At 32.5% G+C, this 60948-nt stretch overlaps 2 long non-coding RNA genes across 3 annotated transcripts; both read left to right on the top strand.

The window, feature by feature from the left end:
- The first annotated feature begins 19143 nt into the window (after positions 1 to 19143).
- Positions 19144 to 44824, top strand: LOC129905193 (uncharacterized). Of its 2 annotated transcripts, XR_008770559.1 has the most exons (4): positions 19144 to 19800; positions 40443 to 41157; positions 41217 to 41293; positions 41372 to 44824. It is a non-coding gene; the product is annotated as an uncharacterized LOC129905193 (long non-coding RNA). The 2 variants fall into 2 exon arrangements; XR_008770558.1 differs by lacking the exon at positions 19144 to 19800 and having other exon boundaries at positions 39775 to 41157.
- LOC129905194 (uncharacterized) lies at positions 24845 to 29009 on the top strand. Its single transcript, XR_008770560.1, has 2 exons — positions 24845 to 28566; positions 28624 to 29009. It is a non-coding gene; the product is annotated as an uncharacterized LOC129905194 (long non-coding RNA).
- Positions 44825 to 60948: the final 16124 nt, after the last annotated feature.

Here is a 60948-nt window from a genome sequence, read left to right as displayed (position 1 = left end):
CGATTCTGAAACTGTTCGTTTGGCACTCAATGACAGTTCTAATTCTGAAAAGAAGAGAAAATCGATTCTGAATTTTGAGGCAGAATCAAAACCAGAATCACGCACACATGTTCACACTTAAGACGTCAAAGTAATAAAATGCCATTCTTTGTTGTTCATTTCTCAATTTTTAGATTTTTAACTATGCACAAACTTTAAACTAGGTATATTAAAATAAAGTGAAGAAAACAAAAAAAGAATAGATAACTTAATAATAATAAAAAAAATAAAAAAAAACAAAATTTTCATCAGACGTTCGCATTTGATGTTTCACAAATACAAAGAAACCCAAACTTCAGAATCAAAAAAAGTATACAACTCTGATCGTTTGGCATTCCGGATCGGACAGTCCCGGACAGTTCTAAGAATTCCCAAACGAAAACGCTATAAGTTTTTACTCCTTTTTCTGGAGTGAAAGAACATAATGAGAGTAATTTTTTTTTGTAATTGTGTAAGTGACAAGGCTAAAATGGATAATTTCCTTAAAAAAAAGTGATAACAGGCCTAGGGAAAACATTTTATGAATTGAAAAAAAAAATTAATATTAATAACATATGAAGCATAATAATATCATTGATAAGTCTGCTTCTACACGAAGACGCAAGGCGCAGAAATCATCTTCAAATTTCCTTTTGATTTTCGTTTCGGTGCGTCACGCACTTCTACAAGTATTATTTTTTTGAAGACGCAAATTTGACAGTTATTTTCTTTGGTTTTATTTTGTTCTTGTTTTCGTATGACAACTTCTACAGGAAGACGTAGACGCACGAGATGCACATAAGAACAAGGGAGAGAGAATGATCGATTTCTCCTTTGCTCTAATGTGCATCTTGTGCGTCTACGTCTTCGTGTAGAAGCAGACTATGTATTTTAATTTTTAAAAAATAAAAAAACACCAAAATATACAAAAACAACAACTCCAGTGGGATCTATGTGCAACGAAAACTTTTGAATAAATTAGAAACGTTACTATACACGCAAATAATACACGACCGACGAAGAAGATTCCGCAATCGACAAAATAAAATAAAGCAGAACAGCAAAAAAAAGAACAAGATCAAAGGGAAACGTCAAAAAGAGTCACAAAATTTTTTACCGGAGACTCACGGTAGAAAATCTTCCTTCCCTTTTTTTCGAACTTTATTTCTCCCTTGCTCTTATGTGCGTCTCGCTCTTTGCGTCTACGTGTAGAAGCGAGCTTAATTTTACTTTTGGTATATTTTTCATTATGCTTCTGATCGGTTTTCTTCAGCCTAATTGACACACACCCTTATTTCGATTTTATAAATTGTAAAATAAAAATATCCCATCAACGCAGAAAAAAAATGGTTTTTTTTTTGTTATATGGCACAGGATTTTTTTTTATTGATGAAGAACACTGGCTGAAAATTTTTTTTATTCGGTTTTGAATTTCATTTTGGAAAAAGTGAAGAATTAACGAAAAAATGGAAGAAATATATTTGTCGGAATATAATACAGCAGAAAATATAGGTATTCATAATGGTTGTTTTTGTTAATAACAAAAGAGTTTCAAAGAAAAACTTTTCACATTTTTCAATTTTCAAACAAAATTTTAAAATGTCAAACTTCAAATTCATAAGTGTGTGTGCAAATCGGTGTAAATCTGACTAAAAATGTGGAGTAAATTCGGGGTACTCCGTAGCACTAAAATTACTCCGGAGTAATTTTTTTTTACACTTTTGTGGCGTAAGATCACGAAGATAAAATAAGAGGGTTATGTTTTGTAACAATTCATGCCAAATTTGGTTTTATAAAAGTTTTGATAGTAGGCATAAACTTGAAAATGTGCTATTTGAATTAAAAATATTAAAGTTTGTTCGTTTTGCATTTCGAATCGAACAGTTCCGAAGGGTTTTAAGAATAACCAAACAAAAACGTTGTGTGATTCGTTTGCTTTTGTTTAGGGTTTAGCCTTAAGGCCGTGTGCGAATTGCGTTAAAATGTTGGTTAAAATATGACGTTTGGTTAAAATTTGACCCTAGCATGGTGAATAAAATGGGTTAAAATTTACCCAGCTGCGGAGCAGGGTAAAATTTGACACTAGTGGTTAAAATTTGACGTTTCTCAAGATAGAAAGATCAAGATAGATTTGAAATTATTTTTGTTATAATGCGTTGATATTTTAAGAAATGTTAAAAGTATTAATACAAAGTACTTCCTCAAATTAATATTCATCTTGAAAAATTGAAAATCTACTAATTGTTTGTTTGTTTTTTATTTTTTATATTTCTATTTTGTTGGCAGCTGGTGAACTACGAATAAGTGTTAGAAGACTGAATTAATAAATTTCTTTTTGATCATAATGAATTGGGAATTTATCGATAAAATAAAAAAAAAGTATGTGAAATTGAGAATTTCTTACATTTTCATACTAGAATATTTAACTTGATATATTTTCAACTGTTTTGTTAAAAAAAAGTTAATTGAATATAAGAAAAACCATTTTTGAGGGTAATTTTGTTTTATCTTGAGGGAATTTTATTCAAAGTAGTACCAAGAAAAAAGTCCCATTTAATACATTTTAACCCAATTCGCACAGCAAAAAAATAAATTTGATCCCTTTTTAACCAAACGTCAAATTTTAATCGTGGTAGAAATTTTAACCAACATTTTAACGCAATTCGCACACGGCCTAAGTCTGACCAATTAAGACCATCCAAAGTACAGTGTAATGTATAGGGCTAGGATTTTCATGCACTTAAAAACGAAAAATATGCGCTTAAAAATAGAAAATATGCACTTTAAATATGCATTTAAGCTTAAGGCCACATGAATTTGTAAAACATCAATATTTCTTTAAAATTATAAAAAGATTTTACGTAACTTTTATGAAATCTATATACGAAATCATTTCCGAGTTCAAAGATGTAACTTTTTTAAATATTGGGGTTTTCTTTAAAAAAAAATAAATAACATTGCCGAAAATTTACTCTTAAAAAATCCAATTTATCATTTGATCGTGTTTTTTGTGAGTTTGGACAACGTTGATTTGTCAGTTTTGCACAGCATTTGCTTACGTTTTTGACTTTTATCCAATTGACTTTCAGTCACTTCAAGTCAAAAATTTCAAGCGTTTAATTTCGTTATTTTTGCCAGTTTTTGCGAAAATATGCACGAAAACTTGCATTTATTTCCAAAATATGTCAAAATATGCAAACAAAATGCAAATAATTGCAAAATATGCAAAGATGTGCACTAACAATTGATTGCCATTTTAAAGGAAATCTCCTGATTCGTATACATAATTCTTTGCCATGCTTCCAAGGTGTTCCTAAAAAAAACATGCATTGCATGGAAACCCGATCCCTAGTAATGTACAACGTACAAGTCCTTCGATTGAATAATTTGCCTTTAAACAACTCTGCATTGTTTTCCGCTAGTCCAGAATTATTTTACAAGTTAAAATAAAAATCATTTTTATTTAATAACACTGATAACTTTCGAATTAGTTGTCTTCCTAACCTCAGGCAAACGAATCCCAAAGTTTTGCAAAAAAAATGCATTTGAAAATGCAATTTTTTTAAAAATGTGTTTTAAAATGTACGCGAATTTGTATTTCCTTCAGGACGAAGTACTCCAGTCAAAGCGTCGGAAAAAAGGGCCTCACCTTGCGCAGAGAGGCACTGTCAGGTTTTATTTTATGGATCGATAGGGGTATATTTAAAAGGCTTAAACCCAATTTCTCACCACCTGATCATTCTTTTTAGCGGAGTTATTCACAAAAATGCATTTTTTGGGATATTTTACTTCTAAGCTAACATCTTTGCTCCAGATTGTCGTAGACCAAAAAATAAACATACATTCTCTTCCTTATAATATTTTCTATCGTTGTATGTAATTTCATTGTATTTGAGTGAGTAAATACAAAATGGCAGCCATTTAAAGTCAAATTCTTGCTGTTAAAAAACACATTTTTGTCATTATTTCGAAAAAAGCTTATATCATGATTGACATTTTTCTAATTTGTTTTATAGCCCTATTCATGTCCTGCATTTTACAGAAAAAATCAGCTCTTTATCACCAAAGATGGCCGAGCAATTGATAAATGAACGCATGCAAAACCGGTGCGGAAACACCCAAAAATATCGTTTTTTGGGAATAACTCGGCTTCAGAGTGTCCTACGACAAAAAATAAAGCTATTAATTGTTCGTTACAACATTTTCTATCGATTAAGTGCACATTATTTTTGTTGAAACAAATAAAAAATAAGTTATATTAAGTCAAAGACGTTTTTTTGTTTAGCAAACTTTTGCCTTATTATTTTATAAACAGTGCAAGTATTGGCTAACAAAATAAAATACTGTTGCAGCCCTTTAAATTATCTACAATTAAAAAAAAAATAGCTCTCTACGACCCACACGAGCCGAGAAATTAATTTTTTAAAAAAGTTCCAAATGCCCAACGAAAAACATGAGACAAATCCTCTTATAACAAGAAACAATGAAAACAACCCCTCTCACTGAGAACTATTATTCGACTTATAAACAAGGGAAATTTTTTTAAATTTTCTTACGGAATGATGCTTTCTTAAAATTATAATAACTCGGCTCGTGTGGGTCGTAGAAAGCTAATTTTTTTTAAATTGTAGATAATTTAAAGGGCTGCAACAGTTTTTTATTTTGTTAGCCAATACTTGCACTGTTTATAAAATAATAAGGCAAAAGTTTGCTAAACAAAAAAACGTCTTTGACTTAATATAACTTATTTTTTATTTGTTTCAACAAAAATAATGTGCACCAAATCGATAGAAAATGTTGTAACAAACAATTAATAGCTTTATTTTTTGTCGTAAGACACTCTGAAGCCGAGTTATTCCCAAAAAACGATATTTTTGGGTGTTTTCGCACCGGTTTTGCATGCGTTCATTTATCAATTGCTCGGCCATCTTTGGTGATAAAGAGATGATTTTTTCTGTAAAATGCAGGACATGAATAGGGCTACAAAATAAATTAGAAAAATGTCAATCATGATATAAGCTTTTTTCGAAATAATGACAAAAATGTGTTTTTTAACAGCAAGAATTTGACTTTAAATGGCTGCCATTTTGTATTTACTCACTCAAATACAATGAAATTACATACAACGATAGAAAATATTATAAGGAAGAGAATGTATGTTTATTTTTTGGTCTACGACAATCTGGAGCAAAGATGTTAGCTTAGAAGTAAAATATCCCAAAAAATGCATTTTTGTGAATAACTCCGCTAAAAAGAATGATCAGGTGGTGAGAAATTGGGTTTAAGCCTTTTAAATATACCCCTATCGAACCATGAAATAAAAACTGACAGTGCCTCTCTGCGCAAGGTCAAATGACGCTTTGACTGGAGTAAAGGGGTTACAGGATTCAAATACCTCTGTGTATTATAGTAAAGACAAAAAAATATTTTTGGCGTAACAGCAAACAAAATTATGCTAGTTTAGAAATTTTTTCGAAATTTCAGACGGCAATACCTACTAATTAAAGAAATGCTTTAGATCACTTAGTGCCAGTTGTACAAACGTGGGTCAGCCTTGGTTCAGGAATTTAACCCACCGATTTCGGCGGATTAGCAGCGGGTCAACTTCGGTTCAAGCATGAATGTGGCTGTTTTTACGTATATGGACCTTGAACCAGTGCTAAAACTCAGCTTTACCACCTATTTCAGAAGATAAAAGTTGCTGATCCTAGGATTAAATATTTGTACAACTGGCCCTTACTAAGGATCTTACAATATTAGGTTCTGATTCCTTCAGCTTTCAAATTATACAGGGTGTCCCAAAAGTTAACGTCGAAACGAAAACGGTAGATAGGGTAGGTGGTGACAGTTATCAGAAAAATAATAAAAAAAATCGCAGCCATATATTTTGGGAGTTATGGGCATTTGAAAAAAAGTCGAAAAAATGGTCCACCCTGTGACGGTTTTTCATGTGCCGTGACTACAAATCTTAATTTTTCTCATTTTTTTTCTTTTGTTACAGAACCTTGAATAACCCTGCTATCAAATGCTTTCAAAAATTTTAACTCAGCTCCATCAATTTTAAAGAAAATATTACTTTTTTACCCAACTTAGTACTAAAAAAATGTACATGACTCTAATTCAATGAGCCGAAGTGTAAAAAAAAAAGCACTACGATGTTTCGGCAAGTTGCCTTAAAAGTTGGTGTGTTCAATTCTCTTTTCAAAATGGTATAACATTGTTGGGAATATTTCATAAATAACCGAGATAAAATTTTTTTTCTTAAGAAATCCGACTTTTTTTTAGGTAATTTTTCCATATTATTTAAGTTTTTGTATTCTGAAAGGTTCTGAAAGAGTACAAAACTTGAATAATATGGAAAAATTACCTCATAAAAAAGTCGGATTTCTTAAGAAAAAAAATTTTATCTCGGTTATTTATGAAATATTCCCAACAATGTTATACCATTTTGAAAAGAGAATTGAACACCAACTTTTAATGCAACTTGCCGAAACATCGTAGTGCATTTTTTTTACACTACGGCTCATTGAATTAGAGTCATGTAAATTTTTTTAGTACTAAGTTGGGTAAAAAAGTAATATTTTCTTTAAAACTGATGCAGCTGAGTTAAAATTTTTGAATGCATTTGATAGCAGGGTTATTCAAGGTTCCGTAACAAAAGAAAAAAAATGAGAAAAATTAAGATTTGTAGTCACGGCACATGAAAAACCGTCACAGGACGACCATTTTTTCGACTTTTTTTCAAATGCCCATAACTCACAAAATATATGGCTGCGATTTTTTTTATTATTTTTCTGATAACTGTCACCACCTACCCTATCTACCGTTTTCGTTTCGACGTTAACTTTTGGGACACCCTGTATAACATATTCAGTTATATTTATTAGATTTTCTTAAATTGATTTTGGAAGGTTATTTTAAGTGACCTAAACTTGCACCGACAACTCTACCTCTAGGTGGTGTGGAAATAAGTTAAAAAAAAGGGGGTTAACAACCAGGGGGTTAATAACCAGATTGTAGAAAATATATTGTATGAATACTTATTTTAAGTTTAACAAGATTCAGTTATCTCAAAAACTAGAAGGCATAGGGACATGATTTTCAGAGTTTTATAAGAAATCAACAAGAGCAATTTACTTAATTGATCAATTTCGTATTGAAATCCACAGTCTAGAAAAAATGAGTATTCAATGTGTTTTTTTTTCCCAAATTTTGACTTAAATATCAATTATTTCGAAAACAATTCATTAATAGCCCAGGGAAATTAGTAAATTAAATCGCATTTTTCGCGGGACAAAATTTTTTTCATGGAATATGTTCGGGTGGTTGTCCTTATCATAAAAGTCAATTTGTTGGGATAATTGGAGGTTGGGAACAGCCGCCATCTTGGAAAAGAGATTGGTATCGTTTTTATTGAATAGCTCCATTGTTATTCATTTTAACAAAAAATGACAAAGGTAAGACTTATTAACAATAAAATTATCTAAAAAATGATATAAAAAACAATTCCGTGAGTTGATTAAATAAAATTTTATAGTTTGTCAAAGTGCGGGTTTGTATCGCAAGGTTGGGACAAAATGACATTTGTTCATTTATCTGACGAACTTTTGATTTGTCTGGATAATTCTTCAAGAATGAATTATAGTACTTATAATTACCTATAAAATGAGCCCACAATCGTTATTTAAACCATCGTATTGTAGAAGTAATCTAACTCCGAAACTCTCCATGTATTAGTCAAAAGTGAGAAAAAATCTAGTTTTTTGCTAGTAGGCCGAGAAAATTTTGGGAGTAGAGGTATAACCAAAATATAAGTACGTAGTTTTGCAGCCATACGCGTGTAAGTGTCGATTTCAAAGGTCTGACAACTCTAATTTTGTGCTTTATACGGTTTTTGGGGGGTTAAATAACGTACCTAAGTTTTCCAGTTAATGTGAATGGGCTAAATTTATACTAATTGTAATTATAAATGCTCTATTATTTTTCCTAAATCTGGACACTTCAATCTCGGCGATCGGGTTAATAGAACTCACGATATAAGCTTTTTTAACTAACCATATCAGGCTTTTCAATTCAAATAAACAAACAAAAATCTAAACAAAAAAGTCTCTAAAACATAATCGCATAAACGTCTTATATCTTGAGTTCTTTTGGTCACATTCTCAAGATTGTGGTGTCTAGATTTAGGAAAAATGATAGAGCATCAGTTTTTATATTTATAATTTCAAATAGTATAAATTTAGCCCATTCACATCAAGTGGAAAACTTACGTTATTTAACCCCCCGAAAACTGTATAAAGCACAAAATTAGAGTTGTCAGCCATTTGAAATCGATATTAAGACGCGTATGGCTGCAAAACTGCGTACTTATATTTTGGTTATAACTCTACTCCTAAAATTTGCTCGGCCTACTTGCAAAAAACTAGCTTTTTTCTCACTTTTTACTAGTACATGGAGACTTTAGGAGTTGGATAACTTCTACAATACGATGGTTTAAATAACGATTGTGGGCTCATTTTATAGGTAATTATAAGTACTATAATTCATTCTTGAAGAATTATCCAGACAAATCAAAAGTTCGTCAGATAAATGAACAAATGTCATTTTGCCCCAACCTTGCGATACAAACCCGCACTTTGACCAACTATAAAATTTTATTTAATCAACTCACGGAATTGTTTTGTATATCATTTTTTAGATAACTTTATTGTTAATAAGTCTTACCTATGTTTTTTTTTGTTAAAATGAATAACAATGGAGCTATTCAATAAAAACGATACCAATCTCTTTTCCAAGATGGCGGCTGTTCCCAACCTCCAATTATCCCAACAAAGTGACTTTTATGATAAGGACAACCACCCGAACATATTCCATGAAAAAAATTTTGTCCCGCGAAAAATGCGATTTAATGCCCATATTTTGACTAATTTCCCTGAGCTATAAAATAACATTAAAATTAAAATGAAGTGTACATTATACAATTACGGCTTTTATAAAAGGTATCATTCATACCTGTAAGTGTTGCCGTTACATTTTTAATATTTTTTTTTTATTTTAAGTATTTTTTTGTATAAAATTGCCCCTCTCGTCTAAACGGGGGGAGATAGATCCCTCCTCACATAGAAAAAAATGATTGTATTGAACCCCTCTACAAAAAATTGTTATCAATTCTTGGCCTTAGTGCAAGGGGTTTGCACACATGGAGAGTTTTTATGAGCATGATGTGAACTACAACATACTAAAATTTTATTAAATTCGATTCAGATCATTTTTTCCGTACTGCCTAGGGCTCAGGAGTCATTTTCGGAGATACGCTATATAAAATTTTGGCGTAAAACTGTTTCATATTCTACTCCATCAAAGGAACCTAACTGCTTCAAAAAATCTTGTACTTCAATTAACTTTGATAAAATGTCTAGATTGATCGGGCAAGCAAGTAAAATGTCACGAAAGAATAATATTTTTTTTGGTTGACCATGATACCAACATAAAAACTTACCTACATACTTATAGAATTATTAAGAGGCACTTGACCCAATTTGAATATGCATACGTACCTTAATCATTTATAACTTGATACAATATCCAGGGAGTTTCAAAAAATCACAAAATGATTTAAAAAAAAAAACATCACACTCTTATTTGATATTTCCCACAGTTGCAGGGACAAAACGTGCCGTTTGGGTTAAATATCATTTTACAAAAGAATTTTCTGAAAGTGATATAAAAAAACATACTTAAAAGCTGTTGTTAATCAACGACTGTTTAGTGCCCCTATGCAAAAAATAGAAAAATACAGCTTTTCATTCAATAAAGGGTTCTTTTGGAAGGGTTCTTTTGCTTCGACTTGTTATTTATATTAAAGCTCAAGTTGTCCAAGATTAACGTTTCCTAATGATAAATAAAAGTGATCGTTTGATGTCGTAACTTAGGTTAGGAACACACATGCGATTTTGGTAGCACGATTATTCAGTCGAAAATAAGATGACAAGGATTTCAATGACTGTAGACCTAAGAATAAGAAGTACAGTGCAGAAGTACTTCTTATTCTTAGCTGTAGACACAATTTTCAAATTTTTAATCGCGGGAAGCTAAGAATAAGAAGTACTTCTTATTCTTAGGCGGGAAGCATGTGTGTTCACAGGCATTGAAATTCCTGTGATCCATTTTTGCGACTGAATAATCGCGCGATCAAAATCGCATTTGTGTTCCTAGCCTTACTTATGTAAGTATGTACATACGTCTATATTTTTTATGGGATTTTTCGTTTCTCATCAGCAGCGTACTAGGCTTAAAAAATAACTTAGGCCGAATTAGTGCCTGGCTACACGGTGATTTTTCAATCGCCTAAGCAGTGAGTTTGTTGGCAAGAGAAATGTAAAAGTAGAACGTGATTGAGGACAACATAGTGTGTAGCCACCGCATGTGATTTTTCAATCGATTGAAAAATCACTTTGTAGCCAGGCACTTAGACCGTGTGCGAATCGCGTTAAAATGTTGGTTAATATTTGACGTTTGGTTAAATTTTGACACTAGCGTGGTGAATAAAATAGGTTAAAATTTATTCAACTGTGGAGCAGGTTAAAATTTGACACTAATGGTGAAAATTTGAGGTTGATATTTTATGAAATGTAAAAGTATTAATACAAAGTACTTCCTCAAATTATGATACCGACTTTTCACGAGTCGATTTTTGCCGTGCGGAGCATTGAATAAGAAGTACAGGAAGGGGTGTATATCACACCTATGGAGTTGGTGAGTGAAGCCACAAAAAAATAAAAAAAATTTGTATAATCTGTCAAAAATAATATATAATCTGTCAAATTTCGAGCTAGTTTTCCAGGGGCGAACTTACTCTCATTGGTGATGACAAGGCGATGCAATCATTGACCGCCAATGTTTCAGCGAATCTTGATGATTTTAAAACAATTTTCAGTCTGTTTTTAGTTGAGGAAAAAAACAGTTTAAAATTCGTATATAGTTATGATGAAAAAAAAACACATACGGAAGTCTCTCACGAGACCAGTTACATTTCTGTTGGTGAACTTGCAACGTTTACAAAATAATAAGGCAAGAGTTTGCTAAACAAAAAAACATCTTTGACTTAATATTACTTATTTTTGATTTGTTTCAACAAAAATAATGTGCACCAAATCGAAAATGTTGTAACGAACAATCAATAAACAACAAGAATTTGACTTTAAGGGCCAGTTGAGTTGTACAAATTGAGGGTTAACCAACGGATCAGCTGAACTCGAGTTAACTCTTGAACCAGGTTCAACTTTGAGTGGGTTGTACAGTTGTGGATCAAGTGAGAGTCAGCTGAACCGCAGATCAGGTATATATACAAGAAAATTTTAGTATATACAGGGTGTCCCACAGTCATCGCCCCAAACGAAAACCATGGATTCCTGAGGTCATTTTAAGTCGAAAAACTTAAGAGGTAATTTTCTCGTTTTCGTCCCGTTTTCGAGTTACCACGGTTTTTATGATTTTTGTTCTCTTTTCCCTTATCTAGCTTTATCTTTGCCAAACTACGTTTGATTTGAAAAATTTTTTTTACAACCAATCAAGAATTTATTACAGTTTTAGTTTGTCTCAAAACTTTTTTTTCTGCGGACAACCGTTTCTCCACAATTTGGCATCAAACACAATTTTCTTCGTTTTTTAAGTTGTTTTTTACACTTTCATATCATTTAAGTCAAAAAAACACGTTAATGAGTATTAATTTTTTGTGCTTTTTATTAAAGCCCAGTTTATTTTCATAAAAAAAATAAGTTTTATTTCATAAAAAAGGCTACTGAAATTAATTAAAAAAAATAAACAAACTGAGTGAATTAAAAAAAAAAATAATTTTTAAATACAAAATTTATTTAAATGAATTAAAACTTTTTCTGAGCTTTATTTATTTGTTCTTTTCTTAACCACAATAGCTCAGAAAAAGTTTTTAATACATTTAAATTAATTTTTTATTTAAAAATTATTTTTTTTTTTTAATTCACTCAGTTTGTTTATTTTTTTTTTAATTACTTTCAGTAGCCTTTTTTATGAAATAAAACTTATTTTTTTTATGAAAATAAACTGGGCTTTAATAAAAAGCACAAAAAATTAATACTCATTAACGTGTTTTTTTGACTTAAATGATATGAAAGTGTAAAAAACAACTTAAAAAACGAAGAAAATTGTGTTTGATGCCAAATTGTGGAGAAACGGTTGTCCGCAGAAAAAAAAGTTTTGAGACAAACTAAAACTGTAATAAATTCTTGATTGGTTGTAAAAAAAATTTTTCAAATCAAACGTAGTTTGGCAAAGATAAAGCTAGATAAGGGAAAAGAGAACAAAAATCATAAAAACCGTGGTAACTCGAAAACGGGACGAAAACGAGAAAATTACCTCTTAAGTTTTTCGACTTAAAATGACCTCAGGAATCCATGGTTTTCGTTTGGGGCGGTGACTGTGGGACACCCTGTATATACCTAATGTCACTGTCAGTTGTCCTTATTTTATAAAGCACAAGTTCGAGAAAATGTATCGTATTGTGATTTGGAATAAAATACACAAATGTATAGTAATATTTTAGTGACACTAGTTTTTTGCCACTTCTAATGGCGGCCAGACTATTCATTTCATGGGCTGATGAGGAAGAGGAGGATTATTGGAAGGTTGTTTTATTTAATTTTTGTTATCTTTTTTTTTTGTGAAGAATATTGTATCCATTTATAAAATAAATAAATAAATAAATAAAGAAGTATTAAAAATCAATAAAAGTGGCTGTGTTATTATTATTTTATTTATTATTTAGATCAAAAACACATCCAAAACAAATAAAAAAAAGCACCCCAATCATTTAGGAAAACCACATAATTTCCACGAGCTTTTACCTGAACTGTCAAAAAATTCAGATTAAAGTGAGAAAGCAACATTTTTTCCACTTTAAATCACCTGATCCATGGCTGAACCACTGCTAACCCACCAATATCGTGGTTTAGCTATGGGTTAAGACCTGAACCTCGATTGTACAACACTGCAAATGAGTTGAACCGAGTTCAAACGTTGATCCGAGGATGAACCACGTTTGTACAACTGGCCCTAAATGCTTGCCATTTTGTATTTACTCACTCAAATATAATGAAATTACATACAACTGTAGAAAATATTATAAGGAAGAGAATGTATGTTTATTTTTTGGTCTACGACAATCTGGAGCAAAGATATTAGCTTAGAAGTAAAATATCCCAAAAAATGCATTTTTGTGAATAAATCCGCTAAAAAGAATGATCAGGTGGTGAGAAATTGGGTTTAAGCCTTTTAAATATACCCCCATCGATCCATGAAATAAAAACTGACAGTGCCTCTGTGCGCAAGGTCAAATGACGCTTTGACTGGAGTAAAAGGTCTCCCACCAAAAAAAGTTTATTTCATGAACTGGAATTTTGTAACCCTAAAATTGTACGTAGCTGAAGCGAAAAAAGTCAACAGCGAACTTGTTAACAAATAAATACCATTCTGTCTTATATGTATGTTAAAATAATAATAATAAAAAAAACATTCAAGAAAAAAACATACAAAAATAAGTTTTACGGCAAAAAAAAATTACCTAAATTTCGTTCAAGATTTCGTTGTGCAATTATTGTGTGGAAAATTTCGTTTCGCTTCAGCTGCGCTAGGCTTCAAAGATAACAGAAAGAAGAAATTGTAAAAACTTAACTTCCAAAGATATATTTTGAGCTACGATCACTATCGTCATTCTTTAATGAGACCTACTAACAAAATCACCTTGCACTTTATATTGAAGAGCTTTGTACCTACATACTATAATTTTTAATTTAAAATACTGTTTAAGTTTTAAGGAAATATAAAGTTTGCATTGCCTTTGCCCCATTTTCACGCAGAGGCTGAAAAAATATCTGTTTATTATGAAGTGAGTGATCACCACTACAAATTATTTAACAACGATATACACAAAAATAACTAATGTTTTTGAAACTACTAATTTAAATCAAACAAGTACAATAGGGTCAATGTGGGTAAATGTAAACAATTTCATGTATTTTTTTTCTTTCGACTTTAGATTTGTATATGTTTTCACGGAACAACTTGAATGGTATCTTCAAATGCAAATATGAAGTGATGGCAATTCTTCTTTACAAATATAAACAAATATTTCCCAAATTGTTTACATTACTGTCAAATATGGCATGTTTACAAATACCCCACCATGTTTGTGTTTTTTTACAAATTCGGGGTAAATGTAAACGGTGGTTTAAAATTTAGAATTTCCTCTTTATCATATGGATAACAACTTGAAAAACGTTCAAGAAGGTATTTGACAAAAACTTTTTCAAATTCCAATAAAAGTTTTTGTTTTCTTACTTTGATTCTTTATATAGGCGCCCAATATGCATCCTGAGCAGCTCTGAACGTCATATTTTTTGTTTTTTTTACGTCAAAGACCGATTTTGCAACATCATCCACTGAAAATGATGGTGTTGGCTACTTTAAAATGTGACTCCGCGGCACTTTAGCAATAGTAATTGAGTAAAAATACTTTATTTTTATTAAAACCAATAATTTCAGCAAAAATATATGTTTATATTTTACCCCCAGAATACGTTGTTTACATTTACCCATTATGAAAAATATTCTGGGGTAAATGTAAACACATGTAAATCGACATAAATGTCATGTATTTTAAAATTTGCTTGTATCACATAGAATCTACATCAAAATTAAAAACAAAAAAGTATTTGCAAATTATACTGACTTAATTGAATCTGCAAAAATATATAATTTTTCTGAAAGACTAACGACTTGTTTGGCACTTTAAAAAATTATCTTTCACGGAAAATACGCTCGTCGAATGAATTCTCTCTTGACAGCAATGAGCTTGACGTATAAGTTAAAAGATACATGCGTCCGCGATTTGTACTTATGTATGCATCAAAGAGATTTAACTGAAGCTTGTTATGAGCCATGTTTTCATTTACCCCTGTTTACATTTACCCACATTGACCCTATGTAAAAAAAAATTGTATTAATAAAATTCTGTTTATTAACTATTATTAATTTTTTTTTTCTCTGTGGGAATTAAAAATTTAATAGTTTGAGCGAAAAAAAGGGGATTCGGGGGCTGATTAAATGGAATTTTTTCAAAAATGCCCCCAGGCAATGGTTCAAAGACCGAATTGTCACAATGGTATTTTTGATCGTTATGAAGTGGGAATATATCGATAAAAATAAAAAGAAAAGAATGTGAAATTGAGAATTTCTTACATTTTCATACTAGAATATTTATCTTTATTTTTTTCTGCTGGGTTTTTTTCAGTGCCGGTTTAAGCACTAACAGCGCCCCTGGGCAAGATTGCAAGTGGCGCCTCTCAAAAAAAAAAAAAATCATTTTAAAACAATTTTTTAAAATCACGAAAAAAAAGCAAAAGCAGATTATGTCTTACCTCTCATATACTTGTTAATGCATTTATGTAACGATGTGCAGAACATAAGCTTAACTTAAAAAAAAAATTAATATGTATTCATGTTATCTAGGCTCAATTGACAAGTTTACCTTTATCTCTGACTTTTTTGCTTAAACACATTTAAAGAGTAGGTACAGCTGGTTTTATTTGAACAATATTTTTTCAAAAACTTTTTCAACTAGGTACATTAATGTTGTTTTTGATTGGAATCACTCAATGATTCTGAAATCCAATAAAAAAGTTTGAATAGCTTCCACCCAATTCTGAAATTTAATATCTGTATTGCTGAAAAATCAAATATTTTTTTTTTGTTTTTTCACTAGGAGAATAAAAAATTTGCAGCAAGTTTTTGAATGATTCCGGACGCTTCCGGACTGCCAATCGAAAACGACATACCTTTATAAATATTAGGTTTGTTCGTTGTGAGCTCTAGGGTACTCTGGGTCGATCCGAATTCGTTGTCAAGCGGTTTTTGTAGCTTCATTTTTAACCCTGAACAACTCTGGGTATTTTGTCAGAGCGGAGGAATTCAGAGTTATCAAAATGAAATCAAATGAAAAAAAAATTGTTTGGTGTGCGAAAAGTGATTTGTCGTTTGTGGATACAAAAGTTGTGTGGTAAATATGAGATTTTTTCACGAAATTCATGAAATAAGAAACTAAATAATGTAAAAAATGTCAAAACAGAAATCAGGTGATCAAACTAAAGCTCTGAGGTGTTCGATGTAAAATGAAAACCCGAGAAACTCTCATTTTTTCGACAGTTAATTGACATGACTCAGAGTGCCCTGGAGGGGAGAACAACGAACAGACGTATTTTGTTATTCTCCCTTCAAGCAAGAAAACTGAGTTCAGAAAAGAAACTCCGACCTCAAACGGAGAAAAACGGGGTTGCACTCACACACTTGCAACTTTTTGTGTATGAACACAAAGTCGAAGGAGAAATCGTGGTGAAAAAAAACCAATACATATAGAATCGGCTCCGCGGTGATTATAATTTCCATACTAATTTGAGCCGCCGTCAGACCCGTTTCGTAGTCGAGGTCGGACTCAGGCGAAGCGGATTCGGACCGAGGTCGGACTCGTTTGCTTGAAGGGCTCACACACAAACGTAGTTTTTATGAGAAATGGAGTAGCTGTCAATTTTTGGCCTTTCTGGATTTTGGGTTTTCGGGATTTTGGTTTTTCGGGATTCTGAGTTTTCGGGATTTTGGGTTTTCGGGATTCTGGGTTTTCGGGGTTTAGGGGTTTCTGGATTTTGGGTTTTCTGGATTTTGGATTTCGGGAATCTGTCCGTCTCCCTTCTGTTTCTTTATTCATTATTACAGTCTGGATCTTCTCCATAAACTATTTTGTCTTGTCGGTGTATTCTTTTCCTAATCCGGAAAAAAATAAAGAAACACACTCCATCTCAATATTACCAGCTATGATTTAGTGATTTATATATATCTAGGGGCGCCTTTGCAAAAATGAAATTGGTTGTAGGAATATTAAGATTGCTGTAGTCTTTCAAAAGAAATTGGGGCGCCTTGTTCTTCAAAGATGAACGAAGATTTTGGACACTATTGCTCTTGCAGAGCCTAACAAATTAACCCAAAATTGGGGGGCGCCTTCATTCTTAAAAAAGTATAGGACAAAAATACGAGAGCCGTTGAAAAAGTAAAATAGAAAATAAAATTGGGGCACCTTTGTGAAAGTAAAAATAAATAAAACGCCGATTTTAAAGACTTCGTTATTTATATAATTTTTGTAAAAGTTCCTGTCGATTTCGGCGCCCTTGGGCGACGGCCCAGGTTGCCCCCCTTAAACCAGCCCTGGTTTTGTTAAAAAAAAATATAATTAATTGAATATAAGAAAAACCATTTTCGAGGGTAATTTTGTTTTATCTTGAGGGAATTTTATTCAAAGTAGTGCCAAAAAACCCATTTTAACCCAATTCGCTCAGCAAAAAAATAAACTTGATCCCTTTTTTAACATTTTTAAAATTTTTTGCTCGCGCTATTATGTTTCTCCATGGATAATTTTTTTTGTGGCATTGATTTTTTTTTTAGCCAATTTATTAGGCCGTGTGTGAATTGCGTTAAATAGTTAACCCCGTGTAAAATTTTTGGCACTATTGAGGTGAATAAAAAAATTTTAACTGTTAAAAATGTAGGTTAAATTTTTTAACCCAATTCGCTCAGCAAAAAAAAAAAACTTGATCCCTTTTTTAACATTTTTAAAATTTTTTGCTCGCACTATTATGTTTCTCCATGGATAATTTTTTTTGTGGCATTGATTTTTTTTTTTAGCCAATGTATTAGGCCGTGTGTGGATTGCGTTAAATAGTTAACCCCGTGTAAAATTTTTGGCACTATTGAGGTGAATACAAAAATTTCAGCTGTTAAAAATGTAGGTTAAATTTTTTTTGTAGATGGTTTTGTTTTGTTTTGTTTTTATTAAAAAGGAGTATCATGGCTGAAAAAAGGCAAAGAAAAATATTAAACAATAAGCCATACATCTGAAATTTTTTTTATTAACCTCAATAGTGTCAAAAATTTAACTGGGGTTAAATAGTTAACACCGTGTAAAATTTTTGACACTATTGAGGTGATTAAAAAATTTTCAGCTGAAAAAAATGTATTGGACTCTGGGACCTGGTTAAAGGAGAATGGGCATTTTGGACGTTGAGCGGCCATTAATGAAATTGGTATCAAATGAAAGGAAAAACTTTTACATAGGAAGTTTCGCTGTATTCCTTTAAGCATCGTTTAATGTGTGAAGGGAAAATTAAATTATATTTTTATTTTAAATACAAAAAATGATGCTCTGTCATTTTCCCTAGCCCTGAAGACATTGATCTTGAAAATCCGACCAATATTTTTTTATTAAAAAGGAGTTTTATGGCAGAAAAGAGGCAGAGAAAAATATTAAACAATAAGCCATACAGCTGAAATTTTTTTGTTCACCTCAATGGTGTGAAAAATTTTACACGGTGTTAACTATTTAACGCGATTCACACACGGCCTTAGTGTAACTTCGGGTACCTACGTGTTAACGCGTGTGGGAGGAACAGATTTAAAGTGTTTAAAAAGTTAAGCCCATAGAAATCTCCGGGCTAAACAACTAAGCCTAAGGGGCTAAAGTGTTGTTGCATTTAACAAGTAAATTGGTTAGCCACGACTGCGTTTTTTTTAAGTTAAGACCGGTTGTAATAAAAAACACGCCTATTGATTAACGAGTACATTAGGTGTGTTTTTTTTTAATACCACCGGTCTTAACTGGACAAAAAAAAATACAGTCGGGGCTAAGCAATTTACATGTTAAATGCAACAATACTTTAGCCTATTGGGCTTAGTTGTTTAGCCCGGAGATTTCTCAGGGCTTAACTTTTTAATCAGTTTTAAATCTGTGCTACCAAACTAAATTTTTCATAAATTGTTTAGAATTTTTTTAAAATGGATACCTATCACCTGACATATGATCATAGATGATAAAGTGTCAGAATTAAAATACATATATTCATAAGTAATGCACCTACCTATAAACTCGAATACCTTTTGAAAAATACATATATGCCCTGCAAAAGTGCAAATCAAAAAGGCTAATTTATCATAAAAGTAAGTTTTTATTTTGATTCTATTTTGTTTTTCAACTTTAATCAATTAATTTTATATTCAATTGAATGCAACACATAGTGATTTACCCTATACATAGTTAGTTACCTTTTACATGGCTATTATTTATAAACATTCACTTAAATGCATGCTTACATGTCACATAATTCGCTATCATTTTACTTATCTACGAGAAAAGCACACCGGTAGAACTATGTCTGCCTTTAAACGAAAGGTAATACGAATCCATTTAAGAAATAATAATTCCTCTTTCATCCGTGTTCTCTTCCTGTGTCACTAACCAAAAAGCGTTTCCATTTGAAAAATTGTTTACATAGTCGAAACTTGATCGAATTGAGTTTCAAATTTTCCAGAGTCCCGCCGCGCCTTCATGTCGCTTGAGTTGACTCCCCATCACTTTTATGTTATGCATTTGCATTATGTTCAGGAATACAAAAAAAAATTATTTAAAAAAAACTGGACTTGTTTTGTTCTTAAAATCCACATCAGCACAATTATTTTCTTAAAGCTTCAAGTCCGCCAATTTTTCAGAATATCCATATTTTAGTTCAGTGTTTGACGGTCGTGCATTGTGCAATACAGTTGATAATTTGCGGGAGTTTTTCTTTGTGAATTTAATGTTTTTCTAGCAGTGCAGTGTGAATATATAACTTTTTATAAACCTTTTTTTTATGGATAGTTTAAAATTTAAATGTAAGTTCTATTTTATTATTGGATCTAATATAGAAATAGGTTCTTTCATCTTTGATTTTTTTAAAGTGAACTAAAAAAATATTTTTAGTAAGATTATTAAATATAAACATAAAAAAGTTTTCTTTGGATGGATTTTGTTACCAGTTTATGTCCTTATTCCCTAGTGCTTTAATTGTAAATTTACCAACATTAGTTTTACGCTCATACTGTGCTCTGTCAAGTCATTAAATTTACTTTCAGTATAAAAAAACACTAAACAAAGCTTAAGCGCCACCCCAAGTTTATTTAGAATTGTACAAAAAGGAAAGAAAAATGCATCCTAAAAACTCGGAACATTGAGTACTGTTCTATAAATCTTGAAAAAAGTTATACAGTAGGTGTAAGATTTGGATTGCTAAATTCAAAACAAATAGGTAATGGTAATTTGGGTAAATTTAACACTAACAAATCCATAAAAACACATTTTATGAAACAAATAATTCTACTTAGGCCGTGTGTGAATTGCGTTACATAGTTAACCCCGTGTAAAATTTTTGACGCTATTGAGGTGAATACAAAACTTTCAGCTGTATTATTTATTGTTTAATATTTTTCTCTGCCTCTTTTCTCCCATGATAATCCTTTTAATAAAAAAAAAAAAAAACAAAACCATCTTGAAAAAAAAATTATCTAAATTTAACCAGGTCTCAGAGCCCTTAACATTTTTAACAGCTGAAAATTTTGTATTAACCTCAATAGTTTAAAAAATTTTTCACGGGGTTAAGTATTCAACGCAATTCACACACGGCCTTAATTTGCTTGATTTTCCTTCTCTTTATTATTGGTACTGTGATATTCTATGTTTACTAATCATAAGTGCTCTACAATTTTGTTTCTATAATGCTTTACAGAAGCAACAATTGCATTTGTAAAGCTTTATAACACCAAAATTTTTGTCGGGTGTGCTGCTTTGATAAACCGTTACTGAAAAACAGCTGAAGGTCACATTAGTTCTTGAAGTAAAGCAATCCAAAAAGTATGAAATTAACGTTCGTAAAAGTTATAGGTATAAAATTTCTATTTATTAATTTTTGTATTATAATTTTATTCATCAGTCGAGGGCGTTCCAAGGTACAGTGATGGCCTTGCAGCAAGAATTCAATAATACTTTGAAGGCAAAAATTCTTGTAGGTATTATTCAATTTTTAAGTGCCTATTGATGGATCTATATTTCAGTTAAAAATATATTTTTCTTAGGCCGTGTGTGAATTGCGTTAAATAGTTAAATCCGTGTTAAATTTTTGACACTGTTGAGGTGAACAAAATAATTTCAAAAAAAAAATTTATTGTTTAATATTTTGTCTGCCTTTTTTCTGCCATGATACTCCTTTTTCTTAAAAAAAAAGCAAAACAAAACCATCTGCAAAAAAAATTTAACTCAAATTTCCGGAGCCCAATAAATTTTTAACAGCTGAAAATTTTTTATTCACCTCAATAGTGTCAAAAATTTTACACGAATTTAACTAATTAACGCAATTCACACACGGTCTTAAAGATCCAATATAATATAATGTGCAATTGACCCGTGTTGCCGTCGGACAAAAAATAATAAAACACCGATAACAGTTTTGCAGTTAAATGCACACATTTTTATTTGCCAAACGCTATACATAATTATACACAAATGTTAGTTCATACCTATTTTGATTATTGACTTCGCATTTGAACAGAAATGTTTGAAATTATGTCACAGAAACTTTTACATTTCAATAGTATTTTCAAACCCCATAGATTGTTTTACTGTGAACTTAATGGTGTAGGTGCACCACCGAATTTTAACCCAACTTTTTTACTAGATATGTTCTTTCAAATAAAAGAGAATTTCGCCTTTTTACGTTATTGGTAGTCCAGTGAACGAATATGTTTCACCCCATAAAAGAATGGAGAGCTTAAATTTTTTGTTAAAAAAGATTCAAAAACAACAGTCAACTTCCGCGCTCTCGCAAAAAAACCATCGAATTTGTTTTAGTTGTATTCTTCCATTTCTTCCCGGTGCATTATAACATGAAAAAAGTCTACCATAAGCATAATATACGTAAAACGTAAAATTATTTTTTATAAACACGGAAAAGATCGTATTATTTTAACTAAAAAAAATTCGTATTCTGTTTAAACTTCAGTTTTTCTACTTAGCTAGGATATACACAATAACAACTGCTTTTGTGGGTAACTCCTTTTTTTCCGAGGTCAGTTCAACACGTGTATATTTTTTTTAACAATTTTTTTTGTTTATTATGATGGCTATATGTTTCGCAAAAGTTTTTTATTAATGGCATTAGTTTTTAACGTTTATTTATAAAAGTAACTGACATTTTTGAACTTTTTATTTGAAATTCAAATTTTTTTGATAAGGACTTCAGTTCTGCAATAAGGAGCAGAGAATTCAATCAAATCCATTTGAGATTTTTGTGCAAATGTCAGTTATTTAATTCATTGATTAATTAATAATAAATCTTTTTAATATAATTTATCCCATTCAAATATACGTCGGGACAAAAATTTATGTTTTAATTTTTTATTTACATAAACAAATCAATTTGACCAGAAAAGCCCAATTAAACTACTTAAATTATACATTTGTCCAATTTTATAAATTTGTATTTATTTTCAGGAGACTATATTATGTGAATTTGAAGTTTGGATGTGTAAATCCTTTTAGTGTCAATTTTTGAACGTGGGAAAAAGCCACTACCTCGCTGTCACGTGGTTCCATTTTTTTATAATTCATGTGATGTGACGTAGTGGAACATTCCCATCGTTTGTCACCTCATATCACGCGATTCGTCATAAAACCATAATATTTTTGTAAATTTCTTCTCATGTTTAGTAGTGTTGAGAATCAAGTGGATGATAAACTTATTAATTTTCTCATCAAGCAGCTGTGCCGTAACAATCAGGAACGATACAACTGTCGGTTTGTATAGGTTGTTTTGAAATTTTTGGACAAACAAAGCCAACAAAGTTAAGTTCTGATACGGATTCGTGTTGCTGTAGGAAGCTATCTCAAATGTAAGATTTTACTTTGTTCTACTTTATATTTATTTAAAACATGCATACTAAAAAACATTCATAATAAAATTTTAAAACAGGTTTAACTTATACTGAAGATAAAGTTGAGGTACATAGGTTAGACTCAACTTTTTTCCATGAGAATTGGTTGAGAAATGGTTCTTTATTGTTTTAACGCTGTGCCGCGTTGAGATTTTTATAAATATAAATTATTTTATCCCATGTCATTCCCCAACGTGACGATTGGAACGTGATGAAAAACTTATTCTATAATTCTACCGAAAAGTATACAAACCTCAACAAATGGTTAAAAACGCTTTTGTACGTCAAGCCTTAACATGTACCTGCGCGAAATATAAAAGAAAACATCGAAATCGTCAAGTTATTACAATTCCGAACAAAGCGATATATTAATGGAAGCAAAATAAAACTGTGGAAGTCAGTCATTATTTTGCTAAATATAGCATTCGCACTTTTATTTAAACTAAACACAAATTAGTTTCAACTTTCACAAATATATTTCACCTTTTAGCAAATATATTTCACCTTTTAGCAAATATAATTAAACTAAAAGCAATTATAATTAAACTAAAGCAAACTATTTAAACTTTTCGCAAATCTATTAAACCTAAACGCAAAATGATTTAACCTTTTCTAGAAAAGGCTTTTGGTATCATGCTATGAAGAAGGGATAAGGATTTAGAAGGTGAAATAAATTTGTGTTTTGGTTAAATAGATTTGCTAAAAGTTTAAATAGTTTGCGTTAGTTTAATTATAATTGCTTTTAGTTTAATTATATTTGCTAAAAGGTGAAATTTATTTGCTAAAAGATGAAATATATTTGTGAAAGGGTTAAGTAGTTTGTGTTTAGTTTAAATAAAAGTGCGAATGCTATAAATAAACATTTCACTTTGTTTCGAAGTTGAAAATCAAGAAAAAATAAAAGGTGGTTTGGAAGGTATATTATAGTTATAAATACGGTTTATCGAAGCTGCTGTTTTTTGTGAAAGAGATAATTCTCTACAATTTTCTCGTCATTAACATACAAATTTAAGCTTTAAAAAATTTCGTTTATTGCGACCACTTCAGTTGTCTTCCGATTCGAAGTTATGTTTCTCCCTAATGTACCCGCCATTGAGTTCGCAAGAATAACAGGGAGCAACGTAGAAATTGAGGCTTTAAGTGCCATTCATATGGATATGCTACCTGCTTCTGCGAATTGTTAATAGTCGCTGAATTTGACATTTCATTCATTTGGAGTGGTCGCAGAGAGCTGCGAACTGTTATACAAAAATTGAAGTAGAATTAAATTCGTGCGAATTATTTGTTAGTAGTTTTGTGGAATGCGTTTTGTATTTGTGGGCTGCAAATTTACATTTGGCAGTTATCAAATCGGAGTTGTTGGTCGCATAAAAAATATTAAAATGTGTTTATTTTGTAGTTTTTACTTGTGAAGTTCATATTAAGGCCGTGTGTGAATTGCGTTAAATAGTTAAATCCGTGTTAAATTTTTGACACTATTGAGGTGAATAAAAAATTTTCAGCTGTTAAAAATTTATTGGGCTCTGGAACCTGGTTAAATTTGATTAAAATTTTTTTTGCAGATGGTTTCCTTTTGTTTTTTTTTTTTTATTAAAAAGGAGTTTCATGGCAGAAAATAGGCAGAGAAAAATATTAAACAATTTGAAATTTTTTCATTCACATTAATAGTGTCAAAAAATTTACACGGTGTTAACTATTTAACGCAATTCACACACGGCCTAAGAATGCTTTTTTCCAGTAGAAGCTTAAGACCTATGTTTAATTATTTGGTTTCACATGAAAGGTTATTTCATTACTTATTGTTTAAAGAACACAAATTATGAATTAGTCTTGTGAGACAGTCCACTAATAACATAAAATAATTTGAAAAATAACAGTTTTGTTTCTTATATTCAATCGAGAGTAATGCTTACAACTAAATAAATTGTTTTTTTTTTTTGTATCTAAAGCTAAACTTTGATTTGTATACATTATTTGAAAGGTAATAAAATTACCTTTCTTTGGATACCAAATAATTAAACATTGGTCTTATTCTTCTCCTGGAAAATGCATTCTTAACACACGGTAATATATCTATAACTTATACGATTAAAAAAATCATAATTTATATGCAGAAGCTTTCAGGCTTGATTCCACACCAGTCTCATGGCTTTAAGCCTTTATCCCAATTCCCATATAATTTGGCATAACTACTTTTTGTGGAAAATATTCAACTTTTGGAGTGATTAATTTCAAAAAGTTTTGATCTACAGAGCTGTGGTTGTTTTAAACATTTTCCATAATAGGCACTATTTACATTTTGAAAGCTAAAAACTGAAAAAAGTCCGAAAATTTCGCGGTTTTTCGCGCACCGCGGTATCATCACAGGTCTTTCAAAGGTGCAAGCTTGGTTTTTAACTGCCGTTGTCTATGCTAACAACATCCCAAAAAATCAGTGCATGCTAATTTTTGCAGAGGTATAATTCTGTCGTTTCTTGACAAAAAAAAATAAAAGTTGCATATTACCAAAGCATTTTACCTCTACTTTTTTTTATTAGTACAATTTTGTAACTTTTATTTTCATTGATTTTAGGTTAAAATTTTAGTCAAAACTAATTTTCATATTTTTTTAACAACCTTTTAATTTAATAGGCTATGAAAAGTGTCTTGGAATCATTTTAAAGGTTTGGTTTTCGAGTTAAATAAAAAAAACTGAAAACCGACCAGTGTTGCCGTTTTCTAAGAAATGCACCAATGGATTTAGTAGCTGTTTTGGCTCAAGTACACTTTTATGCCTAGGAATCATACTCAGCAATAAAAACTCTTGAATGAATTTGTTTCATTACAATCGATTTGTTTTTTACAATCGATATTAAAAACGTCGAGTGCGCATCGGAGAGTTAAAAAGTTTGAACCCACAAATCTGTACTTTTTGGATCTTTTCTGTTCTTTTCTGTGCGAGTCAGATTCATCAAACAGACCAAATATACACTATATTTTCTTTTTCAACGTCCTCAGTGGAAATACTTTCTTCATTAACTTAACTTGATTTGGGGTCACTTTTTTTTGTTGTTGTAAAGATCTCAGCTTTGGATGAATACCTTTCCAATTCACCATCTCTAATTCATGAACTGTTTTTGAATTCACAATGTATACCTATAGCTTTTTCGAAATTTGGGTCCGTTTCACCTTCAGTTTGCAAAAATCAAAATTTTTCTTCGGCTTCTGGTTTCCGCTTTGTAGTTTGCCACTTCCATAGCAGGATGCAGGAGGCTACAGATTGGCTTTTCAAATTTGTTTCATCCTTGTTTAGCGATTGCTTAACTTAAACGCCATTCACCGCGTTTAGAGATTGTTTATGGCCATTTAAAAAGATTGACATATTGAAAAAATATATTCTGTCATTTTAATTTGACGTTAAATCGTATAAACGTATAAGCAGAGATGTTTGTGTATAACCAATAGAGCTGTAGCAAATCGTATGTATTCGTTACTAAAATGCGGGTATTTGCTTCAGAAAAGAGTAACGAAACGTTACTTTCTAAATAGTATCGTTATTCGTATGTTTCGTTACTGGGTACTGAAGTAACGAAACATACGAGATACGAAAAACACGAGTAACGACCCCATTCCAATTTCAATACTAAATCATCGAAGTGATACACTCAATTCGTCGAATTTAGCATCTCGTATCGATATCGTTACCTAAGTCGGAATGCTAACTACAGATAATTATCTGGAGTTTACTTTTGTCTCGTTAAAAACAGTAGAGCAAAAGTATCGTTTTGTTATCGATAATACATAATTTATACAGAAATATCAAAAGAGACGTTTTTGGTACTTTCTCTATGCAGCCGAAATATACCCATGCCGCAACTAATGTGTTTATGACCTTAGCTGCGTTCCTTTGGAAATATTTATCTACTTTTTAGTACTTAAAACCACAGAACACATAAAAAGGTAATATATTCCGGAATGACATTGGTCGCCAGATTGTCAAAACATGACACTTTGGCGACCAATGTCAGCTACCGAATTCTTAATTGTTTAAAATACCGACGAAAAACGCACAAAAACCGATAAACCACACACACCACCAATTTTTAAACAATTATTTACCATTTCCCGCGATGAAACACGAAGAAAATTTGTTATTTTTCAATTTATAATATTTTTAAATGACATTTTATAAATAAAAACAAAAACAAATTTCCTGTTTACTGCGATTGAAATATAAAAATTAAAGGCCTACCTGACAGATTGGTGCCCATTTTTGACAAACAAATTTTGACAACGTTCGGAATATATTACCTTATTATGTGTACTGTGCTTAAAACTACTTTGATCTACTTTGCTATACTGAAAAAGTAGTTCAAAGCAGCTTTAAGTACTAAAAAGTAGATAAATATTTCCAAAGGAACGCAGCTCTTCTTGTTAATGGTCTTGAAATGTAGCTTATGAATGTACAAAAGTTTTTTGGCTTTTCAAAAAATTTATTTATTTCCAGTGCAAAATTTTCAACTAAAAAAAGCGAGAAAACGAGGTTTGAAAATCACTCTCAATAGAAAAAAAAAATGAAAAATTGTTCGACATGGTTGTATTGAAGTGTTAATATTCCGGGATCAGCGCTATGTCCTTTTGAAATAAAGGTCTCTAAAGAATTATGATAAGATTACGGAACGAATATAAACAAAAAATCACCAAAGTTTTGTCGAAAATTTAGAAAAAAAATCAAAAAAAGTTTCCATGTTTGATTAGAAAAAAACAGTATAGCTACCTTCAAACTCTTATAACATGAGAACGAAGCAACATAAATTAATGTTTATGGCCTTAAAATGTAGCTTAGATTATAAAATTGTTTTTTGGTTAAAAAAAAAAATTTTTACACCCTTATACCAACGTACGAAACATACTTAACTCACCAAACATACGAAACGTATCAAATACATGAAATATACGAAATGTACGAAACATACGAAGCATGCGAAAGTAACGAAACATGCGAAACACACGAAACTACGAAATATACGAAAAATGCGAAACATACGAAAGTAACGAGTAACGATATTATTGATGCGGTTACTAGTATCAAAAGTAACGTATACATGCGGGTACTCGTTTTGTCGTTACTTTTACAGCCCTAATTAACCAAATAACATTCAAAGTAATGGGCCCACATTACCGAACAGAGAATCATAAATGAAGGATCCAGGAAAAACGGCCAATGTCCATTTTTTATCAAAAATAAACTAATGATGAGGTATTGTAGTATTTACTGAGCACTGTCTGATGGCATCCTTACTTTTAGAAAACAAATTGAAGCCTTGCTAAGGAAATAAATAACTGACGTGCCTTTTGTATTAAGTTGTAAGAAGAATAAAATTTTAAAATGCGTTTTTCTGGAATGAGTTGGAATGGACTTGTGCTGTTTTTCCCCTGGAACCTTCACATGATTTAAACGTGTTAAATGTTATAAGAAACAACACCAGAAGAAGATCAAAAAAAATTTACAAAAATAGATTCAATCCTATGGAACTTGAAGAAAAGTTTTTTAGACAAAAATATCAATTTTCAAAAGCCGCAATGATAAAAATAATAGACCTCGTACGATCTGATCTTGAAGGGTCCAATAGAGATTGCCACACTCCTCCTGTTCTGAAAGTGATGGCTGCGATAATGTATTGGGGCAGAAATGAGGTATTTCATGGTAAAATACACAATTACAAGAGATTTTAACATCCTGATATGATTTAGTTGCAAGATGATGGAGCTGACATCCATGGATTTAGCCAACCCACGCTATGTGTGATCACCAGCGCTTTGCAAAGGCATTCACGTCAAAAAGACCGCAATTCGTGAAAATGCCAACAGGTCAAGAAAATTGAGGGGTTCAAATCGATTAGTGGTCTCCCAAACATCATAGGAGTAATAGACTGCATCTGCTTCTGCACCTACATAAGAATCCCGAAAGTTTGTGACTCAGCTGATCAGTATTATGTTAGTAGACAAGGGTACTATTCGATTAATACATAGGCGGTTTGTGATTCTACTCTTAAAATCCGAGGCATTGTTTGTCATTGGCGACCAAGGGCGGACTGGCCCACCGGGCATTCTGGAATTTCCCGGTAGGCCCTCGGGCATGGCGCCTTGTCGCCATGTCGCCATGTCGCCTTGTCGCCATGTCGCCTTGTCGCCATGTCGCCTTGTCACCATGTCGCCTTCTCGCCATGTCGCCTTGTCACCATGTCGCCTTCTCGCCATATCGCCTTGTCGCCATGTCGCCTTGTCGCCATGTCGCCTTGTCGCCATGTCGCCCTGTCGCCCTGTCGCCTTGTCGCCTTGTCACCATGTCGCCATGTCGCCTTGTCGCCATGTCGCCCTGTCGCTTTGTCGCCATGTCGCCTTGTCGCCTTGTCACCATGTCGCCATGTCGCCTTGTCGCCTTGTCGCCATGTCGCCTTGTCGCCATGTCGCCATGTCGCCTTGTCGCCATGTCGCCTTGTCGCCTTGTCGCCATGTCGCCATGTCGCCTTGTCGCCATGTCGCCTTGTCGCCATGTCGCCCTGTCAACATGTCGCCATGTCGCCTTGTCGCCATGTCGCCTTGTCGCCTTGTCGCCATGTCGCCATGTCGCCTTGTCGCCTTGTCGCCATGTCACCTTGTCGCCATGTCGCCATGTCGCCTTGTCGCCATGTCGCCATGTCGCCTTGTCGCCTTGTCGCCATGTCGCCTTGTCGCCTTGTCGCCATGTCGCCTTGTCACCTTGTCGCCATGTCGCCTTGTCGCCATGTCGCCTTGTCGCCATGTCGCCTTGTCGCCATGTCGCCTTGTCGCCATGTCGCCATGTCGCCCTGTCGCCTTATCGCCTTGTCGCCATGTCGCCATGTCGCCATGTCGCCCTGTCGCCTTGTCGCCATGTCGCCATGTCGCCATGTCGCCTTGTCGCCATGTCGCCCTGTCGCCTTGTCGCCTTTTCGCCATGTCGCCCTGTCGCCATAACGCCATGTCGCCTTGTCGCCATGTCGCCATGTCGCCTTGTCGCCATGTCGCCCTGTAGCCTTGTCGCCTTGTCGCCATGTCGCCATGTCGCCTTGTCGCCATGTCGCCTTGTCGCAATGTCGCCATGTCGCCCTGTCGCCTTGTCGCCATGTCGCCCTGTCGCCTTGTCGCCTTGTCGCCTTGTCGCCATGTCGCCATGTCGCCATGTCGCTTTTCGCCATGTCGCCCTGTCGCCATAACGCCATGTCGCCTTGTCGCCATGTCGCCATGTCGCCTTGTCGCCATGTCGCCCTGTCGCCTTGTCGCCATGTCGCCATGTCGCCTTGTCGCCATGTCGCCCTGTCGCCTTGTCGCCATATCGCCATGTCGCCATGTCGCCATGTCGCCTTGTCGCCATGTCGCCCTGTCGCCTTGTCGCCTTGTCGCCTTGTCGCCATGTCGCCTTGTCGCCATGCCGCCATGTCGCTATGTCGCCTTGTCGCCATGTCGCCATGTCGCCATGTCGCCTTGTCGCCATGTCGCCCTGTCGCCTTGTCGCCTTGTCGCCATGTCGCCTTGTCGCCATGGCGCCATGTCGCCATGTCGCCATGTCGCCTTGTCGCCATGTCGCCTTGTCGCCATGTCGCCTTGTCGCCTTGTCGCCATGTCGCCATGTCGCCATGTCGCCTTGTCGCCATGTCGCCTTGTCGCCATGTCGCCTTGTCGCCTTGTCGCCATGTCGCCTTGTCGCCATGTCGCCCTGTCCCCATGTCGCCCTGTCGCCATGTCGCCTTGTCGCCATGTCGCCTTGTCGCCATGTCGCTTTGTCGCCATGTCGCCATGTCGCCATGTCGCCCTGTCGCCATGTCGCCTTGTCGCCATGTCGCCTTGTCGCCTTGTCGCCATGTCGCCTTGTCGCCATGTAGCCTTGTCGCCATGTCGCCTTGTCGTCATGTCGCCTTGTCGCCATGTCGCCTTGTCGCCATGTCGCCATGTCCCCTTGTCGCCTTGTCGCCATGTTGCCTTGTCGCCTTGTCGCCTTGTCGCCATGTCGCCTTGTCACCATGTCACCTTGTCGCCAAGTCGCCTTGTTGCCATGTCACCTTGTCGCCATGTCGCCTTGTCGCCTTGTCGCCATGTCGCCTTGTCGCCATGTCGCCGTGTCGCCATGTCGCCATGTAGCCTTGTCGCCTTGTCGCTATGTTGCCTTGTCGCCTTGTCGCCATGTCGCCATGTAGCCTTGTCGCCATGTCGCCTTGTCGCCATGTCGCCTTGTCGCCAATGCACCATGTCGCCTTGTCGCCATGTCGCCATGTCGCCTTGTCGTCATGTCGCCATGTTGCCTTGTCGCCATGTTGCCTTGTCGTTATGTTGCCTTGTCGCCTTGTCGCCATGTCGCCTTGTCACCATGTCGCCTTGTCGCCATGTCGCCATGTAGCCTTGTCGCCATGTCGCCTTGTCGCCATGTCGCCTTGTCGCCATGTCGCCATGTCGCCTTGTCACCATGTCGCCTTGTCGCCATGTCACCTTGTCGCCATGTCGCCTTGTCGCCATGTCGCCTTGTCGCCATTTCGCCTTGTCGCCATGTCACCTTGTCGCCATGTCGCCTTGTCGCCATGTCGCCTTATCACAGCTTACAAATAAATATGAGTAAAAATAGGTCTTTCCAAAATGAAGATGCGCATCTGAAATTTTGGGATTTTCGCTCGGAGATTTTTTTTTTTGAGATTTTTTCCTGGAGATTTTGTCTATACCCAGGTCTATCTATACTTACGACGACGCGACGCACGCACGTATTGTTGTACTAGATTTGTAATTCCCTTTTTTTTACGTTTCCCGTGTAACAATGAAACAAAAAGATTGTTAATCCAAATTTAATTAACGTTGCTTAAAGGCTGCGTTAATATTTAAGCAAGGTTGACTAAACAAACTTCGAGAACCATTTTAAGAAAATCTAAAAAATACGGCAGTTTAAGCTTAATTTTGTTTAAAAGTATTTAGTAGGTACAGTAAACAGGAGTTGAAAATGGGTCATCTGAACTGTATACCAAACCAAACTGTTTACCAAAAATCAGCGTGTTACAAATTTTTTCCTTTGACAATTTTTCGTCTATTCTTACTGGATTAGAAAGCATTTGTTTAATTTAAAATACAATGTTGAAATTGTGAAAACAAATTTCACCAAAAATTTTACGAATGTTTTTCACATTTTTAGGTTTTGTCTTTAATGAATTGTAAAATCCGCGTAGAATTTGACAATTCAATAGATTTTCTTTTTTTGAGAATTTTTGACAGAAAAGGAGAAAACTAGTTTTATTTTCCAGGCACTGGAAGTATTTCAAAACCGATATTTGTTCTATGTTTTAAGCCTAATATGCAGCTATAGAGAAACGAAAAAATTTGAAGTCGCCAAAGTCAAAGTAAAAAAATTAAAGGACAAATCAAAAAATTCATGAAAAAACATCATATAAGTTTTAAAGCAAAAACAAAACAAATTTAATTTCGTTAACGTAATTTTGTATTCAGCTGCGCACTAGGCTTTAATATGAATAATACGATTTTGATTTATAAACTTGTTTTGATAAAACTCGCAACAAAACTTGTTCTATCGAAAACTAGTTTTGTTTATTTTTATTTATTTTGGAAAATATGAATAATAAAGACGTAAGTGATTTAAATCTGTTACTCAGCTAAGTTCGACATAGATTTTTATGTGTAACAATAGATTTATGCATAACTTAAAAGTTATTTGGAAAATTGGAACATAGCTATTAAGAGGATTTATGTTTTTAATTAAATCAAATAGCGCAATATTAGCCTGTTCCATTGGATGTGGTAGTTTACTCGTGAGGAGAAATCTAGTACAACTACACACCTATCTCTTCGAGTACAAGATCATGTGTTGATTGTAGTAGGTACTAGATCTGCTCATGAGTTAACTCCTACCTTCAATGGAACGTTGCTATTTAAAACGAACCCATCTTTTTGAAAGCCCTAGCCCTACGCATATACACTACCTATGTACCTATGTTTATGAACATTAAACATTTGTATGTGTTATGTGTATAAATTTGCATGACTTTCTCGTAAAAGAAATTGAAAGTCCATACCTATCACAGTAAATAAGCTACCTATAACTAAAAAAAATCTTTTTTTTCTTGCCAATCATTTTGATAAAAATCTGATCGCCTTTGAGGAAATAATTATTAATTATTCCTTCGTTATGGTCGTCGTCTATGTCTTCTTTTCATGTTTGTTTCATCAAGACAATGGTGCAGAAACATTTGGTTTTGGCGGAAAAACAATTCGTTTGTAATTGTTCAAAAAGTGGAAAGAGAATTATTTACAGATTTTATTCGCAAGTTGCAACAGTGAAGATATGTACATTTACATCTCTGTTCATGGTGGATGCATTTTCCGGTTCTGTTAATTGATGCAGATCGAAATCAATGGCCGCAGCTTACGAAAGTGTTATTTATTTGAAACGATTGTTTTTTTTTCAAATGTCTATTCCATAATTTAAGATAAATGGTAATGTACTTTAAAAAACGAAGAATTATTTTTTAAATAAGAATAAATCGATCAATCATCTTCCTCATTTCACTTGTAGCTCAGGGAAATTAGTCAAAATATGGGCATGAAATCGGATTTTTCGCGGGACAAATTTTTTTTCATGGAACGTATTCGAGTGGTTGTTCTTATCATAAAAGTCAATTTATTGGGATGATAAGCGGTCGATGTTTCGGCAAGTTACCTTAAAAGTTGGTGTGTTCAATTTTCTTTTCAAAGTGGCATACAATTGTTGAGAATATTCCATAAATAACCGAGATAAAATTAGTTTTCTTAAGAAATCCGACTTTCTTATTATTATTATTATTATTCTTATTTTAAAAGGTTCTGAAAGGGTACAAAACTTAAATAATATGGAAAAATTACCTAGTAAAAGTCGGATTTCTTAAGAAAGTAAATTTTATTTTTAAACAAAATATATGGCTGCGATTTTTTTAATTATTTTTCTGATAACTGTCACCACCTACCCTATCTACCGTTTTCGTTTCGACGTTAACTTTTGGGACACCCTGTATATAGCTGATGCTCGATCATTTTTCCTAAATCTGGACACCTCAATCTCGGCGATGCGGTTCGTAGAACTCAAAATATAAGCTTTATTAACTTACCATATAGTAATTTTAAATTTAGATTTAGATTTAGATTTAAGCCTGGTACGCTGCTCGCGCTAAATTTTAGCTGAGATAAAATTCCCATACAAGTTATCGATAACTTGAATGGGATCCATTTTATCTCGGCTAAAAATTTTCGATAATTTGTATGGCAGCTAAAATTTAGCGCGAGCTGCGTACCAGGCTTTAGGAAAAATTATAGAGCATCAGTTTTTATATTTATAATTTGAAATAGTTTAAATTTGGCCCATTTACATTAACTGGAAAACTTACGTTATTTAACCCCCCCAAAACCGTATAAGCATAAAATTAGAGTTGTCAAGGCTTGGCCACATTGGAGGGTATGCGGTAGCGGTACGGGTAGCGGTGAGGGTACTTGTATGAAAAAAATTCCAAACTGACATATCAACGTTCAAGTGTGAAATTTTTTTAGTACAAATATCGTTACCGCTATACCGCATACCCTCCGGTATGGCCAAGCCTTCAGGCCTTTGAATTCGATAAGACGCGTATGGCTGCAAAACTGCGTACTTATATTCTGGTTATATCTCTACTCCCAAAATTTGCTCGGCCTAATAGCAAAAAACTTGCTTTTTTCTCACTTTTTACTACTACATAGAGAATTTCGGAGCAAGATTACTTCTACAATATGATGGCTTATTACTCTTAAACGATGAGTCCTATCCAAAAGTTGTCTTTGAAAAACTGGTACATAATGTACTCCTTTATATTACTACATTTTTTGTTTTTTTTTTGTCTTTCAAAAAGAAAAAAAAATGTTTTGATTTGGTTAAAATTCAAAAATTGCGAATTTGTGTACCTAGCTTCTAAAATATGATTTTTTTTACATATATTTTTAACTCATATCATATACTATAACGCTTTCGGCAAAATAGCTGAAGATATGCTTAAGTAACACTTATCGCTTTGAAGTTAGTGCACTCAAAAGAGTGGAATATATCGTTTTTTTGTCTATATTATCGTCAAATGGTCAGTGTTATCTAAACAAATTTTTATAGCATGTGTAGATTATGTGTTTTTTTTACATATTTTAATTCAGTTTTCATTTCTCCAGAGCTGTACTTAAAAAAAAATTTTTAATCAAAAAAGTCAGTTTTCAATACCTACTTAACTCTTCTAAAATGCAGTTTTTAAAAAATGTTTTAAATTTATTATATAGCCCATGATGTTGTCCATAAGAAATATTCAGAAATACTTTTTCAAAGCTGTCATCGTTTAGAAGATATTAGCTTTCAGAAAGAGGTCTATATCTACGAAAAATCACGTATTTTGTATTTTATTCTTAAAGAGTTAAGTCCATCGTAAAACCTGGACAAAATTTAAGGGTCAAGCCTGGTACGCTGCTCGCGCTAAACTTTAGCCGAGATAAAATTCGCATACAAGTTATCGATAATTTGTATGGGATCCATTTTAGCTTAGATAAAATTTTTCGATAATTTGTATGGGAGCTAAGATTTAGCTTTTTTCACCAGTTTTGACTACTTATGCCGTGTGTGAATTGCTGTAAATAGTTAACACCGTGTAAAATTTTTGACACTATTGAGGTGAATAAAAAATTTATAGCTGTTAAAAATTTATTGGGATCTGGGACCTGGTTAAATATGAGTTAAATTTTTTTTGCAGATGGTTTTGTTTTGTTTTTTTTTTTTTTTTTTTATTAAAAAGCAGTATCAAGGCAGAAAAGAGGCAGAGAAAATTATTAAACAAAAAGCCATACAGCTGAAAATTTTTTATTCACCCCAATAGTGTCAAAAATTTACACGGTGTTAACTATTTAACGCAATTCACACACGGCCTTAGGCCGTTAAATTTTTTTTGCAGATGGTTTTGTTTTTTTTATTAAAAATGAGTATCATGGCAGAAAAAAGGCAGAAAAAATAAAAAAAATTTTTACTAACCTCAATAGTTAAACCGTTGCACAGTGGGTACCCTCCCATACAAAGTGCGGTCAAAAATATAATGACCATTTTTTTTAATGAAACGCCTGTATTATCATTTTATATGATTTATTATTGCAAAAAAATGCATCAAGTCAGTTTTTTAAATTTTTCCTTATTTTGAAGAAAAATAAAAAAAGGTAAAAAATTTTTTTTTTTAATTAAAAAAAAAATTGTTAATGCCGGAAATGGAACCTGACTGTCAGTCGAGCACCTTACCCCTACCCTCTAGTTCAGTCTTTTATAAAAATAATAGTGCCAAAAAGGAAATTTTTTCAGTTTGACGTTGTAATTTTTTTTTCTCCGTGTAACGTCATTTAAACTTGTATTACTCGAAAAGGGGAAAAAGGGAAAAAAATGGCGCTATTATTTCGAAAGGTAGTACAGTATTCTTCATTTGAGAACTAAAATTGTAGAGGGCACTCGAAGGCAAACCAACCAATTTAATAAAAACTAAGCTAAATAAAAATGATTAAAATTGCTTCGCTAACGAGCCCCATTTCAATTAGCCTTAATGTTATTTAACAATATAATTTATGTTTCTAGGAAGTATTAACCTTCTCGTTCAATATCCATAACAATTTAATACTGTTCACAATTTTGTAACACCCGCTATCACTATCGCAAGTTCACACCTTATAACTGCAGCGATAAGAAAACTGTACCTTTTTGTATATACCTACCGACTTTGAATGGCTATTAAGAAATGAAAAAAGGGGTAACCGTCAAACTATTTTTTCAAAAAAACTGATATTTACTTTTTTTATTTTTGACCTATGGCGGTACCCACTGTGCGTTGTAGCGAAACCATCTCCAAAGGAAAGAAGTAAAGAAGGAAGTTACCAAAACAATTTATAAACGATACTTTACTTTAATAAATTACATTAATTTCTTTAGTAGATTTGGGAAACACAATAAATGCCAGTTTGGAAAACAGAATAGATCCTGAAGGACATTGCAAAGATATACAAATACCAATCTTGCTGGAATCAAGTAATACTGAACTGTCATAATTTAAAAAAAAAAACTGATTTTTCAAGTACCTAACAAGTTCTAAATTTCGTATTTATTATTATTATTATTTATTAACAGAATAATTACAATTTAATTTACAAAGATAATATCACTGTGATAGTTCAAAAATCGACAGAGGGCTCTCATGCAGCGATGCCAACTGAGGCATAATTATGCCTTTTAGGCATAATTTTATTAACCAAGGCATTGAGGCTTATTTTTTATCAAAAAGGCATAATTTTTTTCTTTCTACTCTTGATTTATATTTTAAAACTTTCTTATAATTTTTTAAATATTTTGATAAAAAGACTAAAAACTAATATTTTCTATATCTTTTAAATAAAGGTTGTTCGAAATTTTATTTACAGAATTTGTTTTTACCATTTAACTCTGGTAGTGTTTAATTTTTCGAAGAATTTTGTTCACACTAATCACTTTTACTAAAAAAGAATCTAATTTTGTTGCTGTAAAAAGGTCTTAAACGCTTGCAAATAGGCTTATATTTTATATTGGTGAAAAAAATTGGCCGCTTATTTCTTCGAATTATATGAAGCAACGTCTTGAAATATTCCTTTCGAAGAAAAAAAGTTTCCGTTACATGACAAATAAGTTGCCTTTTCAATCGTCAGTTAGACTATCAGAAGAATAAATTTCAATATAAAAAATTTTATTCCTAGGAATAATCTCTATCTGAGGTTTATCTGACTATTGAAAAATTGGCCCTTAATGTATAAATTGATTAAATAAACATTTCGTTTTGTGTACTTTTTGTATATAATTTTTAAGCATAAACTAAGAAATTTAAATTGAGGCATAATTTATTTGAAAAGGCATAATTTTTTTTCAAGTGAGGCATAATTTTGACTGAACGGGTTGGCAACGCTGCTCTCATGTCTACTAAAGATAATTCGAGTATGCTGAACACGATGTCGTACTCAGTTTTTCTGGATTAGGTCAAATAAGAAAGATTTTTGCGTTTGAAATTTTGTTTGCACATGCCAAAAATGAGGGTATAAAACACCATTTATTTTCCAATTCTTGATTTTGTATCGATGAAAAATGATGGAAAATCTATTTTTTGGAAGGATTATACGTAAAAGAAGTTATTTGAAAAAAAAATCTGTCGAATGACATTTTAAATCATTATTTTATGGCAAAAAACGTCGACTTTTTTTTCCCCCTTTTATTAAATTTTTTAACTATAAAGGTACAAATTTATACGAAAATTCAAAAATTTTTTTTATACACACCTTTTATGTGTTAGTACTCTGGAATATTATACATATGTAGATGTAGATATTTAATTACAAAATCAGGCATGGTATCAAATATTTTTATTTAAATTTTTTTTAAGTTCAAAAACTATTTTTTTTCTTAAGGTTCAATCCTTTGGGATTCACTCTTTCACAAAAAAATACTCTTGAATATACAACTTTCATTATAAAAAAGAATAAGTTAAAAACTTTAACTATCTCACTGTTAAAAGTGCAACTTACTTTTAACATAAACTGTAACGATTTGTTGAAAAATCACAAAAGTTGCCGTAACTTTTTCGGAGTTTCAAAAACTTGCTCATACTTTTAGACATGGCCGATCGTACCAAAAGCCCCTTTTTTTTCATATTGCAAGTTTTATTTTTTGTCATACAACATAGTAAGAAAACGATTTTGCCCCCCACTTCCCCTACATATGTATTGCATTAAAACATTTTGTAATTTTTTTATTTTATAAACTAAAAATTTGAGAAAAAAATATGGTCTTGCTGCTACTTTTTTACACTTAGGCTTAACCAATATTGGAGGTAGGTAGGTAGGTTCTACCTATTCGTATTTGTAAACAAAGCCATATTCTATCCCGAAACACAAGATCAAATCGTTGCCACCAAGTGCTGCATTTTAATTTAAGTAAAACGAAAAATACAAGAAAAATTGAAGAAAAATCGACGTTTTTTTGCCATAAAATAATGATTTCAAATGTCATTCGAGAGATTTTTTTTCGATAACTTCTTTTACGAATAATACTTCTCAAAAAATAGATTTTCCGTCATTTTACATCGATAAAAAATTAAAAATTGGAAAATATATGGTGTTTTATACCCTCATTTTTGGCATGTGAAAACAAAATTTCAAACGCAAAAATCTTCCTTATTTGACCTAATCCAGAAAAACTGAGTACGCCATCGTGTTCAGCATACTCGAATTATATGTAGTAGGCATGAGAGCCCTCTGTCGGAAAAAAAAGTTCAATTTTCGAACACAGTGTATTTATAAAGATCACAAGCTGCAGAGACTAACGGCTCTTACTTAGCTTAATATAAATTTTAGATAAAAAAATGCAAAATGATAATACGAAGATAAGTAATTCATATTCTTATGTACGTTGTAGGTATTTTAATTATAAAGTTTTTTTTTATTAATTTAACAAATTCATTAATGATAGAAATATTATTAATTATTAATAATAATCGATGGTGACATTGAGCACTGTCCTAGACGAAGAATGTGTTTTATGCCGATTGCAGCGTTGCATATTGGGCAATTTGGAGGGTTTTCTTTCAGGAGTAGATGTTGGTGAGTGGAAGCTGTATGGCCTAATCGAAGTCTTACGAAATTAGTTATCGAGATGTTGGATGTTTTGGTGGGATAAATAGGCTGGGAGCAATCTGGGTTGATGCTGACCTAGTGGTGTGTGTAGGTTTTCCAACTGTTTTCTTTGTTTTTTTTTTTATCGTATTTTGGATAGTTTTAGTAGGATATTTTCTAGTTAATGAATCAACGAAATGTTGGTGCTTTGTGAGCTGTACCCGCCGCTTTGTCGGCATACCTATTCATTGCCTTTTGTATCAGAGTGGCCGGGGACCCACAATAATTTTTTGGTGAACATAAGAAGATTCCTTATTTTATTTACAACTGAGACGTGTAGTTGATGTTTAGGACAGCGTTTATAACTGATATGCTGTCAGTTGTTATTATGAATTTCCCACGTTTTGTGCATACATTTTTAGCAGCTTCTAATATTGTAACTGCTTCTGCTGTGAAGATCGACGCTTGTTCGCAGAGTAGGCCCGTGCTTACCAGTGATCCGTTCTCACGAATAACAGCAAAAGAGACGCTTTCACATGTTTTGGAACCGTGCATCGGTCGCACAGTCAGATATCTCCTAAGCAGATTCAATTCCTATTCTTATTTAAAACAATTGTTAAAATTTTGTTATATTAAATGCCATATTTTTTGGATCCCATACAATTTATCGAAAAAATTTATTCATGAATTTCAGCGATTCAATGAAAAATTCACACCATCGTTTTCAACTATAGATTGGTCATAATTTAGTGCGCGGAAAAAAACGAAGATAAAAATGTCAGCTTTAATAATTTATTTGCACTGTGAATAGATGAATGCTTTTATTGATGTTGCCTTTTTCTTTATTTTTTTTTATTTAGGTCTCTTGATAGATACCATTTGTGCCAAGCCCGCCCTATGGAATATAAAAGACGTCGGTTATAAAGATCGTGCTTTCAGGAACTATTGTGGATGGAAGTTCTTTTTGAGTTAGGTAGGTATGTTTTAAGCTAGATCCACACTAGGTTGATCAACACGTTCAATATACGTTCCAAATCGATATATACAAATTTATGTAGGTACATATATAAAAGTTAAAAATTCAGATATTATATATCAGGGTTTGAATTACGGCATACGTTCGTTATCGTATCGTTGCTATATGTCCCTATCTTTTTCTACTAAATAAATAGAGACAGAAATAATCCAAACGTTAACGTATGATCGTAATCGTGTGCTGTAATTCGACCCCAGACTGAAATGACGAATACAAAACTACACTAGGTTGATCAACACGTTCAATATACGTTCCAAATCGATATATACAAATTTATGTAGGTACATATATAAAAGTTAAAAATTCAGATATTATATATCAGGGTTTGAATTACGGCATACGTTCGTTATCGTATCGTTGCTATATGTCCCTATCCTTTTCTACTAAATAAATAGAGACAGAAATAATCCAAACGTTAACGTATGATCGTAATCGTGTGCTGTAATTCGACCCAGACTGAAATGACGAATACAAAACCACCACAACTACAAGTATGCGGTACCATTGTCATTCTTAGATGACACTAGGGAACCTAGAAAGTATTCAAACCTAAATTATGATATCCGTATGTGTACTTTTATATTTTGTTTACTTATAGAACAACGACGTTGATGACATCTGCCGATACTGAGACGGCAAGTGGGGTTTCAGAGAAAACCACTTCGAAAATAAAAAGTAAATTTGAACATAAATGCCAAAATTTTCACAAAATTATATATTAATGTTTCTTTTAATTTTAACTGTTTTTATCAGATCCACTAAAGTCAATGCAGCAAATTTTCCAGCAAGAGGCACTTACCATCCTCAAAGACATTAATACACCAAAGCCACAACAACCACAAGAAAAATCTTTTACTGCATTGACATGCGAGTTTATAAAGAAATATATGGAGGCGTTGCCAGATTCGGACCAATGGTCATTAAAGCTGAAACACAATCACGCTTTAGGGCGTCGCTTCGTTGCGTTACGTTGAGAATCTTCAAAGCGCGCTTCTGTCACTTTGACTTTGAACAGCTGATTGCAACATAAAATCTGCTGTCAAATAAAAAAAAAACTAAACAATTATTCATACAGCTGAAATTTTTTTTTCACCTCAATAGTGTCAAAAATTTTACACGGTGTTAACTATTTAACGCAATTCACACACGGCCTTGAGTTCAGGTGGCCTGCGTTGAACGCGGGGAATATAACATAGATCCCATCTTTCTACAAATTTGACACTGCCTAAAAATCTAGATATAAATTTTAAGAATATAAGTGCTTTCAGCTTGGAAATCGGTTAAAACAGAAAAAAGTTATACGCATAAAACTTTGAACGTCTTTCCTGAAAAAAAAAACAGTTATGATAGAAAAGAAAAAGACAGATTGCTTAAAAGCCCAATGGAAATACAGTCAAACTTCGATAACTCGAATTTTGTATAACTCGAACAGAAGTATGTGGCAGCACCGTTAGAGTTCATATCTCATAGGTTTTTTTTCCTCATAGTTCGAGCTTTTATAACTCGATTTTCTCTATAACTCGAACAAAAAATATGGCCTATGCATCAATTAAGTCGAATGATTTGTGGGAATTCCCATTTAATGAAACAAAATAAAAAAAAACATCACGTATTCATTTGAAATTCGAGTTTTGAAAAGAATTATCTTTTGATAACAGAACATTTTGAGGGAATTCCCATTTTAAGAAAAAAAAAATTAAAATATCACATGTGCATTTGAAATTCGAATTTTTAAAGCGAATTTTCATATAAAAATGAATACCTACATACAACCACACATATTTATTACATGTTTCGTTGCTGTTTCGAAGTTGTAAGTAGCACACATTTGTATTTCATCCAAAAGCACAAAATATATATGTACCTACCTATGTATGTAGGTATTTAAAATATTGAATTGCCTAGTTTTTTTTTAAATTTTAATCAACAATTTGGATAACTCGAAGTCTTGATAAGTCGAACTTTTATAGTGGATAATAGAAGTTCGATTTATCGAAGTTTGACTGTATATTAGACTGATTCAAAAAAAAATTTTTTTTTGTTCAAAGCATTGTTGAAAATATTGTTGGAAATGACGAAAAAAAAAAATACTGTAAAAGTTTCAGCCCTTAATGTTAACATTTAGTACATTTAGACCTCTAAGGCACTTTTCGCTAATTTTGAAGTGTCCTCAGGGTCATTTTCCGGGATAAAGCGCCATAAAAGCGGCGAATTTTCTTCGGCATATGTAACGCTAACGTGAAATGGTACAGGATAATATCTTTGTACAAATTCTGGTCCATTTTGGGGTTTATCTTCACTATTGGACCAACACCGTGCCAAAAAAAGGCAGCCTATACTATCGCGTTTTCACCACCTTGCTTAACTGCCTTAATGGTGTACTTTCAAGGATTGCTTCTGAAATGGATTTCCAGCTACCTTTATAAAAGAACACAATGTGTGAAATTGGGGAAATTCTTCTCCAATATCATACAAGCTTCATCAGGAGTTCCACAAGGTAGCCATCTGGGACCACTTCGTTCCAATATATTTGTTAATGATATCCCATCTCTTCCTGAAAATGCATCTTGTGTGATGTATGCTGATGACATGAACATTTTTCTTTGTATCAAAAATAGAATTGATCAGCAAAATCTTCAAAATGACTTAAATGTTTTATCTGATTGGTGTGATAGGAATATCCTTCCATTAAATATAACAAAATGTAATGTGTTTACGGCACATCGTATTTTAGTTCCAATGATCCACAACTACCATAATGTTCAACCAGATTCTTGATCGCAAATCTGAGATTCGTGATCTTGGAGTCATTTTTGATCCAAAATTGTCTTTTTCGTTACATATAGACTATGTAATTGCAAGGGCTAATTCAATGCTTGGTTTCGTCAAGCGAAACTGCAGCGAGTTTTCTAACCCTTATGCTCTGAAATCAGTGTACATGTCATTAGTTTGTCCGATCCTTGAATATTGTTCAATTGTTTGGTGTCCTTCTACTTCTATTGGGATAACTCGTATTGAAAGAGTTCAAAAGGCTTTCATAAGATTCGTAGTTAGGCAACTGAAATGGAGAATAGATACTCCAAGATATGCTTTGATTGGACTTGATTCTTTACAAAAAAGGCGTACTGTTCAGTGTGTACTGTTTGTCCATGATGTATTTTCATACCGTATCAAATGCCCACAGATAATTTATAATTTTGAAATCTATATTCCGGTGAGAAGATTGCGTCTTCGTTATTTCTTTAACAATCCTAAATATAGATGTAATTATGGTTGCAACGAACCATTTTCTAGATTCATAAAATTTTTCAACACTATATGTAATTAGGCTTGTGTAGTTCGCGAACGAACTAGTTCAATGAACTAAGTCATTTTGGTGAACTATGGAACTAAGTTCACTTACTTAGTTCAATTTAGTTCGCTGTTAGCAAAGAAGATTTTTTCAACAAAATAAAAAGCAACCTAGAGCAGTCGTAATATGACATGACTGAACAGCTTGCGATCACCTTACACCATAATTATTAATGTTTATGAGTTCTTTGGGCGAAAGGAAGTCCCATATGTACAAGGAATTTTCAAATGTTGTCACCAACAGCACCCTTCTTTTAGACCGACGAACGTTTAAAGAATAGTGGTTCAGACACTAAAGTGCATATGAAACTGCATCCAATCCTTTGCGGAGCGAAATCGGTTCATCTGCTCTACTTAAAGATTTAGATGTAAAAGTGCACAAAGTCGCTTATGCAAGTTTCAGCTTACAGCGTTTCTGCTTCAAGCACCACTACTCTAATTTCTGAGTAAGAACAAAAAACAATATAATAAAAGCAAAACGATCTTCTCCTACACTTCCAGGAGAAATCGGAAAACTTGACAAGTTATGGACAAAATTAAGAATTTTTATAAGAAATAAAATGTTTATCTATTATTTTTAACTTGATGTTTGTATTATATGTAGAGTACTTAAATTTTACACAAATTTGGATACATTTTGAAAAAAGTACCTAATTTTGTTTTTTTAATTCCAACAAAAACGGAGTCATTGAAATAAATTGAACTAGTTAGGAACTATATCAGTAGCGTGATTTGAACTAAAATGATCGATCACTCAGATGAACTAAAGTGCCCAACTCTATATGTAATGAACTTGATTTTTCTACGAACAGATGTGAATTTAAAATCCAATTGCAAAGCATATTATAAATTAGCTTTAGGTATTTAATTATATTTTATATCAAAATTGTTAGTAATCTGTAAGATTTATATCCGTAGATGAATAAATAAATAAATAAAATTAAGTTATTATTTTATAATTATTTGCACAAAACCATTACTTGCCATTTTGGAATCTTGAATTATTTATAGGTATTTAACCCTTAACTATAGTGGTGGGTCCAGGGGACCCACATCAACTTTTAAAAAGTTAATAAAAACCGTTGAAAATGAATTTTCTCTTTTTTTTTTTTATTTTTTTATTTTTTTTTAAATTGTTATCTTTTGATGCTTAAAAACAAAATTTATAAAAAAATTCAATTTTGTATTTTATTTTATCATTTCAAAACACCACAAATTTTCACCACTATAGTTAAGGGTTAAGAAGAAGTGTTAAGAAAGTATTTGAGAAGACGTTTATAAGCCTTCCTTTAACAAGATAATTCTGGTCTAATAGACGGTGGTGTTTTTTGTTGGCCCAGCAAGCAAGTTCTTCATGAGTTTCAACTGTTAAGATAAACATATTATTTCAGAGCACTTAAACACATAATTGGGTTCAATCTTACCGTATATTCGAAGAACTTTGATAAGAGTTTCCCATGATACAAAATTGATACATAATGATACCAAAATAAAAACAAATTTGCACGGTAGGTACTTAAACATTATAATGAAGTACTGTGCAATTTTTAAAATTTATTTCTATGTAATCACAGATGATGTCCCTCATTTTTGCAGACGCTCTGCCACCATATTGGTGGATATTCGGTGAAGGTGCTAGTGATGGTATACCTTCCTCTTCACTTCGCCATAGCCCATCACGTTGTTCCCCGTTCGTGTCATCCCAATCCACATAATTATCCGGGCAGTAAGCACCTTATGTTTAACATAAGGAAATTGTGAAGCACCAAGCCAACACCACTTTTTCGGCGTTTTCGGGGAACATGCTGAAATGTATTTTATAATTGAAGAATTCGCTGGTGGAGTTTGGTGGGCACCGAATGGCAATATGTTTGCCATCGATACCACCACAACAGTTGGGCATGTTCCACATGTTCCAAAACTCAGCGCAAACCTGGTGATATTCTGTATCATTTGGCTCGCTTAAATATATAGGCATTAGTGCTTTATATATTATTCCGGTTGTTTCTAAGACTTTGGATCGTTTCTTTTCCGAGCTTAAAAGCCCAGGCTAGGAATTGGATCGATGTACCCTGCTGAGATAAATACCTGAAAACCAGAAAAACAAATTAAAAAACAAAATGAAAAAGGCAATATCATACAACGTTCCAACACGAAGTAAGAAGAAAGGTAGACCTAAAAACTCCTGGTACAGGCCAATGGAAAAACATCAGCATTCAGTCTCACAAATGAAACAAAACAAAACCGGGTATTCTTGAGGTCGACCCGGCGAACAAATATGTATGTATGTTATGTTCGGGGTACAAGTAGGTAATACCTAAATCAAAGTAAAAAAAATACTACTGATGCAAATATACTTTCTCAAGAACAACAGCAAGGCGACATTCTGGGCTGATTGGTCCTCTTATTGATGTTTTGGTAAGATAGGGTGTCAGGGTCACAAGCAATACATTATAGTGCTCTGGGCTTATGCGGGTGTAAATAAAAAATTGTTCAGTGTCTATATCTTTTATTTTAAGGAATGTCGCCTGGAAAAACCCATTCCTTTTTCGGTCTCGATTTATCATCGGTACCGCACACGACCGGTTTCTTTTCTTGCCTTTCATATTTTTCATTGCCGAAAATGATTCCATCAAAGAAAGCAACATTTTGCCATTATTGATTGTTTCAAGTTCCATTATAAACTACTTGAAATTAGCTTTCAAAAAAGCTGATTGGGGTTTAATTTATAAAATAATGTATATTATGTTTTTATCCCAAAAAAAAAAAAAATATTAACACTTAAAGCCTAGTACGCTTCTGAAGCGAAGCGAAATTTTCAAACAAAATTTCGTAAACGAAATCTTGAACGAAATTAAATTTGTTTTGTTTATGCTTTAAAACTTATTTTCTGATGTACTTTCTTGAATTTTCTTATTTGTATTTTTTTTATTTTTACTCTGCTATAATACCCGATGGTATTTTTTCGTTAACATGTCCGCTGTTGACTTTGGAGACTTCAAATTTGTTCGTTTCGCTTCAGCAGCGTACTTGGCTTAATGCGCGTGAATATTTGAGTATAATTATTGAGATTTTCTTTTTTTTTATTGTTTCACTAACCATTTATTGTTGATATTGCTACTTTAGCAATTCAGATTAATGTTTTCAATTGTATAATTTTAAAATGTGTTCGCTCAAACCAAAATGTGCGCGATTAATTTTATTTTCTATTTGACAGATTTGCATCCGTTTCGATCAGTTCATTATAATAGGTAACTTGTGCTTTTGACGTTTCGGATAGAAACTTAACGTAGGATTTTGACATTAGCTGCCGATTGCTTCCGCCAATTACACTGGTTAACAAAATTAAACTTTTTTTTTTGTTGCCGAAACAAAAATATACTTTTCTGAAGGTTTTCGGTGTGCTGAACTCGAATCCGAAGTCAGAAAAAATTAATCAGCTCCCGTTTTTGAAATATTACCGTTAGAAAATGCAGTACTTCGGACCTTATTCTTTTATATAAGGAAAATTGTTTGAGCATATTTGGTATAAGAACTATTTTCCACCTTTCCTTTTTAAATCTGTTTAAATCTTTCCGATATCTTTCTTACTGCCCGAGATATCCTCAGTTGTTTGGTAATTTTATAGATTTTATAACGTCATTATCTTCTTTATGATATATGAAGCCAAACCCACTTACTTCACTTTAAGATATCTCGGGCAATACAAAAGATATTGAAAAGATTTAAACAGGTATCGAAAGATGGAAAACAGTTCTTACCGTTACTAAATATGCTCAAACAATTTTCTTAGCTGATTAGTTGTTTCTGACTTCGGATTCGAGTTCAGCACACCGAAAACCTTCAGAAAAGTATATTTTTGTTTCGGCAACAAAACTCTTGTAAACCAGTGTTATAGTTCTGCCTTAAGCAAGTGTGATCACAGTCGCTATTGTTGGTTGATGGCTCTGTTCACTTAAGTCAATTTTACAACGCTAATTTTACAAACATAGGCAAATTTTCGTTAGATTTTTGACATTCGCTTATGTTTGCTATTTTCGGCCGTCTCCAGTTTCCGGCCACTTTTCAGAAAAATCGTTATAACTAGGGATTTCGTAGGATTTATTACAAATTTTTGTTCTTAAGCTGTTCTTTTATAATAAATAAAATATCTTTCCTAAAATTACAATATTCTTATTATTCTTTTTATTCAGTTTTCTTAGAAAAAATTACTTTTTGTGAAGTGATCCAATCGGGTATTGTTTTTTTTTGTAATTTTACTGCCGAAACCTACTTTCGTAATTAGTGTTTTGTGGAAACAATTTCCGAGTTTTGGTACGTTTTGGTCTTTGTTTTAAATTTTTTAATTTTGTTTTTCATTGAATATGAACAGTTCTAAACAAATAAAAGAGCGAACATCTTTTTGACATCAATTTAGCTTAATTTCTAGCTTATAATCAGTTAAGCTAATATAAAGGTGGTCCAAAGCTATTTTATTAAATAAAAACATGTAAGGGTGTTTAAATTTTTTTTGTAAAAATACAATTTTTTTCAGGCTTTAGAGCCGATGCGCGGATTGAACATATTAACCGATTTTGATTATTTTTGAACCCCTTCTTAGCAGTGGCGTAGATAGCTTTTTGCTAAGGGGGGGAGGGATAGATCTAGTTCCCAAATTTTTTTTTAAGTTTTAATAATGCTTCTTTGTATTGTTTTTATTCTCTTTAAATTGGAGAAAGTTCTTTCGGTAGTTGACGTAGAAACCAGCAGTGTAGCTAATATCTTTAATATAATATAAATACCAGGACAACTTTTTTCGGTGCAGCTTTCGAGCGCTTTCAATGAGTTCATAGAGGAAGTATTTTTCCCTCTGATCAAATATCTTTTCTGAGTTTTTAATTCTTCACACAGAGAAAAATATGACCAGGACCACCTAAATACCAACAGATTTCCTTATTGAACTGTTTTATGAAGAAACCTTATTAATATCAACAATTAATAAGGTTTTTCCATAGAGGTTTCTTATTATTTTCATGTACAAAATCTTTTAAAATTTTTTGTAAAAATTTCATATTTTTTCCAACTTGGCACTAGAACAAAAATTGTGACCAATATTTCTATAGTAAGTTGGAATAGGTGATCCCGTACATGATCGTATTTTTTTTATTAAAAAAACAAAACCGACTTCCATGGATCAAAACTGGGTTTTATGGTTTTTTTTAATAGTATTGAACAGGCACCAGCTTTTCAATCCCTACAAAAAGAATTATCAAAATTGGTTCACTCGGTCCAAAGTTATGAGGTGACAAACACAAAAAAAAAAGTACAGACAGAATTGAATAACTCCTCCTTTTTGTAAGTCGGTAAAACAATTAGGAAATCCCGATTGTTTAAATAATATTTCCCTCTTGGATGAAAACTATAAGGAAATCTTATTGTTTTTGTTCTATTTTATGTGGTCTAGTTTTTGGTAAAACTCAACAGTTTCATTAAATTTTTTAGATGCTTTGTCTATTTCAGACGAAGAATCCTTAGAAAGAACCGGAAACCCTTCTAGTGTGTTTTCATGGTTTGTACATTTTTCTCCAAGGCCCATTACATAGAAATCGAGAAAAAGATTGAAACAGTAACACGAAAATATTCTTTACTGTACTTTGAACCGAAGGGTTCGAACGATTCTTTTGTCGCTTCACTATTCTCTTATGTTTAACGCCTATGTCAAGGATTTCAGCTAATTTTTCCCATATTCAAAAAACTTTCGAAAATGAGTAGTCTTCTGCCCGTTTAATTTTTAGTTGATCCCTTAAATCTTTAGCGAGTTCCATTGCTTGGACCAAGTCTAAATTCACTCTTTGAAACACCGACTTAATGGCAACGAAAGTTGGTAAACCATATTTATAACCTTTAAGCTAATCAAGAACTCGAAATCCATAGCGTTTTTTTCAAAGTGCGCTTCTTCAACTTATTTATTCATGACTGTTTATACTGCACAATTATCGATCCCAATGGTGGGGATATATCCCCCTGATCCCCCCCCTATCTTCGCCGCTGCTTCTTAGTCTTCACCATTCACAACTTTTCCGCGCTATTACGGTTTGAAATTCGAAAAAAAAAACCAAAAACGACCACCTTATTGGGTACTCTAGAATCGTGTAGTTTTGTACAATATTTTTGACAAAAATTCAAATATTTTTGTTATTACAAAAACAACACTGTAAAGTGTAAACAATACGATTTTGGGGGGTGAAACGTACGAAAGTTTCTAGTCTTGGTATAGTTTGTCGATGGCATTGACTTTCTTCACTTCTCTGTCTACTTTATATTTTATAGTCTTTGGCATAACCGAATGGGACAAAATACAGTAAGGAGAAAAAAGCAATTATTAAATAAAATTTAAGAGAGATTTTATAGATGGGATTTTTTCTCTTTTTTAACAAACTGAGCAGAGAACAACGAAAACAAGTTCAAAACGAAAAGAAACAATCAAGTGTATTTTTCCACAGAGATATCTCTGTTTTTCCAGTTATACAAGCGCACACACAAGCAAAACTGCTCAAGAATTTGCTGAGATTGAGCATTGACATTTGTTCCGCCTACATTTACACTTATAGACAGTTGAGTTTGAAACGTTGATACGGTTGGGAGTGCTGTCGGTTGTTGACTTGTCGTATTTATTGATTTTCAATATTGAAAAATTAAATAATCATTATTGGAGCCCTTATCTCTCAAGCGTAAGGGTTTTTCGAAAAATAAAATAAATTCCAAGACGACTTTAAAATTTTAAACATTATAAAATTTATATAAAAAAAAAACAATTACCTAAAAACAGAAAATCTTTATTGCAACTCATACCTTGTTTTGTGCTATTTTTTTTTTTTTAATTCGTTACCATCCCAATTCGATTGGAGAGCGCATTTTTTCAGCTAAGATTTGTTTAAGAAGAGTTGTTGTTGTTGTGCTTTGATTGTGTCGTGTGTGTTGCTGCATTTTGAGCTTGCTGTGAAAAAGAGCGAGATCCAACATCTTGCTTGTGGTTTGTTAAGTTACCAAGAAATACTTTTGCTAACTTCGTCGCTGCCATCGCAATCGTCGTCGCAATGCCTAGTCATCAAGTATAAAGAATTTTTGTATATTCTATAACCGGTTTTTCTTCATCCAATACAACTTTGTTCAATATCTTTGTTTTTTTTTTTAGTGAACACTGATTCGGTAATTCGATTGAAAATAAAAAAAAGTTACTCGTCATTTATTTGATGTTTTCAATTTAAATTATTTTTTTTCCAATCCTTGGGAAAGTTATTTTCCTGCGCACTGTGTAAAGTGATTTGTGTGTATTCGCTGTCGCCTTTTTTAAATCCCTTCATTGTGTGAGTGTGTTCGACGACAGCGAAGACGACAAGTGGAAATCCTGTACTTCAGGGATTATTATTGTTTTTTTTTTCATCCTTTCTTTCTAATCGGTTATTTCGTTTTGTATAGTGTTTCTCTTATTGGAAAAAAAAGCAATTTGAAATGAAACAGCATCCAGCATAATGGATCGCAAGATGAAACACAAAAATTCCAGAATTTTATTCGCTCAGTAGTGGTTTTTTTTTTGTTTGTCAATTCTTCTTTCGTGCTCTTGTACTTTTTTTATGTGTTGGTTTATGGAGATAAAAAATAGACAGAAAGAGGATTTCTTCTGTGGTAGTCGTAGTGTGTGTGTGTATCTCTCTAATGGACCGACCGGTAGCGGTACTTAAAATCCGGTAAAAGGTGTGCGTACATACAAGATTTGAAGAAAAGAAAATCAATTTTCTCTTGACTGTGTGAGACAAGTGTATGATTCATGTCATAATAATTCATTATCCTGCTAAAAAATTTGATAAAAACAGGGCTCTCTTGCAATGTTGCAAAAGTGATTGTTCAATGTGTGTGTTTTATTAAATTTTAATCAAAATAGATTTTTAGAAATATAATTAAAACTTGAATAAATAGGTAAAACAAAAGCAGAACACGGGATACCTACATAATTTAGAAAAAAAAAACGGAGGAAGAGAAAGATTTTTTCAACCAGTACAGCATATGTATTATGGATGGAATACATAAAAGGTCAGTATCCTAGTTTTTTTGTTGTTTTTTTTTTTTTTTTTTTTATTTTGCCTTTTATACTATCTTTTCATGTCTTATTTGGAACAAAATATGGGTGTGGGTATGAAAGATGTTTGATGTTTATATATGTACCTATTTACCAGGAACTACGCAGGTAGAGTAGCTAAAGATTATATTCTCAGTGTTCTTATGTACCTAAAATAAACTAGGTTTACCTACTTATCTTGAACATTTGCGACAAAAAAAACTTTAGGGTATTTATCATCATAACAACTAATTTGTAATACCATTTAAGGAACATTTAAATTGATTGAAGAAAAAAAAAATTAAAAGCTATAAAGACTGTTTGTTTTGTTGTTGAATAACTTTTCCGCTAATCGGCACAAAATCATAACGAAGAGAATAACTTTAAGAAGTTTCGTCCTCGATTTAAGATACTTTGTTTGCTCAGACTAAAATTATTGAGAGTTTACAATTTACAAAGTTTAAACAAAAAAAGTTTTATGGATATTTTAGCTATGTAGGTTAGAGTCAAATCAAAAATCGGTCAAAAGTCCTAGTTAAAAATTTCGGGCAAAATGCACCTTATTATTTTTTTATTTTACCCGAATAACTAAGGTATCTTTAAGTGCTTTTAAAAATTACCTAAACCCAAAAAACGCGAAGGGAGGGCAGTTGAAAGTTAGACTTTATTTGATAGTGTGGGTAAATTTAATCATTGTTTTTTTTTTTTTCGTTCCGGGCAAGGTCGGACTGATAATTTTATGTGCTTGTCAACTTTGGGGTTTATACATATTGAAAAGATAAAAACATTTTCCACACCTTTCAACCAATTATAAAAAAAACATTCTTATAAGTTTTCACTTATTTTCTTCAATTTAGGTAATTACAAGTTTTTTTTAAACCCAAAACAAAAAAAAAAAAGTTTTTGGAAAATTTTAAAATTAAAGTGTATAAAGGTTTTGTGTACAAAAAATCTTTGAAATCAGAAAAATCATTTAGGAAAATCAACACATTAGTTATTCTGATCAATCAAACTAAGCCCAATATTAAATTTTGTGTTTAACTGCTATGATACCTCTGTACTTTTTTACAATTTATTCCATAAATATACTTTTTCACGCTTGGACATGTGTTTATATTAGTTTCCAAGCAAAAAAAGTCTTACGGCCATATTATTCACTCTGGATTTAATTTGGATTTAAGTTAATTTTAAATCCAATCCATTTAATCTGAATTTCATAAATCCAAGGATTTAATTTTTTGGTCATATTATTAACTCAAAAAAAAATTATGTGTATATTCAATAAATTTTGTATAATTTGCATTTATCTTTATTTTTCCTTCACAAAATATGTGAAAAAACAACTGAACACTGTGAAAATTAATTTTACATCTGGATTTATAAAGTTAAACAGACCTCTAGAGAGCAGTTTAAATTTGTTTGGATTTAACGAGATTGGATTTAAAAAATTGGATTTAAGTAGTGAATATTATGGAATTGGATTTATTTTTGACATTTGACATTTTTTACATCGAGATGTATTTTTTAAACTAGTGGCCGTTAAATAATTTTGTATGGTTTTCGACGTCAAATGCTCCCTAGTGAGCCTTTAATGTTTAAAAATAAGCAAATGTAAGGCACTAGCTGATTGCAAATATGCCAGTTTTTCTCAATTTTCACCTGTTATGGGAAACGTAGTTCATATTGAGCAAAGAATCGTAAATTAACGAACAAAAATATCTTTTTGAACTGTGTCAAGCGATCAAATCAGCGTTTTTTTTTTTTAACATATAAAACCGTTGGTTATTATGGCCCAAAAGTTATGCAAAAATAATCTACTCGTCAATACGCAACTTTTGATACCTCTTACGATTCAAAGTTCGAAAAAAAAAATTTGCCCCATACCATGTATGGGACACTCTAATGTAGGTAGGTTATGCGGCCTGCAATAATCTGTAAATTAGAGGATTCTGTTTATGATGTATTGGGTTGGCTTTAATACTTTATACGAAAGTAAAATAAGTTGTTTAATAGGTACCTTTTACACTGGCCATCAATTTTAAACTTTTTAAGATTTTTTTAAGAAAGATCTATCTCAAAACTTATAGATTTGTGCCAAAAAATTCTTTCTTGCAGCTCTAATTTTCGAAATATTTAATTTTTCACATTTGGGGGCATGTCCATCCTAATTTTAAGTTTTCCTTAATTTATAGAAATATTTATATAAAAATCATAAGAATCTGGTTTCAGTAAGCCTAAAAGTCACATTGGTTCTCTTCTAGAAGGTATAATTTTTAAGAAATTTAATTTTTTCGACTTTTGGGAATAAAAAAGATTACAAAATTTAAATAATTCTAAAAAATGTTATTTAAAATAATACTTATCATTAACTTTTGTAATCAAGACCTTTCTTAAAATTCACATAATACCGTCGTATGTTATTTGTTTCGTTCAAATATTAAAAAAAAATGATTAAAATGTCTTGAAAAAAAAGTTCTTAATGTATGAAATTCAAAAATTTTTTTTATTATAAAATTTAACTTAAAAATTCCATTTAAAAAACTGACTATAAATACTGCTTAGCCCTTCACAATCTGATCTCCTAATTAAAGTATTCCCTGTAGGTATCTAAAATTTGTTGCATTTTTATAGTGTTTGAATGCTTTTTAGTATTTTACATTTTGCAAATGCCTTTCTATTGTGCTGTGAACAGCGTCAAATTCTTGTATCCTGGAATGACCAGGTTCTGAATATTTTTGTATAATAATCTTTATTCTATTATTATCCTCTAAGAACTTTAATAAGGCAAGAGATGTGACGCACAGTTATTTTGTGTTAAAGCACAAATTTTGCAAATTATAAAGCCAGTATAAAATTTTTCCTATATTAGACCAGGGTCGATAATTTTTGAAACCAAAAAAAATCATAGTAGAATGAAACCCATTGGAAAAGGAGGTGAATATAATGAAAATTAAAGGAAAAATAAATTACGGGCGAGCCGAGTTCGGGAAGTGGGTGGGTTGAGTTTTTAATGGTAAAAAATGGTATATCTCGATTTCCGGCAAAACTACAAATCCTATAGAAAAAAGTTGTATGGCAAAGTTGTAGGTAATAAAAAGATCTACAACTTTTGTATCAACGATTTTTTCACATAACCTCAAAATTTATGTGAAAAATTCAAAAAACCGAGTTTTTGGTTTTTTATTTTTATCTTTTTCAAAAACAAAAATTTTTCTACGAAATTTGGTGAAAACTTACCTTATTATGTCCCAAATACACTGTAATTTATTTGATTTAAAATATTAATTTGTTTACCTTATTTTGACTTAATACCAAAAAAACACCCTAATTTTCAATCGAAAATTCACGTGTCAAAATATCAGCTTTTTTCAAAAAGTCGGTGGGCATTTCGTTCGTTAAAATGTCTATTTTCTGATGGTGTAAAAAAAATTTTACATTAGTATACTATAGAACATGTTCTAGTAAAATTCAAAAAATGAAAAAAGCTTGAATTCGAAAAAAATTTTTTATCATTGTTTACAATTTTGGCCTATTTATTCAAATTTACACTTTAATTACTCAAAAAACGTATGATTTCATGTAACATTGATTAATCTTACGTTTTTTGAGTAATTAAAGTGTAAATTTGAATAAATAGGCCAAAATTGTAAACAATGATAAAAATTTTTTTTCGAATTCAAGCTTTTTTCATTTTTTGAATTTTACTAGAACATGTTCTATAGTATACTAATGTAAAATTTTTTTTACACCATCAGAAAATAGACATTTTAAGGAACGAAATGCCCACCGACTTTTTGAAAAAAGCTGATATTTTGACACGTGAATTTTTGATTGAAAATTAGGGTGTTTTTTTGGTATTAAGTCAAAATAAGGTAAACAAATTAATATTTTAAATCAAATAAATTACAGTGTATTTGGGACATAATGAGGTAAGTTTTCACCAAATTTCGTAGAAAAATTTTTGTTTTTGAAAAAGATAAAAATAAAAAACCAAAAACTCGGTTTTTTGAATTTTTCACATAAATTTTGAGGTTATGTGAAAAAATCGTTGATACAAAAGTTGTAGATCTTTTTATTACCTACAACTTTGCCATACAACTTTTTTCTATAGGATTTGTAGTTTTGCCGGAAATCGAGATATACCATTTTTTACCACTAAAAACTCAACCCACCCACTTCCCGAACTCGGCTCGCCCGTAATTTATTTTTCCTTTAATTTTCATCATATTCCCCTCCTTTTCCAATGGGTTTCATCCTACTATGATTTTTTTGTACTTTTTAATGTTTTTGAAGGCATCGGCACTGGTCTATATAGGACAAATAAGCATAAAATTCATCGAAAAAATTGGTCTATAGGACAAAATCATTTTTGTTTATCTCGAAATCTAAAAGAGATAGGATGATTCTGATTGCAAAAATCAAAACAGCTTTGTTGTATAAGATGGCATCTATAACTCATTTTTCGCAAAAATGGTCTGTAGGACAAATAAGAACTCACGTGACGATTTACCGATTTAAAAGCTGAACCAACACTAATCTTTCTAATAGGAGAATATAAAAGTAGGTACTTCCAGCAAAAGCTAAAAACATGTTTAGCTTAAAATAGTCCCCAAATATTTTAAATAAACACGTATTAAAGTTGAAGAGCTGGCTGGAGAAGCTTGTTAGTTGAGGCCCAAATCCCATGACAGACAATATTTTTAAAAAGTTCGTGACGGTACCATTTAGACCAGCTATACTCAACGTGCGGCCCGCTGGACGGACTTGACATCTCGATCTCTAATAAGATGCTCACCAGAAAAAGATGGAAACTTGAAGACTGGTATCTTTATTACCCAAAGATATAAAACATTTCAAAGAAAAGACTAAACATTCCTTGAAAAAAACTTATTCCTATACTATATCCCCTCAAAAAAGGTTGAGTAAGGCTGATTTAGACCATCGATTTTATCGGAATTATCGCGGATTTTTTCACTGTTTTGTTAGCATCCCATTCCCTTTCTTCCGCGAAAAAAACACCCTTGCAACTAATTTTATTTTATGGGCTTTTTTTTATCCGTTTTGCTTTTTTTCATGCGGGTAACAATTTTTTCAAAAATGTTTTATTGCCTCACAACTAGAACACATCAGCCCTATCAGTTTTCAGGTGTTATCAATGAAAAAAAAGATCAATTCAGGGTTAATCCATTATTGTGTCACTTTTGTGTATCCTCATTTAACTCTGAATGTATATCAAATAATACAAGGAAGGTAAGGGCCCTGCTATGACTTTCGAATCGCTAGAAAAATTTGGCGATTCAAAGTTATTGAGTTAATAAGCGATTTACCGTTTGAAAAATTATTTTGTCACATCATGTTCTTTATTATGATTGTGTTGCGGGCTGATGGTCGTAGGTTTCTAATCGGAATACGACGATATGAGTGTTTTCCAAATCATTCGACTCGCGAGCCATAATAGGACACTGAATGTTTCATAAATTAACTAAGCAAACAAGTCCAGCCACGTATAAACAAAATTGAAAAAAAAAAACATTTTTGCATCCAGTTTTGGTTATTGGTTTCGTGTCGAAAAAAAAATTTGAGCTTTTAATCAAAACCAACATTACTATGATGGAGAATTCAGAAAAATTTGATCTCGGAATTCCGTCCTTACGTCTGTGCGTCCATCTGTACAAATTATCTTACTAACATTAAAGTGCTTTGAACTACAAAAGCAAGTACGTGCGATCCAGTCACGCATTTTAGATTTTTTCTAATCTAAGTCAAGTTTTTGGAAATTGCGGCCCGGCCAAAAAAATCCTAATCTTGCAATTGTAAAGATAAAATGCCATGCCGAAGCATTATTAAAAAAATGGAGCCCAGGCAAGAAAGCCTAATGTATATAAGATAAAATGCGTGACACCTTGAACACATTTTAAATGGCAAAAATTTCTTTAAACATTATTTTATACAAACAAATTACACAGGGCAACATTGTTTAATTTTCATTCCATCATCAAAAAAAAAAAATAATAATAATAAAAAACAAAAACAATAAATAAATTGTTAACCAATTTACTAGGAAAATATTACTTAGCCAGACAAATGGACAAAACACCACATGGTGTTTTAAAAACTCGTTTTCTTTACTCCAAACCCTTGCCACTGCTGGTTATGGGTACACTTTTCAAAGTGCAATAAAAAATGTTGTTTTGTTAAAATGAAAACAAGTTTACAAGCCGTATGCTGTTATAACACCTCCGCATCGAGCCATCAAGTGGAAGCAACATTTATGTCGTCATTACTTGAAATGCGTATTTGTTTTTTTTTTTTTTTCTATGAAGTTCGATCATATTCGTCGTCTTTGTGCTTGTATGATGCAACGAAACACAAGCAAAACCTAACACCCACATCACGTATTAAAAAAAGACGCCGCGAAAGACGAAAGTTAAAGATTTTGCAATAAAATAAATTTTCTTAATTTCGTTCATTCAAATTGATAAAATCTTTGTAACTATCAATATTTCAAGTATCGATTCACATAACGTTTACTCTTATAATATTTTATTAACTATTTTATTGAAGGAATCATAGAGTTTTCTTATTTTAATTGCAAAATATCAAACTGAAAATGAAAGTAACCAAAAACTTGTTTAGAAAGCAATATCGAGGAGTGAGAATGTCATTTGTTATGTATCACAGCTCATTTGACATCTTTCTTTGAATAAGGTTACTTACTTAGGGTTACGCGCCTTAAGGACCTCAACCAACAAGCTTCTCTTTCCTTATCCAACTGCGCTCAGTTTTGCATCCCAAGTTATTTGAGGTCCCCTTCCACTTGCGTGCGCCACCTTAGAAGAGGTCTTCCTCTATGCGCCGTGCGTCACTCTGGGTTTGGAGTTGAAAACATTGAGACTATTGATTATGTCTTACAAATAGAAACTAAGACGCATAAAAGTGGACTTAGAATAAAATATGATGGGACTTAGAAAAAAATATGATGTAACTTAGAACAATCAAAAATACTCGGGCCTCATTTTCAGAAGGCTACTTACCTGTTTTTATTGTTCGATGTCCCATTAAATTATATTATCTGCTGGAGAAATATTTTAGACAAAAACGCTTTTCAAAATCGGAAAAAAGCACCCCCAAATTAGTAAAACTGCATCTTTGTCTCATTTTGAGTTTCCGCCGACAATATGTACTCAAATCGCGATTCTTAGATGTTCAATGCAGTCACAACAAACATTGTTCGGTAGCTTCAAGTACAATGTATTGTATACTGCTGAGTCAACAGTGTTGACTTAAATTTCAAGATTCTCGTTTTTAATTATATTACTGTAAACATTTTGTTTTTTTTTTTCCAAGATATTAATATAAGAAAATTATTTTTCCTGCTATACGAACAATGTAATCATAGGCTTATCTTTTGCATTGTTCAGTGGTGACTGTGGTCTGATTTAGTAGTACTCTGATTACATAGAATAATCGTGGTATTGTTGTTGTAGATTTGTTTTCCTTTCGTTGTGTAAGATTTATTGAAACAAATATTTGTGGAATTTAGCTGAAGGCTTTTTAAATTACTTATTACACATACAAAATGAATATGTCATTGGCTTATGAGCAAAACTGACCAACGGCTTTTTTATTATTGATAGAAAATATAAAACAAAAAGGAAGTAGGTATTGTGAAAAAAAGTTTAACATAATGGGACACATTTATAGTCATTTTTAGAACCCAGTTTACCTTAGACTGGCGTTAATCCAATGTTATTTGAATAGGATAAACTCCAGTCATTCTTAGAAGCGGCTTAGACAGTGACTATGAATATGGCTCAAGGAATGCAATCATAAATTCATCAAATGCGTTGGGCATATTCCCAACTACGTGGAAGGATTTTCTTACCATTTCCACTCCGATGATACAAAATAGGGATGTAGCGAATATTCGCATCCGCATCCGCAAATGTGGAACTTCCGCATGATTTGGGACATCCGCATCTGCATCCGCAATAATCAATGCGGATTTTCATGTGGATGCCAGCCAGCGAATGGCGCGTACTAGTGGCAGGCACACCGAGTAATACGTCTGTTACTAATTTTTTTAGGCAAAACACAGAAAAAATGCAAAAGTCTTAAATATAGTCCGTTTTCACTAGAGCCTTAAGTCGAATTTCAAATTGTATAGGAAATTTTTAGAATTTGGATTTCGAACTGGCCTAATTTGCGATATAATAAAATTTGGAGTGAAAACAGGCTATTAATAAAGATCTTTCTTTCCGGACAAAAAAAAGTGCCAGTAAAGAACTTAACGACAATTTCTACCCACTCCACAAGCCAGTCTTCCTAAGGAAAAATTATTTAGCAGTGATGCTTAATTATTAATTAGCCAACCTCTGTGTAACCGACTTGATGCAGAGAAGGTGGCGGTATTACTTTTAACTAAGTCTAATGCACCTATTTTTAATTTCTCTCATTAAATACAAATAAAAAAAGGTAATTTATAACTGTATCATTATTTTTATTCGATTATATTGATTTTGTATAAAATATCATCCGCTTCTGCAGATGTTATTTTTCAAAAATCCGCATCCGCATCTGCATCCGCGGATATGAAAAAATCCACATCCGCAACATCCCTTATACTAAATGCCATATGCTATAAGGCCTTACGCCCAATAAATATGATTCCAGTATGCGAGAAGGTGATAGAAAAAAAAAGTAATGCGACAACTTTAAGAATATGTTGCCTTTAGACCCAAAAGATGCATTTGAAACTGTAAATATAAACATTTCGCTGCAAAAGTTGTCTAAAATAGGTGTAATAATTTGCCTTGATGCAAGGAATTAAAAAGATAAAATTTTAAGTACGTGCAGTAAGAATAAATATTAAATAGAAACAAAA

The sequence above is a fragment of the Episyrphus balteatus genome, chromosome 1 (assembly GCF_945859705.1).
Source record: "Episyrphus balteatus chromosome 1, idEpiBalt1.1, whole genome shotgun sequence".
Classification (NCBI taxonomy): Eukaryota; Metazoa; Arthropoda; class Insecta; order Diptera; family Syrphidae; genus Episyrphus; species Episyrphus balteatus.
This window is presented reverse-complemented; position numbering and strand designations above follow the sequence as displayed.